The 71,765-nt window shown below is 43.8% G+C and overlaps 3 protein-coding genes and 1 non-coding gene across 7 annotated transcripts; 1 reads left to right on the top strand and 3 right to left on the bottom strand.

The window, feature by feature from the left end:
* Nucleotides 1-13,232: 13,232 nt before the first annotated feature.
* On the top strand, nt 13,233-16,475 carry ankrd53 (ankyrin repeat domain 53). 2 transcript variants are annotated; one of them, XM_045721770.1, is made up of 6 exons: nt 13,233-13,446; nt 14,014-14,167; nt 14,359-14,558; nt 14,709-14,873; nt 15,160-15,280; nt 15,521-16,475. In XM_045721770.1, the coding sequence occupies exons 1-6, from the start codon at nt 13,385-13,387 to the stop codon at nt 16,103-16,105; spliced, it is 1,287 nt and encodes a 428-aa protein (XP_045577726.1). In that variant the 5' UTR covers nt 13,233-13,384; the 3' UTR covers nt 16,106-16,475. The 2 variants fall into 2 exon arrangements, with proteins under 2 accessions (XP_045577726.1, XP_014062577.2); XM_014207102.2 differs by lacking the exon at nt 13,233-13,446 and adding an exon at nt 13,605-13,675.
* A 2,480-nt stretch (nt 16,476-18,955) lies between these two features.
* LOC106608873 (protein TEX261) lies at nt 18,956-27,535 on the bottom strand. 2 transcript variants are annotated; one of them, XM_014207063.2, is made up of 6 exons: nt 27,285-27,535; nt 22,745-22,824; nt 21,674-21,827; nt 21,401-21,468; nt 20,558-20,660; nt 18,956-20,193 (listed from the first exon to the last, which is right to left on the bottom strand). In XM_014207063.2, exons 1-6 carry the CDS (start codon nt 27,352-27,354, stop codon nt 20,078-20,080), a joined length of 591 nt encoding a protein of 196 aa, XP_014062538.1. In that variant the 5' UTR covers nt 27,355-27,535; the 3' UTR covers nt 18,956-20,077. The 2 variants fall into 2 exon arrangements, with proteins under 2 accessions (XP_014062538.1, XP_014062537.1); XM_014207062.2 differs by having other exon boundaries at nt 22,745-22,847; nt 27,285-27,506.
* A 727-nt stretch (nt 27,536-28,262) lies between these two features.
* Nucleotides 28,263-67,868, bottom strand: shtn2 (shootin 2). Of its 2 annotated transcripts, XM_045721768.1 has the most exons (18): nt 51,208-51,375; nt 50,965-51,102; nt 49,676-49,725; nt 49,441-49,501; nt 49,199-49,293; nt 48,744-48,924; nt 48,343-48,440; nt 48,171-48,252; nt 47,972-48,066; nt 46,222-46,368; nt 44,532-44,685; nt 43,561-43,705; nt 43,277-43,335; nt 30,489-30,586; nt 30,353-30,382; nt 30,197-30,250; nt 29,694-29,868; nt 28,263-29,189 (listed from the first exon to the last, which is right to left on the bottom strand). In XM_045721768.1, exons 2-18 carry the CDS (start codon nt 50,996-50,998, stop codon nt 29,038-29,040), a joined length of 1,710 nt encoding a protein of 569 aa, XP_045577724.1. In that variant the 5' UTR covers nt 50,999-51,102; nt 51,208-51,375; the 3' UTR covers nt 28,263-29,037. The 2 variants fall into 2 exon arrangements, with proteins under 2 accessions (XP_045577724.1, XP_014062536.1); XM_014207061.2 differs by lacking the exons at nt 50,965-51,102; nt 51,208-51,375 and adding an exon at nt 67,801-67,868.
* trnal-cag (transfer RNA leucine (anticodon CAG)) lies at nt 54,353-54,435 on the bottom strand. The gene has a single exon. It is a non-coding gene; the product is annotated as a tRNA-Leu (tRNA).
* Nucleotides 67,869-71,765: the final 3,897 nt, after the last annotated feature.

Below are 71,765 nucleotides of genomic sequence, written 5' to 3'. Positions count from 1 at the left end.
ACAACAAGTTGGCTAAGCAGCTGATCAAGTCATGGCGACCGACGTGGTTTCACATAATTTTAGCAGGACCTACCCACTGGCATCGCGTAGGAGTGACCTGGATGGAAAATTCTTGAGGATAATAGCGGATGATATTGCCACTCCGATATGCCACTGCCATATCTTCAATTTAAGGCTACTAGAAAGTGTGTATCCTCAGGCCTTAAGGGAAGCAAAAGCCATTCCGCTATGCTATTTTACTGTAAACAAATAATTGACAGACTTTCAGCATGTTTATTGGGAAGGATGTTCAACAAGCACAGCACTCACAGAAATGACTGAATGAGAGAAATTGATGATAAAAAGATTGTGGGGGCTGTTTTTGTTAGACTTCAGGGCGGCTTTTGACATTATCGATCATAGCCTGCTGCTGGAAAAAAATGTATGTGTTATGGCTTTACACCTCCTGCTATACTGTGGATAAAGAGTTATCTGTCTAACAGAACACATAGGGTGTTCTTTAATGGAATCCTGTCCAACATAATGGAATCAGGAATTCCCCAGGGCAGCTGTTTAGGCCCCTTACTATTTTCAATCTTTACTAACGACATGTGACTGGCTTTGAGTAAAGCCAGTGTGTCACGCCCTGACCTGAGAGAGCCATTTTTCTCTGTTTAGTTAGGTCAGAGTGTGATATGGGGTGGGCATTCTATGTATTGTATTTCTTTGTTTTGGCCGAGTATGGTTCCTAATCAGAGGCAGCTGTCTATCATTGTCTCTGATTGGGAATCATACTTAGGCAGCCTTTTCCCATCTGTGTTTGTGGGTAGTTGTTTTCTGTTTTGTTATTTGTTACCTGACAGAACTGTTGGCTTTTCGTTGTTGTTATTTTTGTTCTAGTGTTCTCAGTATTAAATAATTATGAACACTTACCATGCTGCGCTTTGGTCGCCTCCAGTGATGATCCATGGCGCGGAACCTGTAGTGACGATCCAGGGCACGGAGCCTCCTGAGATGGTCCACAGTCCGGAACCACCTGAGACAACCCACAGTCCGGAACCTCCAGCGTCGTTCCCCAGTCCGGAACCTCCAGCGACGGTCCGCAGCCCGGAGTCTTCAGCGACGGTCCGCAGCCCGGAGTCTTCAGCGACGGTCCGCAGCCCGGAGTCTTCAGCGACGGTCCGCAGCCCGGAGTCTTCAGCGACGGTCCGCAGCCCGGAGTCTTCAGCGACGGTCCGCAGCCCGGAGTCTTCAGCGGCGGTCTGCAGTCCATGGGCTCCAGCGGCGGTCTGCAGTCCGGAGTCTCCAGCGGCGATCTGCAGTGCAGTGCCTCCGGCGCTGATCCACATTCCGGTTCCTCCTCCGACAATCCACAGTCCGGCAATACAAAAGTGGAGGGATCAGCGGTCGGAGTGGGGGCTACGCCCCGAACCGGAGCCGCCACCAAGGGTAGATGCCCACCCAGACCCTCCCCTATAGGTTCAGGTTTGCGGCCGGGAGTCCGCACCTTTGGGGGGGAGGGGGGTACTGTCACGCCCTAACCTGAGAGAGACGTTTTTCTCTGTTTAGTTAGGTCAGGGTGTGATATGGGGTGGGCTTTCTATGTATTGTATTTCTTTGTTTTGGCCGAGTATGGTTCCAAATCAGAGACAGCTGTCTATCGTTGTCTCTGATTGGGAATCATACTTAGGCAGCCTTTTCCCACCTGTGTTTGTGGGTAGTTGTTTTCTGTTTTGTTATCTGTTACCTGACAGAACTGTTGGCTTTTCGTTGTTGTTATTTTTGTTCTAGTGTTCTCAGTATTAAATAATTATGAACACTTACTACACTGAGCTTTGGTCCCCTTCTTCTAACGACAGCCATTACACAGTGTGTCTATGTATGCGGATGACTCAACACTATACACTTCAGCTACTATAGCGACTGAAATGACTGCATCACTTAACAAAGAGCTGCAGTTGGTTTCAGAATGGGTGGCAAGGAATAAGTTAGTCCTAAATATTTCCAGAACTAAAAGCATTGTATTTGGGACAAATCATTCACTAAACCCTAAACCTCAACTAACTCTTGTAACGAATAATGTGGAAATTGAGCAAGTTGAGATGACTAAACTGCTTGGAGTAACCCTGGATTGTAAACTGTCATGGTCAAAACATATTGATACAACAGTAGCTAAGATGGGGAGAAGTCTGTCTATAATAAAGCACTGCTCTGCCATCTTAACACTATCAACAAGGCAGGTCTACAGGCCCTAGTTATGTCGCACCTGGACTACTGTTCAGTATTGTGGTCAGGTGCCACAAAGAGGGACTTAGGAAAATTACAATTGGCTCAGAACAGGGCAGCACGGCTGGCCCTTAAAAGTACACAGGGAGCTAACATTAATGATATGCATGTCAATCTCTCATGGCTCAAAGTGGAGGAGAAATTTACTTCATCACTACTTGTTTTTTAAGAAGTGTTGACAAGCTGAATGTCCTGAGCTGTCTGTTTAAACTACTAGCACACAGCTCGGCCATGCATACCCCACAAGACATGCCACCAGAGGTCTCTTCACAAGTCCAGAACAGACTATGGGAGGCGCACAGTACTACATAGAGCCATGACTACATAGAACACTATTCCACATCAGGTAACTGATGCAAGCACTAGAATCACAAAAAAATGCACCTTATGGAACAGCAGCTAGACTTGGCAGCAGCTAATGGGGATCCCTCATAAATACAAATACAAAATGCTGGGCACAGACGTTAATTCAAAGTCTATTCCACATAATTTCATAAAAATTACTTGGAAACAACGTTGATTCAATCAGTTTGTGCCCAGTGGGTAGCCACCACTTCGTTTCAAATGTTTTGCAAATTCAATTGCAAAGTATTAAATCACTGTCACGACGTGTGTGTAACAAGTGCGCCGAGAGCCGGGAAGCAGGTTCAGGGAGTGAGTGTTTTAATAAATAAATGCAACTAAATACCAAACAAGAAACACAAACAACGCACAGACATGACACTGGAACAGAAACAATAACGCCTGGGGAAGGAACCAAAGGGAGTGACATATATAGGGAAGGTAATCAGGGAAGTGAGTCCAGGTGAGTCTGATGATGCGCAGGTGCGCGTAACGATGGTGACAGGTGTGCGCCAAAAAGAGCAGCCTGGTGACCTAGAGGCCAAAGTAGGAGCACACATGACAGTACTCCCTCTCCAATGAGCGGGTCCAGCCACAGGACGCCGACCAAAATGACGATCCCGGGGATCAGGAGCAGACCGGACACCTCTGCAGAGGCGTGGGAAACCTGTCAATCCGGCTGAGACACAGGACCATGGCAACCTAGAGTGCCGGAGAGAGAGCAAACCTGACGGGACCCCTCCACGGCGCGTTCGGCTCCAGCCGCAGGACGCCAACCCAAGGCACGATCCCAGGGATCAGGAGCGGACCAGTCACCCCTGCTGATGCGAGGGAACCTGTCGCCGGCTGGGACGCGGGAACCCAACAGACTGGCTGAGGCAGGGGAGCCTGGCGATCCAGCTGAGGCATGAGAGCCTGACGAGCCGGTGGTCACAGGGGAGCCTGGGGATCCGACGAAGGCATGAAAGCCAGACGAGCCGGCGGAGGCAGGGGAGCCTGGCGATCCAGCTGAGGCATGAGAGCCTGACGAGCCGGTGGTCACAGGGGAGCCTGGGGATCCGACGAAGGCATGAAAGCCAGACGAGCCGGCGGAGGCAGGGGAGCCTGGTGATCTGGCTGAGGCATGAAAGCCTGTTGCGGCTCCCGGACCCGACGTCATTCCACCTGACACAAAAAAAAACGCTCCCTGATGCTTCCCTTAGGTGAGGTGTAATTCTGTAACGAGTGCGCTGAGAGTCGGGAAGCAAGTTTAGGGAGTGAGTGTTTAAATAAATAAATGCAACTAAATACCAAACAAGAAACACAAACAACGCACAGACATGACACTGGAACAGAAACAATAACGCCTGGGGAAGGAACCAAAGGGAGTGACATGTACAGTTGAAGTCAGAAGTTTACATACACTTAGGTTGGAGTCTTTAAAACTCGCTTTTCAACCACTCCACAAATTTCTTGTTAATTAACAAACTATAGTTTTGGCAAGTCGGTTAGGACATCTACTTTGTCTATGACACAAATAATGTTTCCAACAATTGTTTATAGACAGATTATTTCACTGTATCTCAATTCCAGAGGGTCAGAAGATTACATACAATAAGATGACTGTGCCTTTAAACAGCTTGGAAAATGTCTGAAAATTATGTCATGGCATCATTTAGAAGCTTCTGATAGGCTAATTGACATCATTTGAGTCAATTGGAGGTGTACCTGTGGATATATTTCAAGGCCTACCTTCAAACTCAGTGCCTCTTTGCTTGACATCATGGGAAAATCAAAATAAATCAGCCAAGACCTCAGAAAAAAAATTGGAGACCTCTACAAGTCTGGTTCATCCTTGGGAGCAATTTCCAAACGCCTGAAGGTACCATGTTCATCTGTACAAACAATTGTACGCAAGTTTAAACACCATGGGACCACGCAGACATCATACCGCTCAGGAAGGAGACGCGTTCTGTCTCCTAGAGATGAACGTATTTTGGTGCAAAAAGTGCAAATCAATCCCAGAACAACAGCAAAGGACCTTGTGAAGATGCTGGAGGAAACAAAAGATACAAAAGTATCTATATCCACAGTAAAACGAGTCATATATTGACATAACCTGAAAGGCCGCTCAGCAAGGAAGAAGCCACTGCTCCAAAACCGCCATAAAAAAGCCAGACTACGGTTTGCAACTGCACATGGGGACAAAGATTTTTTGGATACTTTTTGGAGAAATGTCCTCTGGTCTGATGACCATTGTTATGTTTGAAGGAAAAAGGGTAATGCTTGCAAGCCGAAGAACACCATCCCAACCGTGAAGCATGGGGGTGGAAGCATCATGTCGTGGGGGAGCTTTGCTGCAGGAGGGACTGGTGCACAAAATAGATGGCATCATGAGGAAGTAAAATTATGTGGATATATTGAAGCAACATCTCAAGACATCAGTCAGGAATTTAAAGCTTGGTCGCAAATGGGTCTTCCAAATGGACAATGACCCCAAGCATTCTTCCAAAGTTGTGGCAAAATGGCTTAAGGACAACAAAGTCAAGGTAATGGGGTGGCCATCACAAAGCCCTGACCTCAATCCTATAGAACATTTGTGGGCAGAACTGAAAAAGTGTGTGCGAGCAAGGAGGCCTACAAACCTGACTCAGTTTCACCAGCTCTGTCAGGAGGAATGGGCCAAAATTCACCCAACTTATTGTGGGAAGCTTGTGGAAGGCTACCCGAAACGTTTGACCCAAGTTAAACAATTTAAAGACATTGCTACCAAATGCTAATTGAGTGTATGCAAACTTCTGACCCACTGGGAATGTGATGAAAGAAATTAAAGCTGAAATAAATAATTCTCTCTACTATTATTCTGACATTTCACATTCTTAAAATAAAGTGGTGATCCTAACTGACCTAAGACAAGGAATTTTCACTAGGATTAAATGTCAGGAATTGTGAAAAACATAGTTTAAATGTATTTGGCTAAGGTGTATGTAAACTTCCGACTTCAACTGTATAGGGAAGGTAATCAGGGAAGTGAGTCCAGGTGTGTCTGATGACGCGCAGGTGCACGTAACGATGGTGACAGCTGTGCGCCATAACGAGCAGCCTGGTGACCTAGAGGCCAGAGAGGGAGCACACGTGACAGTGTGTAATAATTTAGCAAGCTATTCTGCCTATTTCATAGAGTCATACAAGAGTGAGGATATATAAAAAAATAGGAACTATGTTTTAATTTTTGAATGGCAAATTCTCGCTTGGGAATCAACACATTTTAGGATGAGTTCCGCGTCCTACAAGACAAATCAGTTGAAGGACGAGCGTCACATAGGAGTGACGAGATCTGACGTAAGACAATGGAACCATGCAGGTTAGTACAGTATGTCTCTACTGTTCCTGATCTAAATGCCAAAGAAGCCCCCCTTACGTGCCACATCGCACCACAATCTCACTTCTCTCTGAGGTAACCCCTCCGGTAGGGGCAGGGGGCTAAGGGATACACCACAAGGGCCCAGTCAGGTGAGGATGACTCATAAAGGGACAATCCTGCATCATGGCCTCACATTTACATTCAGTTACCGATCCCAGTCATCTGACTGATTTTAAAGGTTTTTTTTAGTCCTCAGAGTTTTTATTTTAATTAGAGGGGCACAGAACGGGGGTTACATCAGACTCCAGCTCCTGTAATGATTTGATAAGAGTCGATTCCAGTTTGAGTCATTGCAGTTTTAAATCAAGAACTGAAATTAGTCAATTTGTACAATAAGACATCATTTTAAAGGTGTCACTCAAACTAAACACTCGCATGCCCAAATCCTGGGAGGAGAAGAGAGGAAGAGCCGCCACGCTAAATTATCAAGTGTCTAATTAGGTGACTGAAGTGTCTGTATACTCTGGAGACACACACAGACACAAACAGCCACACACAAAGTTGCTAGACCATAGCCTTTGATTCCCTTATTTCTGGAGACTAGCCTCAGCTGAGTAGGTATGTAGTTGGTCTTGGCTCCTCTCCCAACCCCTCAGGATCAAGTCAATCCCCCTGAGACAGACTCTCTCTCTTTGGGGTAATCTCTCCTCTCCACCTCACCCTTGCTGTGTTTTTGAGTGTTTTATTTTAGCATGCCTGGACTGCCAACTGGGTGGGGTTTGCACTTTGGGGGATTTCTATTGGTTCCATTGCAACAGGCAAGCTCAATGAAGCACAGCTAAAGAATTTGAAATTATTTGAACCCAGATCTGCCATTTACAGCATCGTGATTAAAATAATGCTCTATCTTCTCACCTATATACATGTGACCAGTGACCCATAACCCCATGTGAGAATGCCCCTAATGTACAAAACAAGTGAAAACCTGCCTTGACAGGCAATACAAAAAATACTAAATATGTTTTCTTGTCACATACACCGGATAGGTGCAGTGAAATGTGTTTATTTACAGGGTCAGCCATAGTAGTACGATGCTCCTGGAACAAATTAGGGTTAAGTGCCTTGCTCTAGGATACATTTGTTTCACCTTCATGGCTCAGGTATTCGAACAGCAACAATATATACACAACACATTAAATGAGCACATAAGAAGGCCAAAATGGCTCCTACAGTGTCAATCCTGATATATGAATGCAATGGGGTTTTCTGCAGTCATGATATGCCCTTCTGGTGAACCCATGGTGAGGGGAAATGCTCTGTGACCTGGATATAGATGCCCTGCATCCATCCATCCACACTACTCAGCAGGGTCATGGTGTCTGTGTTCATACACGCACGCACGCACGGAACACACACACACACACACACACACACACACACACACACACACACACACACACACACACACACACATAAACGCACGCACGCACGCACACACTTCCACCAGTGGAGGCTGCTGAGAGGAACCGTTAGAAAGGAGGAAGGGCTCATTGTAAGGAATTGACGGAACGGAGTCATGCGCGGTTTCCATATGTGTGATGTGTTTGATACCGTTCAATTGATTCCATTCCGGCCATTACGATGAGCCCGTCCTCCTATAGCTCCTCCCACCAGCCTCCTCTGGAATACACGTACACACAGATGCACGCACACACACACACTAGAACTACAGTTCAGAACTACAGTACAGCTCAGGGCAGGCCGCCTTTCTGGTTATAGTGACACCCAACAGATTGACAGAACAGCCTTCCAAGCATATCAACTACAGCATCATATCAGAAAAGGGAACAAGAGAGGCGAAGAGAGAGAAAGAGAGAGAGAGAAAGAGAGAGAGAAAAAGAACAGAAAAGAAAAAGAGAGAGAGCGAAAGGGAGAGAGAAAGGGAGAGAAACAAAACGTAACTCTCTTGTACAAAAGAGCACAGTACCAGCTTAAGCAACGTCATGTCGGCATTACACAACAGTTAGTGAGGTAGCTGGGTTTGGAGAGAAGCCAAGCGCTGAAATGAGATAGGAGACTAGTTTACCCTACAGTCCAGACTGGATTTAATGTTTCTGTCTTTTACTCCTGACTGCACAATGAATGATGCTCCCTGTGGGGACAATAACGTTTGAATTGGAAACGTTGGGCCTGGTTACAGGTTAACATTGCTGGTGTTACTGTTCGCTACTGTACCTCACCCTCTCCTCCTTGGCACAGAGAGGCGGTAGTGTGTGTGTGTGTTTGGTGCAGGTTTCCCATCGATCTGTAAGACGATTGGCAGATGAGTCACTGGGCCATCGTCCTTCAACTATGTTACATCGGGCATCCCACTCACCTGGGGGGCCAGGGACTGACATGTCATAGAAAGGTCATGGTCACCTGTCATTTCAGAGAAATGTCTCTCTTACCTGAACACACCCCCTGATCTTTGACTTCACTGCCCTAGTCCCATTATTATCTCTCTCACACACTCATTGTCACGTCGGTTGAAAGGAGAGGACCAAGGTGTAGTGTGGTGAGCGTACATATTATTTTTATTAGAAAAGACGCCGAACAAAACAATACCCAACAAACCGTGAAGCTAAAGGCTATGTGCCATAAACAAAGTCACCTTCCCACAACACAAGGAGGGAAAAGGGCTACCTAAGTATGGTTCCCAATCAGAGACAACGATAGACAGCTGTCCCTGATTGAGAACCATACCTGGGAAAAACATAGAAAATAAAGAACATAGAAAAAGGAACATAGAATGCCCACCCTAGTCACACCCTGGTCTACCCAAAATAAATAATAAAAAAACTCTCTATGGCCAGGGCGTGACACTCATGTCCTTTCCCGCTCTCTGTTTTCTCTCTCTCTCTCTGGGGCTCACCCCTGCCTCTTTCGTCCATTATATTGCACTCTTCATTTACTCCTTCAATTCTTCATTAACCCAGCGCCATCGGCAATTCTCGGTTGCTCTTTAAATCTGCTTCGCCTCAGCTATTATCTTATTTCCCTCATTATTGCCCTCTCTCTCTGTCTCTGTATTTCTGTCGCTCTGTCTATCTCTCTTTTCCTCCCTCCTGGGTGCTCCAGCTAAGGCAGAGAAAAGAGGAGAAGAATGAAAGAGGAAAGGAGTGGAGAGGGAAGGACAGGAAAGTAACAGAAAGAGGAAAGGGAGGAAAGAAAAGGAAAGGAGAAGAGAAGAGAGGAGATGGGAGGGTAATGGCAAACTCTTCACAGGGACCTCATGGATGAGGGAGCAGGACACAGCAGATTAGATGTGTATCCTGATGAGGGAGCAGGACACAGCAGATTAGATGTGTATCCTGATGAGGGAGCAGGACACAGCAGATGAGATGTTTATCCTGATGAGGGAGCAGGACACAACAGATTAGATGTGTATCCTGATGAGGGAGCAGGACACAGCAGATGAGATGTTTATCCTGATGAGGGAGCAGGACCCAACAGATTAGATATTTATCCTGCGAGGACCGAGAGAGACGACGGCGTGCATCAGAGGCATCTTATAGTAGGATCCCAGCAGGGGCCTCCGCTTTTCTTTTCTACACTCTAGAAAAAAGAGTTCCAAAGGGTTCTTCAGCGGCCCTCATAAGATAGAACCCTTTTGGATTCCATGTAGAACCCTCTATTGAACGGGTTCTGCAACCAAAAAGGGTTCTTCAAAGGTTTCTCCTATGGGGACAGCCAAAGAACCCATTAAGGTTCTAGATAGTACCTTTATTTTTTAAGAGTGTATAGTGACTTACACTGTATACTATACACACCACTCACTGAGACAGAGTAAAACAAATACAGTGCATATCCTTTGGAAGAGACCTTTGATCATCAACGGTCCAAAATATTTCATTTTTTACAATTAATACATTATATTCCATGTCTTTAGCTCCTCTAACTAATGTAATGTTCAGCACTCATAGAGATACATGGTTACACAAGCGCTGAAAGCTTACAATGTAACAGCCAGCCCATTGCATCGCATCACACATTTCCATATCTCAGTTCGCGGTCCTTCATTTGTCTCGCTGGCACTGTGTTGGATAGTACCCGCCGGGTGACAGAGACAGAAACATCGTCCACCCCTCTCTCCCCATCTCACTGCCCCTCCCTGCCATTCTCTCCCCTGTGCTTCCCCCTCTCTCCTCGTCACCTCCCTCCCCCTCCCTGCCATCCCCTGCCTGCCCCCCCCTTCCCTCACCCCTCCCTCCCCCTTCACCTCGCCTCACCCCCCTCGCCCCGTGTCTCACCCTCCTTGTACAGTGACAGTGCGTGGAGGCTGAGGGAGGTCATGGTACGGTCAATGCTTAAAGCCCGGCCACATTGTGACTCCGAGCTGCAGAATGTGCCAGGATGCATTAACACACTGCCGCCTGGCTGAGCAGAGAGAGAGAGAGAGAGGGAGATAAAGAGAGAGATAGAGGGTGGGTGGGTAGAGAGAGAGAGAAGGATTAGAGATAGCGAGAGCAGTAGAGAGAGAGAAAGAGAGAGAGAGAACAAGATAGAGAGAGAACAATTTAGAGAGAGAGAGAGAGGAGCGAGGGCATCAGCGCACTTACACTAACATAGCTCATAGGCCCCCAGGGCATGAGGTCCTCACGAGGTGGCTCATAAAATATGAAGGCGCTGTGAGGCCTATGAAGCTCTCTTCATCTTCTCTATCTCTCTCTCATATTCTCTCTCCTCTTTATCTCTTTCTCTCATTTTCTCTTTATCTCTCACTGTCATTCTCTCTCTCTCTCTCTTCCTCCCTGTCCCTTTTAGCTCTCACTCTCCACATCAGCACGAATACATCCTTAGGCTGTTGCCCATCTTTTCACTGCAGTCACATTTCCACACTGGCTTTGTGTCTCTCAAATGGACCAGCAGTGAGAGCATGAGTGCTTGGGGATGGGAAGGGTACTGAGTCTGTGTGAGTCTGTTTGTGTGTGATTAAACGTGTTTGCATGAGCACGGACTGACTACATAGTATTTGCTTAAATGTTGAGTTTGAATGACTAATTGGCCGATCTTCCCTCAGTGATCTCACCCAAAGCTCAGAACACCGCCTCTTAGGGACCAGACTGATGATCGGATGAAAAGGGGGAGCCAATGGCAAAGCACCACAGCTGGCCACTGCGAGCCTCTCAAGCTTCGGGGACATGAGCTCATTTTCACTCCTGCCTTAAGCAGGGTCGAACAGCTCTGATGGGCCTTTTTCTAAGCTGTAACTATAGCTCAGATCAGATCGAATGGTGCGACAGTGTTGGAGAGATCAACCTGTTGGGGGTTATATAGATAGTCTGTGGAGGGAGGCTTTGGAGCATTTGTCATCCACACACACGCATACACACACACACACCACTCAAGCAAGCATCTGATCTGTGTAGCCAAACAGAAATTGACAAACTGTATGAAAGGGTCTCTGTCCAGAGACTTCTGCTAGGAGCAAACATGAGTCCACAACATCGCACACATACACACACACACGCACGGACACACACACACACCGCACTAAGTGCTCCACACGACCCCCACCATGTGGCCAAGGACAGGCTAGGGAAGTCACTGAGGCAGGGATGCATTTGGCGGGCAGACTCCAGGGTCAAGCTGGGAGCAGAACCATCTCCGGCCTGACCTTGAACCTGTACTGAACGACAGTCAGTCCCATACACAGTAACTCTTGGAACCACACAACACACACACACAGGCACACACAGTAACTCACACCATAGAAATACAATTATAAGAACTCCTAGAACAGGTATCCATCGAATTCCATGTTTTATAGATCATACAGTATGGCTTCTCCTGACCAAGCATGAGATACAGAGGGAGTCTTTCTTCTGAATGGCTATCACTGGACAGGGGAACATATACGTTACACGCGGGGCGCGTAGGCCTACTTATAAAAAAAAAAGTGAGTTAGTACAGCAAACAGGTTTGAAGTGAAGGTACAGTATTGCCATGACACATACTTTGCAAAGTATTATCAGATTTAACCAAGGTCCATCTCTCCCGGGTATAGGCAGAGTCGACTCGGTCAATAATCAATGATCAGACTAGGCAACCCTACTGATGAGAGCATTGATCACACAGAAACATAGACAAACGCCCACACCTTAGCACGCACGATCACGCACACACGCATACACACCACAGGAGGTTGGTAGCACCTTAATTGGGGAGAATGGACTCTTGGTAATGACTTAGTGTTACGTTTGGTATGGTTACATAAGACAGAAGGTCACTAAAATGAAAGGAGGGTGGTTGGTTGGTTGGGGTGGATGGTAGGCATATAACGCAAATGTCTAGCCACCCAAAAGTTGCGTGTTCGAATATCATCACGGATAACTTTAGCATTTAGTTTATTAGCAACTTTGCATGTTAGCTAACCCTTCACCTAACTGTAACCCCTAACCCTAACCTTAACTTCAACCCCTAATCCCTAGCCTAGCTAACGTTAGCCACCTAGCTAATGTTAGCGTAAGCCACCAAGCTGAAGTTGCCCACAACGAATTAGAATTCATAATATGAAATAGATGATGGACCATACCAAACATAACAGACCATTCTCATTTGGGTGTCCCAAATTTTCGTTTGCTATGTTACATCTACCCCTGAGTCCAGGTTGTTTCAGCGAGGCAGGCCTCCAGTAGTGGTTCCATACAGAATCAGAATCGACCGATTTCATACTTACTTTGCTCTGAAACCTCAGACCCAAACACTGTCAATGACAACACGCGCTCCAGCCAATGCATTGTCAATGCCTCTGCCCAGGGCTTTGGCTTGAACTATAGAAATCCCATTGGTTCTATGGAAGTATCCATTTCCCAGTATCATGACACGAGACACTCCATCCTACCTAATGAAGGCAAAAGTGTCATTCTTTGTTTAACTAGGCAAGTCAGTTAAGAACAAATTCTTATTTACAATGATGGCCTACCCCAGACGACGCTGGGCCTATTGCGCCCCGCCCTATGGGACCCTAACCACGGTCAGACGTGATTCAGCCTAAATTTGAACCAGGGACTGTAGTGACACCTCTTGCACTGAGAGGTGCAAGATATATAGAGTATATATTTATTTTAAGTATGCTAGAACTGCCATTGCTGTGAACTAGGCTATTTGTTTAATTCAACACATTTCATAGCCGTTACAAAACAAAGCCCAGTCGTCTGTAGGCTACGTGAGTGAGGAACAATAACAGAAGCAATAGGATCAGGCCCGGATTCCTTCTACCCGAGGGGTTTCTTGGCCACGCCTCTACATGCACATGCACACACACACACGCGTTTCATTCAGCATCAGTAAAATTGACATAATTTATTTGCCTTCCACGCTGGACTGCGATAATGGGCCATGGGCTATAACTCGAAAGTATGTCTATATTCTTGAATTGGAACATTAACAATGCGCATGTTTTCAATTAATTCTCTTTTACAAGGACAACTTCTGAATTCTGGAAAGATAAAGTAAGTGTTCGAATCAAATTGATTCTAAATAGGAACGTTTCTATCTGTCATGCATCGTTCTGTTGCAATGTTCTGTTTTGGGTTGTTGAGTAATATAAATATAATTAATTATATTTTCGTTGAGATGTTGCGCTTAAAAACAGTGGAACAATATGAAGAATAACCATAGCAACCATGGAACATATAAACAAACGCTGAAGATTATCGACCCAAAGATGCCTACTACGTGGTAAAATTGTATCCTGATTTGCTAGACTACTTTGTAGCTATACATTTATCCCATTGAAACACTGTAACATTGTAGCCAAGCTTTCGTGCCTGTAATGTATCAGAACTTATAGCGCAACTTGAAGTAGCCTAGCCTAGTGGTTGCGCACTGCCCAAGGGCAAGGAGTCGCCTTAATGCTGGGAGACGTTTAGGCTAACCAGAGCCTGGGCTTACTAGTTTATTTAATACTATCAAACTATAATTTTGAAAAACTAAAGACGAACTTTTTTTATTCCTATTCTCAACCTGTTCCTGGACTGATTGTTGTTATTGAGTGACTGGACAATGTGCTCCTCCAGTAAGCCCAGGGTAGGTGGTGGGGTGGTGCTGGTGCGGCGATTGGTGAAGGCTCCGCCGGACAGCGACATGTTCCAGGCGGCCACCTCGGGGGACCGTGACTGGCTGCGATTCAGCCTGAAGCGGGCGCTGTCCCCAGCGCAGCTCGACAAACAGGTGAATCAAGCACTGTGTCGGCGGCTTGACTCGATGTCAATTCAATAACTCCACCTGTTGAAGTGCTAGTCATTTGTTTACATTTATGCATTCCAACACGTTATCTGTGGCTGTACTGACCTGCTGAGTGTCTGTGTCTGTCCGTGCACCGTGCTCGCCTGCATACCTATATGTACACACACACACACTAGGGTCTGACGGTGCTCCACGTGGCCGGCCTACATGGGCAGCTGGAGTGTATGAAGCTGCTGTTGGCATCCCAAGCAGTGGACATAAACGCCAGCTGCCCCCTGGGCCGCAGACCCATCCACATGGTCCTCACTGCCAAGAGCAGACCCCACTCCCATGCCTGCCTCACCTACCTACTGGAGCATGGAGCCCTGCCAAACGTGTACGACGTCTCCTCTTGCTCTGACAACATTATCCCCACGTCTATAATGAGCGTTACCTTTTAGAATGGACGATGATGGTGATAATGACAATGAAGACGAAGGTGGTGATGATGGACTTTAAGAGAGTCGTGTATTGGGTTCATTTCCAGAGCCACTGACACGGGGTTGACCCCCATCCACCTGGCTGCCACCCAGGGCCTGTGGGAGTGTACCAAGACTCTGGTGCAGGCGGGGGCAGACACTGGTGCACGAGACAACAGAGGACACACGCCACTGGACCTGGCACGCATCTGGTGCCACAGAAGGATCGCCAGGTGTGTGTGTGAGTCAGTAAGAGAGTGAGAGAGAGAGAAAGACAGAAATAGAGGTATAGAGAAAGAGATGTGTGTGTTTGTTTGAAAGGTGGGGTGTAGTAGTAGTGGTAACAGGTTGTGTACTTACCAGGTAGTACAGCCATGTCAGAGAGACATTCGTAGATCAGCTGAGGGGCGAGTGGCACCTAGGAGTGGCGCCACCTATCAGAAGACAAGTTTGTTTACTACTTCTTAGCAGAAGTGACACTTTACTTGACTGTATGTGTGACTGACTGTGTGTGGCCAGGTTTCTGAAGGACTCCATGTGGCAGAATGAGAAGAAGAGAGAGATGGAGAGGCGCAAGGCGCTGCAGAACCTTCAGCAGGACCTGTTCAACATGCACAGGAGGGCCGAGAACATAGAGAAGGTTTGTCTAATCTACTGTGTGGAAAAACACAACGCAGTTATTATTACTGTTACTATTACCAATGCTGTGTTACTATTTTCCTGATAGGAAGTTACTCATGAGTTACATAGATCTAACATTGTTATCAATGTTAAAAAGTCCAAACCCTTGAATTTAATCAAAAATGAATCATTACTTTTTTCCTAACGATTGTTACCTGGTTCTCCGCCGTGTCCATGTTTCTATGGTGACCTCCCTCAGATGGAGAGACAGAAGTTGATGGAAGAGAAGGTCACGGCGTGGGCCGATAAGAAAGGCCTTCCCCTCCTCTGGGCCGAGCCTAGGGCCACGTGGAACCAGGCTCACGCCCACTGCCTCTCCCCAGGCCAGAGGCCACAAAGCCAGAGGACCAAGGCCTGCCACAGGCAGCATCCAGGGGCCCCGCCTCGGGAGGCCTGGAACATCTCCCCCAACCCCTCCAAACCCCCACCGGCCTCTGTCTCCCGGCCCCAGGGGGTGCGTCTGAGCAGCCAGCCCGAGAGGTCCCCTCCAGAGCCCGACTTGAGGCGCAGCGTAACTCTCTGCAGGGCCCGTGGGGATGGACGTCCCCAGTACACCGCCAAGTGGGACGGGTCCCCCCAGTCGGTCCCCAACCTGCCCTGGGATGTCCTTCAGAGGGGGCTGTTCTCTGCTGCCTTCCCATCAAGGATCACCTCGCCCAACCACTTCCAGCCCAACCATGTGCTTGACCTGCCGCGCCTCGGCTGCTCCCCAGGACCCAACACCTCTCCCTGGACAGAGGTGGCCATGCACCTGGCTGAGGAGCTGGAGCCTGGCCACTACTGACTGGATGGAGAGGTAGAAGTTGCCCCTAACCAATGATCCAGAGTCAGATTTATTTCATCCCTCTAATTGTTAAGGTTAGAATGGCAGGTAGGGTAATCTGATCCTAGATCTGTGGTTGGGTGCAACTTCTACCTTAAGGAGTGGTGGAGATCCACTTTCTCCCAGTCTTTACTGTAATGGAGACACTGTACTGACTCTACTATGTCACAAAGCATCACAGGCGATTGGACAGTGGTGTTCTGCAAAACATAAGATTTTGCATATTAGGAGTATTATTATTATTATTAAAAGGTGTGATATTTGAAATATTACTGGTGGCATTAATACTGTATATTCTCGTCCAATAAAAATTGCCAGATTATGAAAGGCGTACAAGGATTGTTTAGCAATGTCTGAGCTAACTCCCGAAAATGGTTACAAATGGGTATTGTAATTAGTATATGACTATCTATTTACATTTACGTCATTTAGCAGACGCTCTTATCCAGAGCGACTTACAGTAGTGAAAGCATGCATTTCATACTTTTTTTTTTTTTCCCCGTACTGGTCCCCCTTGGGAATCGAACCCACAACCCTGGCATTGCAAACACTATGCTCTACCAACTGAGCCACACGGAACTACATCTATGTATGTTGTTGAATACAGGAGAAATAAGGACTACCCTGTAACTTTCCACTCTGGGCTTGCTGTCCCAATTAAGTGCTTTTGTGTCATTATAGGGCTCCCCCATCCCAATGTCACACTGGCTATGCATAAGTGGAACAACAGCTGAGTTCACCAGTCTCCAGCTACTTCTCTGTCGTTGGAGCTCCTCGGTCTCCTGCGTGAAGTTAAGGGAGGGGTGACACAGGGCTGAGACCACAGTAACCTGGGTCACTTGTCACAAACAGGGGCCTGCTGTCTTGATGACACTCCCTCAGGGTCTAGTCTGGGTCTGCAGGTGAGAGCTTGTCAAAAGAAGGTAGGGGGTGGAGGTGGGAGTTGTGGTTTTGTCCGCTTACTTTGTCATCATAACGCTCACACTTCCTGAGAATCACTTCACACCCCAGCCATGGCATGTCCTGACCTCTGCTCAACCCCCCCCCCGGCAACTGCTGCTAGCCCCAGACCATACACGTATAGTGAAAGCAGACAATCAATATAGAGTACCTTGCAAAAGCGGGGTCATGTTCAGTTCAGTAGTGGGAGATCAATTTTTTTGGAACGGAGAAATGACTAAACATGAGTCCAATAACAACGCTTATTTTCTGTTAGAAGTTTTTAAACAATTCATACCCAGTGAACACAACCCAGGAAAAGAATTCCACATAACCGTTCACATATTGAGTCTCACACCAGGTTAACAGAAAGGTTGCTTGTTCGAATCCCTGAGCTGACTAGGTGAAAAATCTGTCGATGTGCCCTTGAGCAAGGCACTTAACCCTAATTGCTCCTGTAAGTCAAATGTAAAATGTTAACTGCCTCACCGCCAATCCTTGATTAAGTCAGAGTGGGGTCCGGAATTATTGGCTCCCTTGATAAAGATGAGCAAAAAAAAGTGTATAAAATATACTGTAAATTATCTATTATTTTTTTTATTTAACCTTTAACTAGTCAAGTCAGTTAAGATCAAATTCTTATTTTACAATGACGGCCGACCCCCTAACCCGGACGATGCTGGGTCAATTGTGCGCCGCCCTATGGGACTACCGATCACGGCTGGTTGTGATACAGGATCGAACCAGGGTCTGTAGTGACGCCTCTACAGTAGCACTGAGATGCAGTGCCTTAGACCTCTGCGCCACCCGGGAGCCTATTATGACTAATACAATTTCTCAGAGAAAGAGATTTTGTTTAACAAGTAAAATCAACAACACAAATATAGGGGTCAAAATGATTGGATCCTGTTTTCAATACCCTAGCACGCTCCCCTTGCGAGGATAACGACGCTGAGCCTTTTTCTAAAATGTTTTATGAGATTGGATAACACATTGGGAGGGATCTTAGACCATTCTTCCATACATAATCTTTCCAGATCCTCCCCCGTAGGGATGAGGTATGTTCTGCATTGTTCTTTCGAAGGCCAAACCCACCGCTGGTGGGCGTGCCCAAAGAGCTCTATTTTTATGTCATATGACCATAGCACCGGTTGAAATTCAAGTGCCAACGCCATTTAGCAAACTCCAAGCGTTGCTATGGTCAGATGACATGAAAATACATACGCCGAAAATACCTCATCCCTACTGTAAAATATGGTGGTGGATCTTTGATGTTATGGGGCTGTTTCCACTGGTCTTGGTGCCCTACTTAAGGTTAAAGATATCATAAACTTGACCAAGTATCAGGACATTTTAGCCAAAAACCTGTTTGCAACACAATAACCCCATGCACACATCATAATCCACAAAGAAATTGTTAATTTACCACAAAAATCTATATTTTTCAATGGCCATCTCAGTCTACGGACTCGTACCCAATTAAAAACCTGTGGTTTGAATTGAAGAGGGAAGTCCTTAAGCGCAGACGAAAGAGATCCAAGGATCTGGAAAAATTCTATAGAGTAATGGTCTAAGATCCCTCCAATTCTCCAATTTCATAAAACATTTAGAAGAAGTCTGTGCCGTTATCCTCGCAAAGGGGGAGGGTGCTGGAGTATTGAAAACAGGGCACGCAATAATTGTGATTTCTTTTTGTGTTACTTGTCAAACAATGAGACCACATCATCTAGTATAAACACATTTTTAAGTTAGCTCAGTATTAGTATTTTTTACTTTCGTTTTTTTTTGCTCATCTTTATCAAGGGATCCAATAATTCCACACCCCAGCGAAAATACCATTTATCTTCCACACAATCAGTGATGAGTCTCACACCATATAACTGCCTCTTTAATAGCATTGCTACACATCACTTCAGCAGTTTCTCTCGCTAAACTCCACCCATAACAAGCGTACAAAAATGATTGCACGTCTACTACCTTATCACAGATTCATAAGTATTCGTGGGCATGTTAGTTTGTTTCTGTTTTTTTTATCAATTGACATACAGAAAAAATCCCTTGTATTATTTAAGCTTCCTTTTTCTTCTTTTGAATGGTTCAAGAGAGTGAGCAATTAGAGAGCCATGGAGTCATTGATGAACAGTAAAGACGTATACAAAATAAAAACTCATATTTGTTCCTATGCGGCCACGTACAAACATTGGCTTTGTTGGCGACCCCATACTAGTAGGGAGTTAGCGATCCAGCACACAACACAAGGGGCTGCTTCCCAAAATGGTACCCTATTCCCTTCATAGGGCACTACTTTTTTTTACCAGGGCCCATGGGACTCTGCACCATGTAGGGAATAGGGTGCCCTTTAGGACGCACTCAAGTGATCAGGTCTGGCCTCGTTTCACGCCAACCCCGTTCCCCTCTTCAACCTCCCTCCACCCGGCTCGTATTCATTAGGCCCCAAACAGAAGAAAACTGACTAAAACAGAGAGGGGGCAACATGAACTTGTCCAATAAGAAACACTCGTTTTAGTTTTGTTGCAAAACATTTTGCCACGGTGTGCAGTAATGAATACGGCCCAGGTGACTCATACCAACGCAGTTTCATTAACAAACCTTTAAAAAACAGAACAGAATAGTCTGATGCAGAAGAGGGCCTATTTGAGACGCCTACTGTAGCTGGAGAACAGGAGCCAGAGAGGCCTTCAGTTCTTTGTTTGCAGTCACCATCATCACAGACAGACATGGAAACCCTATTCAGTGCACTATATAGGCAACAGAGTGCCATTTCAGATGCAGACAGAGCTAGAGAGAAAGAGAGCGAGTATGAGAGATGTACAAGTCCTGTAAACACACTGCTGCTAGTCCGTAGCAATAGCGGGAAGCTCTCGTCTGCTCTGCTACGATGAGCTCTTTCTTCCCCCTCTCCTTTCGTCCCTTCCCAAATATACCCTTGTACCCCTACCACCCCCGACCACCCCAACCCCCCCGGGTAGAGCCTCAGTACATCTTCTGTCGACTAGGCAACACTGCCTCCTTGAGGAAAGAGAAGATGAGCAGGATGCCAGACCTCTTGCCTCTCTTGCCCTTGGTGAAGTAATTTGAGACCACGTCATCTGGAGAAGGATGGAGAGGAGAACAATTCAACACATTTCAAATGTATTTATCTAACCAGATAAGTTGTTGAGAAAGAGAGTTAAATCATTTTTAGTAAAAGAACCTGGTTGGCTAAGAGGTGAACAACTGGGGGGAATGGTACCTGAACATGCTATATCTGGGTGGGGTCCAGAAGGGAGAAAACTACATTTAACTGAACTAGTTTTATAGGAAAAACATATTTTCCCGGTAAACGTTTTTCATTGTAATTAAGTGTGTGCCCTACTGAACAGGGCCAAGTATCCGTATCATGAGGCTCTGGTTAAAAGCGGCGCACTACACAGGAAATTGGGTGTCATTTCAGACTTAGCCTTAAGAGCTCACCTCCTTGCTGCACGGTGGACGGAAGCACGTTCTCCCCCGCCGATAGCGACACAAAGAAGGAGAAGGGGACGATCCACAGGCAGATGGTGAAGTACGCCAGGACCTTCAGGGAGAAGAAGACACGGATTTGAGGAGAGACGGAGGTGAAGAGAGGAGCTACAGGGCTAGGAGTGATTCCTGACAAGGAAATACTCTGCCTTTAGAGTTTACAACTAGGGCTCAGAGTTTTTCCTGATCATAGCAAAACATATAGCCAGTAACTACTAGGTCCTAAGCAGCAGACAGCTGTTGTGTAAACACCAGCCTGAGAGGCTTGTATGAAGGTCAAAACAAAAAGCAGTGACTTTGTCACGTGCAACAGAATCAGTGTTCAGAGAATACAATAATAAATCAGTGAGCCCTCTGTTTTTGAATATTAACTTCATTCACTTTAAATATTCCCATTACACATAGCAACTGTCTTTGCCCTAGGTGAGGTATTTGCAGGGTTGGGGAGTAACTGATTACAAAAAAAACTGTCTTCTTATGAAGGGGAAAGTAATCCAAAAGTAACTGCAAGTAATCTGATTCCGTTAATGAGTTTGTGTAATCCATAAATGATGTTACTGATCACAATTCTGGACAGGTAACTAGTAACTGTAATGATTATATTTGGAACGTAACCTACCCAACCCTGAGTATTTGAGCCATCACTCGTATAGTTCCATTATGTCATTTGCTAAGTAAATAAATGATTATGTACCCTGCAATACTTTGCTCATAAGAGCTCAGCAGTAATCAACACAGATTAGGCTTACCTCAGAGGTGGGTGGGTGGGTGGGTGCGTGTGCGTCCTAGGCTTACCTCTGAGAAGGGGTAATACTCTTCAGCAAAGTACTGGAAAGCCATGTAGTGATTCAACACCACCAATACTGAGAGAAAGAGGGAGAGCGGGGGAGAGAAAGACAAAGATGTAGGAGGGATGAATACGGTGTATTTTAAACAGTTAAATTAGGCCACATGATCAGGGAAGAAACCCCAGGCCCTGCATATTATCTATTGGCGTTTACGTCTAGAAAAGCTATCGCTGCTATACACTTGTTCCTGCCTCAGCTGCTGCCCGCCTCCGATGCTCACCACAGGAGAGGATGAAGTTGGGTGAGCTCAGCAGTATGTAAGGGAAGGTCTGCAGGAGGCCAAAGTACACCAGGTTGGTGAAGAGACCACAGCCCATCATCAGCCATGGGAAGCCCTCAAACAGGTACAGGCCCGTCAGCACACCTGTAGAGAACTAAAGTACAGTACACAGAGCAGGGGTGTTAGTGGTACTACTCCCCTCTGTAGAGAACTAAAGTACAGTACACAGAGCAGGGGTGTTAGTGGTACTACTCCCCTCTGTAGAGAACTAAAGTACAGTACACAGAGCAGGGGTGTTAGTGGTACTACTCCCCTCTGTAGAGAACTAAAGTACAGTACACAGAGCAGGGGTGTTAGTGGTACTACTCCCCTCTGTAGAGAACTAAAGTACAGTACACAGAGCAGGGGTGTTAGTGGTACTACTCCCCTCTGTAGAGAACTAAAGTACAGTACACAGAGCAGGGGTGTTAGTGGTACTACTCCCCTCTGTAGAGAACTAAAGTACAGTACACAGAGCAGGGGTGTTAGTGGTACTACTCCCCTCTGTAGAGAACTAAAGTACAGTACACAGAGCAGGGGTGTTAGTGGTACTACTCCCCTCTGTAGAGAACTAAAGTACAGTACACAGAGCAGGGGTGTTAGTGGTACTACTCCCCTCTGTAGAGAACTAAAGTACAGTACACAGAGCAGGGGTGTTAGTGGTACTACTCCCCTCTGCGGTATAGGACGCATCTGAAATGCCACCCTATTCACCATATAGTGCAATGTTTTAGTTCATAGGCCTCTGGTAGTAGTGCACATTTAGTAGTGCACATTTAGTAGTGCACATTCTGAATGCGGCCTAGGACATATGGGAATACTAGGTCACCTAACAAGTAAAAAGGGGAGAAGGGGAGAGTTGTTCAGAAGAGATGAAAGTACAAGTAGATGACCAAGATATTTAGACTGTAAGACTGATCGGTTAGTGTAGAGAGGTAGCTCTTTTGAATTTGTACACTGTAGGCCGAAGTGTTCAGGGAAATGATCGGTCAAATTCACTGTGTTAGATATCATCCAAGAGAAACTACTCACCAGTATCATGTACTTTATTATTCGACTAGTGGCAACTGTGTACTCTTCTATTAGTTCTGCCAAATAATACAGGCCAGCAGCTGGTGGGGGGAGGAGAGACGTACTAATAAATAAAATAAAAACATCCAACAAAGTGCATTTACCAGCTTGTCCATAGACCGCGCTGTGACATACAAGGGATGAGATCGATTGATGAATAAGTAAACAACATTCACGGCAGTAAACACACACAAACAAACACATATACACACACAAGACCCAAAATAACCCCTGAAAAACTGAAGGTAGCCTAGACAGAACCAGACATTTACTAGCACGCTTCCAGAAAAGGCTACTTGAGGCAAATGCACTAAAACAAGTCAGAACAATTATGTCAAAAGAGAAGGGGGTGACAGCACACACACACGAAGGATCTGCATCTCGTCACGTAAGGCAAAGTACTCCATGCCCACCTGGCCTTCTAAACACAGAGTGAGGAAATCTGGACAGAGCGCTGTGCACTTTTGAACCCTAGGCCCAAGTGCATCGGACCGCTCCCTTCTCTTCGTTCTACCACCTCGCTGCCTGCAGTGCAAACTCACTCACTGTTTGAACATGAGATTCAAGAGCTGTTTTGACGCACATTCGCATTAAATCCACATGGACTATATTAATTTACCGGTTATTAGTGATTACTACATTATTGCTGATGACATTAGTTGCTAAAATAGACACGCCGGATAATAAGTGGCAGCTGTCCAGTCAGATTGGATTTTAGGATAAAACTAAAACAGCCTGTGACAAAAGTTCACTCACTTGACTTTCAAACTAGTATTATCGTCTAAGTTTACAGAGGCACATGCATTTAACAGGTCCAAAAATATGTAGAATTTGTCAACCCATCTGCACAGCTAAACCTACTAGCCTAGTAGACTGATTTTAAACAAGGGCGTAAGCCAGATGACTTCCACCCCATTCATCTACCCCAATTCATTCATAGACACTAACTGCTTTAGCGCCTATTGACTAGGATTTGCCAGGGTGCTCAAGATTATAATGATACTTAGGTGCCGATGCGATATGTATTGCAATTCTCACTAGTCTAAAAGGTATTGCGATCATCAAAAATAATAACCCGATATCAAACTATCGACTTTTTCCCCCATATCACTAATATTGCCAATAGTATCTTCCGAGTTTTCTCAAAACATTAAACACGCATCGTTTGCGGTACGGTTTTGGAAACATAAGGAGTGTATCTTCATATCAGCGCGAAATACATTTAAATTACTACACACCTTTATAGGGTTAGGGTTCCCACACAGATGGGAGTATTTGCCTGTTTTGGCTTCCAGAGCCAATTCGCCTTTAAACAAAACATCGGTCCTTGGAATCAGAGTATGTGAGCGGAGCGGAGCTGGAATGAAGCGTGCCCAATTTGAATGGAGTGCGGAGCCAGATTCCCAAAGGCTGGAGCGTCTGCCTTCTCGGCAACTCCAATTTCGTTCACTTCACGGGCTCAGGGCATGCCTGGCCCAGCATGCATTTGTAGTCTACTTGTGTACTGCTTATAGCCCCTTGCTTTAGCTACTGTCATGGTGTTCGCTAAATGTTTTCATAAAGAAACTGATAAAATCAACAGGTGCAAAATCAAGGTGACTTACAAAGATGAGGACCAAGAGCAAGAGAGGGAGTGTAGTGATGTAGTGTCCACTAAAGAATCATTGTGGAATCTGAAGACACACATATCTCGAAAGCATGATGGTTTACTTACTACGTGCAAATGCTAAAAGAAAGGAACGAGGTGGGTAGCTAACTAAGTCATTGTAGTAAAGTATTTATAAACTAAAAATCAGATCTCTTAAAAGTTGTTGATTCTTGTTCTATTATCTATACAATAGCCCATAATTGATTTTGGCCCAATAGGCCTGGCGTTATTTCCACTTATAAGGTGTTTTCCATTTTGATTGGGTTATTTTGCATAACCCTTTTGGCCTACCTATAGAAAAATGTTAAATAAAACACTGCATCTCTGCCCAGCCTGCCAATAGAGGCCCCAAGGGTGTTTTAGCATCCCCAGTAACTGCAAGAGCGGAGAGGATATTCTTCATTGCTAGCCTGCTCTCCAAGCACCAACACATGAGCCTGAAGCCACAGACTCTGGCCAAACTCCTGTTACTAAAAATTAATTCAAAAGGCACTGTAGACAGAGCCTAATAATATAGGCCAAATAATTTATTTTCGTTACATCTTAGGCTCCCTGTCTGGCTCCTGACCTATTTAGTGTGTTTGCAGTGCATTCAGAAAGTATTCAGACCCCTTGACTTTTTCCACATTTTGTAATGTTTCATACAGCCTTATTCTAACATTGATTAAATTGTTCAATCTACACATCTACACACAATACCCCATAATGACAAACCGTTTTTTAGAAATGTATCAAATGTAAAACTGAAATCTCACATTTACATAAGTATTCAGACCCTTTACTCAGTTGTTGAAGCACCTTTGGCAGCGATTACAGGCTCGAGTCTTCTTGGGTATGACTCTACAAGCTTGGCACACCTGTATTTGGGGAGTTTCTCCCATTCTTCTCTGCAGATCCTCTCAATCTGTCAGGTTGGATGGGGAGCGTCGCTGCACAGCTATTTTCAGGTCTCTCCAGAGATGTTCAAACAGGTTCAAGTCCAGGCTCTGGCTGGGCCACTCAAGGACATTCAGAGACTTGTCCCGAAACCATTCCTGCGTTGCCATTCCTGCGTCCCAGTCCCTGACGCTGAAAACCATCCCCATAGCATGATGCTGCCACCACCATGCTTCACCGTAGAGATGGTGCCATGTTTCCTCCAGATGTGATGCTTGGCATTCAAACCAAATAGTTCAATCTTGGTTTCATCAGACCAGAGAATCTTGTTTCTCATGGTCTGAGAGTTCTTTAGGTGCCTTTTGGCAAACTCCAAGCGGGCTGTCATGTGCCTTTTACAGAGGAGTGGCTTCCGTCTGGCCACTCTACCATAAAGGCCTGATAGGTGGAGTGCTACAGAGATGCTTGTCCTTCTGGAAGGTTCTCCCATCTCCAAAGAGTAACTCTGGAGCTCTGTCAGTGACCATCGGGTTCTTGGTCACCTCCCTGACCAAGGCCCTTCTCCCCAGATTGCTCAATTTGGCCAGGAGGCCAGCTCTAGGAAGAGTCTTGGTGGTTCCAAACTTCTTCCATCTAAGAATGATGGTGGCCACTGTGTTCTTGCGGGCCTTCAATTCTGCAGAAAAGTTTTGCTACCTTTCCCCAGATCTGTGCCTCAACACAATTCTGTGTCGGAACTCTACGGACAATTCCTTCGACCTCATGACTTGGTTTTTGCTCTGACATGCACTTTCAATTGTGGGACCGTATATAGACAAGTGTGTGCCTTTCTAAATCACGTCCAATCAATTGAATTTACAAGAAGTGGACTCCAATCAAGGATGATCAATGGAAACAGGATGTACCTGAGCTCAATTTCGAGTCTCATAGCAAAGGGGCTGAATACTTATTTAAATAAGGTATGTTTTTATTTATTAATTTGCAAACATTTCTAAAAACCTGTTTTCGCTTTGTCATTATGGTGTATTGTGTGTAGATTGAAGAGGATTTTTTTCTTCGTCCATTTTAGAATAAGGCTGTAACGTAACAAAATGTGGAAATGCACTGTATATGCTCTTTAATACGACATGTAGCCTAATTGAGCGCTTCTTACATTCACCTTTTCACGTCTTTCAAAATAGTTTTCAAGTCACATGGTTTGTTTTCAATACTTCAAAACGAAATGGTAGGTCCAGGTAGTCACAAAAAAATAGATGAGTGTTGGCTAAATTGTGATCTCGATGAATGGAGCGGTGTGCAAGAGGGATTTACGACCACTCAACTCCGCTCGCATACTCTGCTTGGAATATAGGAGTAACGTTAACCGTCGGACAGTTACGTGGCAGACATTTCTATCCAACTATTGCGTAATACGATTGGCTTTGTAATAACGTTAGTTTGCGATTTTGTAAATAGCAGTGTTGTGGTAAAGATACTCGCTAACTATTTAGTTACTAGTAGCCCCTTGCACAACAACCAGCAATAGGTATGGACCAGCAAAAGGTAGTTAACATTGGGTAAGCTTTGTCACCAGTTGCAGGCTGGATGAAACGCCGCAGGTGAGCCAAGATATTACTGTAGTGATTACAATGATTAACTTTGCACGTGAAAACAAGTAGATTTGTTTAACTCTCATGGTTGGATTGTGAATCACATCGAACTAACGTTAGCTACCTAGTTGGTTGTTAGCTTGCACACTAGCTGTAGCAAGCTATGTGAATTTGCCACACTACGTTATGTGCATAGCATTGTTAACTAAATTGCTACTATTATCCTAACTGGCAAGTTAGTAAAGTTTATTCTGCCATATTGTGGATTGTCACTTTGCTTGCACCCCGAGCCCAGGCCGAATTGACATGCATCAATAGGCTGGGTGTGAAAGAAGGTAATGTGGCGATGCTAGCTACTGTAGCTAACAACTTCAAAAAGTAAACTCACCAATTGCTAGTGTGATGAAAGATATCTGTATGACCAACGACAGCCAACTTAGTAAATAAATAAACCACATCTCGTTTCATGTAAAACACCACACATATATATATTAAAAACAAAAGTGACAGTAAGTGCTATGAAATAATTTAGCTAACTGCTGGTTGGTCAAAGTTCCTCCCACTGGCAGTCGGACATTGAGGAAAGAGCTGCAGTCTCCAGGATCCAGTGTGCCCCTGTGGCTACAGCGCCAGTTATGGTCGGAGGAACTCCAGTGCGTTTGGACAGGTGGAGCTGCCTGCGCTCTGTAGTTTACAGCTAGAGCTGGAATAAATGATCAGAAATGAATGTGCTGCAATTACCTGTTGGTCTTCCAGGTATGCTGTAAATGATGAAATAATAGTAGAATCTTAATAGTGAGACGGTAGTAGACATATAGTAGAATAAATAAGCTACTTTATTTCTGTTGATTTCATCTCACACACACACACACACACGGGAGTAGCAACATTATTTAAAAATCCTACACCTTTGAGATTGAGGGGCAAAAATAACTATGAAAAATGTATGCTGAATGTGAAAAGCAGACCTTTCTAGTAAAGGAGGTAGATTAAATAAATATATAATGACAGAACAGCATGCAGCAGAAACTAAAATGGTGTCAAAGTGTGAAAGTAATCCCCTCCTTTTCAAATGCTTTTAACAAAGAGCAGGGGTGTGTGGAAGTGTGAACTCAAAAAGCTGCCATCCATACAGCCTCCATTTCAGACACTTTCAGAAGCTGGAGGACCTTTAAGATCACCTGAGTGCTCTTAGCTCCTCAACACCTTGGCAACCCAAGTATATGAAGTGCCTAAATGGCAGCCGACACAATTCCTCTGTTGTGTGAGCTAATTAAGGCGCTAGGGCTCTAGCTACACGGAGGTCCAAAGCGCAGAATGAGAGGAAAGGTAGCTTTCCACTCTTCAAATGAAACAGTAGAAATCATTTGGTGGTGGTATGTGTATTTTTTATTCACTGGTACTGCATGTGTGCTTTCCATTTACAAATGGCAACTGAGGCGTGATGTGAATAAAATATTGTATTATTTCCACTTTGAAGTATTTTTTTTTACATAGCTGAAGCATAGCAGGTATTAGAGTGAAGTGACCCCTATACAAAAAGAGACAAGTATTCAGAGCATCAGGACAATAATGCACCAAGAATTTCACGATAAGAGCATCAACGCAGAACCATATTCTTCTCACTCTTTGCTTTTCTCGTTGCAACATTGAGTGTGAATTAAGAGAAATTCATGGATGGGTTATTAAAAAAGGGCCACATTGCCATTCAAATATTTGTCACACCCAGCACAAGTAGAATATCCTTGTACATTTTTACTGCCACAGAAAGGTCTTTGCCATTGGCCTACTACCCTTAACCCAGTGTTTCTTGATCCTGGTCTTGGTGATCCAAATCTAATTGTTTTCCCTAGCACTGCACAGCAGTTTCAAGTCATAAACTCATCATCAAGCTTGGGTTATTTCAATCAGGAGTGTACTGCTGTGGCAAAAACAAAAATGTGCACCCCTTTGGGTCCCCAAAACCCAAAGATTAAGGTCAAGCCTTAACCTAAGCCACTCACATTTTAGTTACTATTATTATTACAAGCAAAGGTTCCACATATACATCAAATATGTGGACTGGCTGGGGGTACTGAAGGAGAGGTTTGGGAAACACTGTGGTACAGTGTCCCAAAAATAGTCAACCGTTTTCCCAACTTTCAGATGTTCTCCTGGCAGATGATCAGTTCTGATTCTCTGATACGGGAGTTCCTCTTCTCTCTGTTTTGCTGGAGCCTCCGGAGTACAGGGGTGCTGCCACTCTCTCCTGCCCAGGGAAGTGCTCCTGCTGCTGGACCGCCCGGCTGGGGGCCTGGGGGAAAGACATATGGTATATAAGCAATTTTTTATATTTGAAAAAATTCTAAAATATTGTAGGTAAGTGAAAAACATCACTACGGCTGCGTTTAGAAAGGCAGCCCAATTCTGTTTTTTTCCCCACTAATTGGTCTTTTGATTGATCACATCTTTTAACATCAGATATTTTTCAGATTTGATCTGATTGGTCAAATGACCAAGTAGTGAAAATAAAAATCTGAATTGGACTGCTTGTCTAAATGTAGCCTGGGTAGGCTAATGATATGTCCTCCTGGTCCCTCGTTTGTTATCATCTGCATCAATCTTTCTCTTTAACCAACTTTGACCTAAAACCATTTCAAGCCACCCAAGACCAGGCCAGTCCATCTTTTAATGTAGTACCATCAATTTAGTGCCCGTGGACAAAACAATAACCAGAAAGGACACTGCAACCCTTAAAAAGCCAAACTGACTGACTGTCCCCCAATCCCTAAAACAAAGGATGGAGATGCTACTGCACCTTGTATTTTGGTAGGGGTTATGGCAGTGGAGGGGGCGGAGCTGGGGGTGTCCTGTCCATCCGCCATGGCCCGTCTCCTTCTCTGTAGCACCATCTGTAGCTCTGCCTCCCCCACGTTTCGGCTCAACCTATTCCGTGACCATGCCCTCCTGTGGCCTTGGTGCTTCATGGTGTCCTAGCAGAGGTAGTACAGTCGACAATCAGGATAGGTGAGGAGGAGGTTAAACCAATCAGGTCAAAGAAAAGAAGAATTCAAAAGTACAGTAAACCAATCAGGGTACATTATTAATCCCGTCGACCTATTAGACTCACTTCTCTTGTAGAATTGCAAATGCCAACATTTACATTTTTTGTTGTTGACGTTCTTATTTAACCTTTATTTAACTAGGCAAGTCAGTTAAGAACAAATTCTTATTTACAATGCACCGGCCAAGCACGGACGACACTGGGCCAATTGTGCGCCGCCCTATGGGACTCCCAATTCTTTTCTGATCCCATCTTACCAGCATTCCTTTCAGCTCCAGCACGGCTGACTTTCTCTTCTCAATTCTCTGGTCCTGGGATTAAAAGATTCATAAATTAAAAGCATTTTAATATTAACTAAATCAATAGTCTTTTATAACAATTATTATAATAAGAAAGTTATCAAAAGTGCTCACTCTCCAGGCACGGTCATCTTCTGATCCGAGCTGAAATAGGAGACAAAATGTCAGATGTCTCACCACTGTAATTGTAGATTGATTGACTGATTGGTTGATTGATTGATTGATTTATACATGCACTATCTAGCCCTACCTGTGGTCTCTGAGTGGGTCTCAGGACAATGCCTTTCTTTATCCTCTCCATCATCGCATCCACCGCTCGGGTCTTCATGTCCAAAGTAGGATCTGGCTCTGATGGAGAAATGGACACAACACAATAAATATGCTACTTGAGCTGTGCTATGTTGAACAATAGAACTGCTGATATCAGAACCAGGGTCTTAATTTACCTCCTAAACATGCCTTCAATATCAAATCAAATGTATTGGTCACATGTGCCGAATACAACAGGTGTAGACTTTACAGTGAATTGCTTACTTACGAGCCCATTCACAGCAGTGCAGAGTTAAAAAGTAAGACAAATATTTGCTAAATAAAAAAGGAAATGGTAACACAATAAAAACAATAACAATGCTATATACAAGTAGTACCAGTACTGAATCAATATGCAGGGGTACGAGGTAGTTGAGGTAATTGAGGTAATACAGTATGTACTTGTGGGTAGGGGTAAAAGTGACTTGGCAATCAGGATATATTATAAACAGAGTAGCAGCAGAGTATGTGAAGTGTGAAAGTTTTTCTATATGTGAGTGTGTGTGTGGCGTCAATATGCATGTGTGTGTGTTCTGTGTGTTTGAGCATATGTAGTGTGTGTGTTGGAGTGTCAGTGTAGTATGTGTGAGTGGGTGCGTAGAGCCAGTGCAAGAGTCAGTGCAAAACAATTAAGATAAAGAAATATCTGTGGCGCAGCGGTCTACTGCACTGCATCACAGTGTTGTGGTGTCACAACAGCCTTGGGTTTGATCCCAGGTTGTGTCACAACTGGCCGTGACCGGGAGTCCCATAGGGTGGGGCACAATTGGCCCACCGTTGTCCGAGTTAGGAGGGTTTGGCCGGGGGGGGAGCTTTACTTCACTTGGCTCATCGCGCTCTAGCAACTCCTTGTGCCGGGCCGGGTGCCTGCAGGCTGACTGCGGTCGTCAGTTGAACAGTGTTTCCTCCGACACATTGGTGCAGCTGGCTTCCGGGTTAAGTAAGCGGGTGTTAAGAAGCGCGGCTTGGCGGGTCACGTTTCGGAGGACGCATGACTCGAGCTTCGCCTCTCCCAAGCCCGTTTTTGGAGTTGTAGCGATGAGACAAGATTGTAATCGTGAAATTCGGGAGAAAAAGGGGGTAAAAATTCAAAAAATAAAAAAATAATAGAGGTGGTCAATGTAAATTGTACGGGTAGCCATTTGATTAACTGTTCAGCATTCTTATGGCTTGGGGGTAGAATCTGTTCTGGTGCCTTTTGGTCAAAGACTTGGCACTCCGGTACCACTTGCCGTGTGGTGGCAGAGAGAACACTCTATGACATTGGTGGCTGGAGTTTTTTACCATCCTCTGGTATAGAGGTCCTGGAAGGCAGAGAGTTCGGCCCCAGAGATATACTGGGCCGACGCACTACCCTCTGTAGCGCCTTGCAGTCAGATGCCGAGCAGTTGCCATACCAAGCAGTAATGCAACCAGGCAAGATGCTCTCAGTGTTGCAGCTGAATAACTTTTTGAGGATCTGAGAGCCCATGACACATTTTCAGCCTCCTGAGGAAGAAGAGGCGTTGTTGTGCCTTCTTCACAAATGTGTTGGTGTGTTTGGTCCATGATACAGTTGAAGTCGGAAGTTTACATACACTTAGGTTGGAGTCATTAAAACTCGCTTTTCAACCACTCCACAAATTTCTTGTTAACAAACTATAGTTTTGGCAAGTCGGTTAAGACATCTACTTTGTGCATGACACAAGTAATTTTTCCAACAATTGTTTACAGACAGATTATTTCATTTATAATTCACTGTATCACAATTCCAGTGGGTCAGAAGTTTACATATACTGAGCAGCAGAGTAAACAGCTTGGAAAATTCCAGAAAATGATGTCATGGCTTTAGAAGCTTCTGATAGGCTAACTGACATCATTTGAGTCAATTGGAGGTGTACCTGTGGATGTATTTCAAGGCCTACCTTCAAACTCAGTGCCTCTTTGCTTGACATCATGGGAAAATCAAAAGAAATCAGCCAAGACCTCAGAAACAAATTGTAGACCTCCACAAGTCTAGTTCATCCTTGGGAGCAATTTCCAAATGCCTGAAGGTACCACGTTCATCTGTACAAACAATTAGTACGCAAGTACAAACACCATGGGACCACGCAGCTGGCATACCGCTAAGGAAGGAGACAGGTTCTGTCTCCTAGAGATAAATGTACTTTGGTGCAAAAAGTGCAAATCAATCCCAGAACAACAGCAAAAAACCTTGTGAAGATGCTGGAGGAAACGGGTACAAAAGTATCTATATCCACAGTAAAACAAGTCCAATATTTACATAACCTGAAAGACCGCTCAGCAAGGAAGAAGCCACTGCTCCAAAACCGCCATAGAAAAGCCAGACTACAGTTTGTAACTGCACATGGGGACAAAGATCGTACTTTTTGGAGAAATGACCTCTGGTCTAATGAAACAAAAATAGAACTCGTTGGTCATAATGACCATCGTTATGTTTGGAGGCAAGCCGAAGAACACCATCCCAACCGTGAAGCACAATGGCTTAAGGACAAGAAAGTCAAGGTATTGGAGTGGCCATCACAAAGCCCTGACCTCAATCCTATAGAACATTTGTGGGCAGAACTGAAAAAGCGTGTGCGAGCAAGGAGGCCTACGAACCTGACTCAGTTACACCAGCTCTGTCAGGAGGAATGGGCCAAAATTCACCCAACTTATTGTGGGAAGCTTGTGGAAGGCTACCCGAAACGTTTGACCCAAGTTAAACAATTTAAAGGCAACGCTACCAAATACTAATTGAGTGTATGTACTGTAAACTTCTGACCCACTGGGAATGTGATGAAAGAAACTTGAAGCTCTCGACCCACTCTACAGCCCCATTGATGTGAATGGGGGCGTGTTTGGCCCTCCGTTTCCTGTAGTCCACGATAAACTCCTTTGTCTTGCCCACATTGACGGAGGGGTTGTTGTCCTGGCATGTTTAGCACTGCATATATTATGGTACGGCTACATGGATAGATGTCAGACACTGATTCTGGTAGTATTGGTAAGTATGGATAAATTCAGGGTGTCTAGCAGCTAGAACATAATGGTGCTTTTTGGTAGTCAATTTACAGGCATATATTATGGTAAGTATAAGTTAAACTTGTATCTCATTATGGTAAGGTGTGAAATAAGTATAGCTAGTTGTAATTGTAATGGCTTAGCAGATTATAAAAAAAGACGACCAGTCTTTACCTGGCTTAAAAGAAAGGAATATAATATCTATTGTTTACAGGAAACTCACTCTACAATTACAGATGAGGTTGTATGGAAAAAAGACTGGGAGGGAGATTTATATTTCTGTCATGGGAAAAGAAACTCAAAAGTGGTGATGATATTACTTAATAACAATTTTGATCCGAATGTGCAAACTGTCAAAACAGATCCGAAAGGAAGGTGGATCATTTTAAATATGCTATTGGACGATAAATATATTTGGCTAATTCATGTCTATGGTCTAAATACTGTGCATTCAGAAAGTATTCAGACAGCTTCCTTTTTTCCACATTTAGTTACGTTACAGCATTATTTTAAAATTAAATATAATATTTTCCTCATCAATCTACACACAATACCCCATAATGACAAGGAAAAAATGTTTCTACAACTTGATTGGAGTCCACCTGTGGTAAAATCAATTGATTGGGCATGATTTGGAAAGGCACACACCTGTAAGGTCCCACAGTTGACAGTGCATCTCAGAGCAAAAACCAAGCCGTTAGGTCGAAAGAATTGCCCATAGAGCTCCGAGACAGGATTGTGTCAAGGCACAGATCTGAGGAAGGGCACCAAAACACTTCTGCAGCATTGAAGGTCCCCAAGAACACAGTGCCTCCATCATTCTCTAATGGAAGAAGTTTGGAACCACCAAGACTCTTCCTAGAGCTGGCCGCCCGGCCAAACTGAGCAATCGGGGGAGAAGGGCCTTTGTCAGGGAGGTGACCAAGAACCCGATGGTCACTCTGACAGAGCTCCAGAGTTCCTCTGTGGAAATGGGAGAACCTTCCGTGTGGAGGAAACCTGGCACCATCCCTGAAGTGAAGCATGGTGGTGGCAGCATCATGCTGTGGGGATGTTTTTCAGCGGCAGGGACTGGGAGACTAGTCAGGATTGAGGCAAAGATGACCAGAGCCAAGTACAGAGAGATCCTTAATGAAAACCTGCTCCAGAGAGCTCAGGACCTCAGACTGGGGCGAATGTTCACCTTCCAACAGGACAACGACTCTAAGCACACAACCAAGACAACGCAGGAGTGGATTCGGGACAAGTCTCTAAATGTCCTTGAGTGGCCCAGCCAGGGCTCAGACTTGAACCCAATCAAACATCTTTGGAGAGACCTGAAAATAGCTGTGCAGCGACGCTCCCCATCCAACCTGACAGAGCTTGAGGATCTACAGAGAGGAATGGGAGAAACTGCCCAAATACTTTTGTAAATGTAATATTTCAGTTTTTTATTTTTAATAGATTTGCAAGAATTTCTACAAACCTGTTTTTGCTTTATCATTATGAGGTAGATTGATGAGGGTAATTTTTTTTTAAATACATTTTACAATAAAGTTGTAACGTAACAAAATGTGGAAAAAGGGAAAGGGTCTGAATACTTTGAATGCATTGTATATAAATGCCTTGACTATTTTAATGTTGAATTAAAACAAGGTTGTCCACTGTCGGCATATCTATTTATTATAGCCATCAAAATGTTAGCTATTCAAATTAGATCCATCAATAATATAGAAGGTCTAGAAATCCAGGGCTTAAAAACAAAGGTGTCATTGTATGCTGAAGACTCAAATTTCTTCTTAAATCTGTAATCTGCATCCCTGCACAGCCGCATAGAGGTTCTAGATAATGTTTCTAAGCTCTCTGGATTACAACCAAACTATGATCAGTGTACCATATTACGTATTGGATCACAAAAAAATACAACTTTTACATTATTGTGTAGTTTTTTACCAACAAAATGGTCTGAAGGTGAAGTGGACATACTTGGTATTCAGACCCCTAAAGAAATAAAGGAACTTACTACAACCAATTTTAACAGAAAGTTGGCAAAAAATAGATACGATCTTGCTACCATGGAAAGGTAAATACCTGTCTATTTGTGGAAAAATTACCCTGATTAATTCTGTAGGCATATCCCAGTGTACCTATTTACTTATGGCCCTGCCATTTATGCAAAACATATTTCACTTATTTGGAACAGACAAAATAAATGGAAGTTATTTATATAGTGAATATGAGTTCGGGGGGGCTAAAATTATTAAATATTAAAGCACTAAACCTCTCACTAAAAACATCAATCATCAGTCATACATATCCAAGCTGTATCACAACCGGCCGTAATTGGGAGTCCCTTAGCGTGGCGTACAATTGGCCCAGCGTTGTCCTGGTTTGGCCGGTGTAGGCCATCATTGTAAATAAGAATTTGTTCTTAACTTGTTATGGATAGGGGGCAGTATTTTCACGGCCGGATAAAAAACGTACCCGATTTAATCTGGTTATTACTCCTGCCCAGAAACTAGAATATGCATATAATTAGTAGCTTTGGATAGAAAACACTCCAAAGTTTCTAAAACTGTTTGAATGGTGTCTGTGAGTATAACAGAACTCAAATGGCAGGCCAAAACCTGAGAAGATTCTGTACAGGAAATTTCTTGGCCTTCTTTGTCATCTCTATCCAAAACAAAGGATCTCTGCTGTAACGTGACATTTTCTAAGGCTCCCATAGGCTCTCAGAAGGCGCCAGAACATTGAATGATGACTTTGCAGCCCATGGCTGAAAAACAGTAGCGCATTTGGTAAGTGGTCGATCTGAGAACAATGAGACGGGTGCGCACGTGCACGTGAAGAGTCCATTTTAGATTATCAGTCTTTGAACGAAAACAACGACTCCCGGTCGGAATATTATTGCTATTTTACGAGAATAATCGCATAAAAATTGATTTTAAACAGCGTTTGACATGCTTCGAAGTACGGTAATGGAATATTTACACATTTTTTGTTACGATACGCGTCTGCGCGTCACCCTTCGGATAGTGTCTTGAACGCACGAACAAAACGCCGCTATTTGGATATAACTATGGATTATTTGGAACCAAACCAACATTTGTTGTTGAAGTAGAAGTCCTGGGAGTGCATTCTGACGTAGAACAGCAAAGGTAATCCAATTTTTCTTATAGTAAATCTGAGTTTGGTGAGTACTAAACTTGGTGGGTGTCAAAATAGCTAGCCCGTGATGGCGAGCTATCTACTCAGAATATTGCAAAATGTGCTTTCACCGAAAAGCTATTTTAAAATCGGACACCGCGATTGCATAAAGGAGTTCTGTATCTATAATTCTTAAAATAATTGTTATGTTTTTTGTGAACGTTTATCATGAGTAATTTAGTAAATTCACCGGAAGTGTTCGGTGGGAATGCTAGTTCTGAACGTCACATGCTAATGTAAAAAGCTGGTTTTTGATATAAATATAAACTTGATTGAACAAAACATGCATGTATTGTATAACATAATGTCCTAGGAGTGTCATCTGATGAAGATCAAAGGTTAGTGCTGCATTTAGCTGTGGTTTTGTTTTTTGTGACATTATATGCTAGCTTGAAAAATGGGTGTGTGATTATTTCTGGCTGGGTACTCTCCTGACATAATCTAATGTTTTGCTTTCGTTGTAAAGCCTTTTTGAAATCGGACAGTTAAAGGAGAGTCTTGTCTTTAAAATGCTGTAAAATAGTCATATGTTTGAAAAATTGAAGTTTTGGGATTTTCGAGGAGTTTGTATTTCGCGCCACGCCCAATCATTGGATATTGGAGCGGTGTTCCGCTAGCGGAACGTCTAGATGTAAGAGGTTTAACTGACTTGCCTAGTTAAATAAATGTTAAATAATTAAAAATACAAAAATGATACTTAAACCTGAACTGGTTCTCCAGTAGAGTAAGAATGGCTCACCCCTTGTTCAAAAATGTCCTATTTTGCCTTTATCCAGATTACAACCTCTCACTTTCAGTTAATTGAAAATGGAACCTTTTTAAAAAAATCGCCCTTTCTAAAACAAATCATACAAAGCTGGTTACAATTCCAGTTTCATCCTCCAGAAAATACAGAACAAATATTACAACAAATATGGTTAAATTAAAATATAATAATTTATAAAACAATAAAACATTATTTATGAGGAAAAATAAAAAATAAAAAAGGAAATATCTTTGTTAATGATATTATGAATAGGAAAGGTAGAGTTATGTCACATGTGCAGTTAACAAACATATATGAAAATGTTTGCTCTATCCTACAACCAACTGATTGCACCATTACCACAAAAATGGAGGAGGCAAGTGGACGGGGGAGAAGGTAGGGAACTTGTTTGTCTGCCCTTTATTAAAGACCAAAATTGGCCCAATTATTTTTATATATCTAAAAATATGTCAGTTTTACTTGCGGACCAAAATGTTGAATGCGGTGCCATACAGGTTGCAAAATAGTTGGGAAGAGATTTTCAACCGTGCACATGGTTTATGAACTGATACGCAAAACAATGCTTGATTGAAAATGTAGTTTTTCAATTTAATTGATTATACAAAATTCTTGCCACAAAAATAATGTTATGGGGCATACAACCAACTTAGCTCTGCAAATTTTGCTATGAAGAGACAGAATCATTAGATATCTGGTCACAGGTTCAGGAATGGCTGAAAAATTGAATCATTTATCTAAAATTAACCCTACAAATAGCACTGTTGGGAGATTTGGAAAACCATTGTCAAGCAATCAACAATATAATAATATTTTTTGTAAAAACATGTATCTTTAACTTACAATCTGTGGATACTATACGTTTACACAGGTTCAGAATTGATGTGAAACAGAAAAATATGGAAATCTAAAGACGGCGGTTTACGGAAATAGGTGGGATTGACTGTGAGTAGCTGGTTGGAAGTTTAAAAGTTCATGTTCTATAATAGTTAGGACTGAAAAAACAATGTATAAGACTACTATCTAGATGCAATGTACAGTATATAGAAATATCAAATTACTTTATTCTTGCTATGTAATGTCATGAATGTCCTGTGAGGATCAGAATGGGTCAGATCAGACTGACGAGATTGTGACAGTAACCAGGCCTCTCTCTCCTACAGAGGGGAAGGGGGAGCTGCTGGATCGTCGACCGTTCACACTCGGTCGTAAATTACAAGAGAGGGAGATTCTTTAGTATCAACCAAAGGAATGTCTTTGTTCACAGACAGTTTTGCCTGCCCAAAACTCTAACATCCAAAAAGTGATAATGGAACAATATTTCTAATATAACAATGTGGGAAGTGGTCAGTGCAGAATTATGGAAAACTAATGTCATATTGTTTTTCATTTTGTAATGTTATTACATTTTCATCTATGTTGTGAACACAATATGAAAGTGATGAAGGTATTTGTGTTAAGATAGGAATGTGATTTTAGTTTTCTAATGAGATAATCGTTTTTGATATCCTTTGCACATTAAGTAGCCACACCCCGAGTGAGGTCAGAGAGCTTGACAGAATGACTGAACGCCCCTTTTTACTAAGAGTGCATAAAGGCTTGAAAGAAGAATCAATCTTTAGACCAGGAAACATGAGGCGGAGAGATGCACGTTTGGAATGGTTGACTCTTTGAACCTCAACACGAGGTGAAGAAATGAACTCACCTTCCTTTGGACCAGAGAGACGAAGAGTTGCAGCTCATGTCCATCGTAGTCTGAATCCTGAATACCCACACGAGGAGGAAGGGTCGAGAAGCTCACCTCAGACAATCACTGGACCAGCTGATTAGCTGTCTTAAGGCAGATATTGAGAAAAGCTCATCTAAGTGAGACTATCCTACTACGTTCATCACCAATGGGAACCGTCGACATGGCTGGTTATCGTCCAGAGTGAACAACAGTAGAAAACGGGAAAGGGGAGGGGAGATCCCTTTTGGACAATCAGAGCCATACAGCTGGAAGGCCAACAAATTTCAGAGAAGGTTTGGTTCTGACCGAGATAAACGACGAACGAAGGCATTTCACACGTAAATACACTGCTCAAAAAAATAAAGGGAACACTTAAACAACACAATGTAACTCCAAGTCAATCACACTTCTGTGAAATCAAACTGTCCACTTAGGAAGCAACACTGATTGACAATACATTTCACATGCTGTTGTGCAAATGGAATAGACAACAGTTGGAAATTATAGGCAATTAGCAAGACACCCCCAATAAAGGAGTGGTTCTGCAGGTGGGGACCACAGACCACTTCTCAGTTCCTATGCTTCCTGGCTGATGTTTTGGTCACTTTTGAATGCTGGCGGTGCTTTCACTCTAGTGGTAGCATGAGACGGAGTCTACAACCCACACAAGTGGCTCAGGTAGTGCAGCTCATCCAGGATGGCACATCAATGCGAGCTGTGGCAAGAAGGTTTGCTGTGTCTGTCAGCGTAGTGTCCAGAGCATGGAGGCGCTACCAGGAGACAGGCCAGTACATCAGGAGACGTGGAGGAGGCCGTAGGAGGGCAACAACCCAGCAGCAGGACCGCTACCTCCGCATTTGTGCAAGGAGGAGCAGGAGAAGCACTGCCAGAGCCCTGCAAAATGACCTCCAGCAGGCCACAAATGTGCATGTGTCTGCTCAAACGGTCAGAAACAGACTCCATGAGGGTGGTATGAGGGCCCGACCTCCACAGGTGGGGGTTGTGCTTACAGCCCAACACCGTGCAGGACGTTTGGCATTTGCCAGAGAACACCAAGATTAGCAAATTTGCCACTGGCGCCCTGTGCTCTTCACAGATGAAAGCAGGTTCACACTGAGCACGTGACAGACGTGACAGAGTCTGGAGACACCGTGGAGAACATTCTGCTGCCTGCAACATCCTCCAGCATGACCGGTTTGGCGGTGGTTCAGTCATGGTGTGGGGTGGCATTTCTTTGGCGGGCCGCACAGCCCTCCATGTGCTCGCCAGAGGTAGCCTGACTGCCATTAGGTACCGAGATGAGATCCTCAGACCCCTTGTGAGACCATATGCTGGTGCGGTTGGCCTTGGGTTCCTCCTAATGCAAGACAATGCTAGACCTCGTGGCTGGAGTGTGTCAGCAGTTCCTGCAAGAGGAAGGCATTGATGCTATGGACTGGCCCGCCCGTTACCCAGACCTGAATCCAATTGATCACATCTGGGACATCATGTCTCGCTCCATCCACCAACGTCACGTTGCACCACAGACTGTCCAGGTGTTGGCGAATGCTTTAGTCCAGGTCTGGGAGGAGATCCCTCAGGAGACCATCCGCCATCTCATCAGGAGCATGCCCAGGCGTTGTAGGGAGGTCATACAGGCACGTGGAGGCCACACACACTACTGTGCCTCATTTTGACTTGTTTTAAGGACATTACATCAAAGTTGGATCAGCCTGTAGTGTGGTTTTCCACTTTAATTTTGAGTGTGACTCCAAATCCAGACCTCCATGGGTTGATAAATTGGATTTCCATTGATTATTTTTGTGTGATTTTGTTGTCAGCACATTGAACTATGTAAAGAAAAAAGTATTTAATAAGATTATTTATTTCATTCAGATCTAGGATGTGTTGTTTAAGTGTTCCCTTTATTTTTTTGAGCAGTATACATTCATGATTTCTTATTCCAAATGGGCGGTGGTTCGTGTGCAAGATATATGATTAATGTGAAGACAGTCCTTGAATGCATCCACAATAAGTGTCCTTTTTCTCTCCCTCCCCCTCTCATCTATGTTGTAACAAGCTGTCATATCTTGTCAGTCCACTAGGGACCTTTGTCTCATGTAAGTGTGTGTGTGTGTATCCTGTGTTATTATTTAGGTAGCTAGTAAATAAGTGATTAAACCAATTTGTGTAGTGCTGAATAATGCGCAAGGCTGGTGTTTTTGCAGATCCAAGAAGGTTACGATCGTTCAGAATGAGTATTTGGTAAGTGGTAATGATTAATAAGATGACTGTTTATTAACGTTATAGGTAAAGATCTTATAGAGTTTAATTTGGGAGATGGTAACTCTCTAAACAACTTCTTCCGTGGTGCCCCAAATCTTAACCTGTTGGGGCTAGGGGGCAGTATTTGCACGGCCGGATAAAAAACGTACCCGATTTAAACTGGTTACTACTCTTGCCCAGAAACGAGAATATGCATATAATTAGTAGATTTGGATAGAAAACACTCTAAAGTTTCTAAAACTGTTTGAATGGTGTCTGTGAGTATAACAGAACTCATATGGTAGGCCAAAACCTGAGAAGATTCCATACATGACAATTTGACAATTTGTTCTCCTTCTGTGGCATCTCTATAAAAAATACAGCATCTCTGCTGTAATGTGACATTTTCTAAGGCTTCCATTGGCTCTCAGAAGGCGCCAGAAAGTGGAATGACGTCTCTGCAGTCTCTGGGCGAAAAACAGCAGGAGTTTTTGTGAGTGGTCAGGCAGGGAACAATGACACTGGAGTGCGCGAGTCCACGAGAGGACTCCATGTTTTTCTTTCAATCTTTGAACGAATACAACGTCGCCCGGTTGGAATATTATCGGTATTTTACGAAAAAATCGCATAAAAATGTATTTTAAACAGCGTTTGACATGCTTCGAAGTATGGTAATGGAATATTTGGAATTTTTTTGTCACGAAATGCGCTCGAAATGCACCCTTCGGATTGTTACCTGAACGCACGAACAAAACGGAGGTATTTGGATATAACTATGGATTATTTCGAACCAAAACAACATTTGTTGTTGAAGTAGAAGTCCTGGGAGTGCATTCTGATGAACAACAGCAAAGGTAATCCACTTTTTCTTATAGTAAATCTGAGTTTGGTGAGGGCCAAACTTGGTGGGTGTCAAATTAGCTAGCCGTGATGGCCGGGCTATCTTCTCGGAATATTGCAAAATGTGCTTTCGCCGAAAAACTATTTTAAAATCTGACACCGCGATTGCATAAAGGAGTTCTGTATCTATAATTCTTAAAATAATTTATGTATTTTGTGAACGTTAATTGTGAGTAATTAAGTAAATTCACCGGAAGTTTGCGGTGGGTATGCTAGTTCTGAACATCACATGCTAATGTGAAAAGCTGGTTTTTGATATAAATATGAACTTGATTGAACAAAACATGCATGTATTGTATAACATAATGTCCTAGGAGTGTCATCTGATGAAGATCATCAAAGGTTAGTGCTGCATTAAGCTGTGGTTTTGGTTTTTGTGACATATATGCTTGCTTTGAAAATGGCTGTGTGATTATTTTTGGCAGGGTACTCTCCTGACATAATCTAATGTTTTGCTTTCGCTGTAAAGCCTTTTTGAAATCGGACAATGTGGTTAGATTAACGAGAGTCTTGTCTTTAAAATGGTGTAAAATAGTCATATGTTTGAGAAATTGAAGTTATAGCATTTATGAGGTATTTGTATTTCGCGCCACGCGATTCCACTGGCTGTTGACTAGGCAAGCGTCCCACCTTGCCCAGGGAGGTTAATTAGTTAATTGTTACATGATTAATTTAATGGGGTAACAATTAAATAGTTAGTGGATTAAATAAATAACAGTCATCAGATTAATGAAAGTAAAGTCACGACAGTAACTACTGCAACAACAAAAAACAAGTGTCATGTATGTAAAATGCGTGTAGAATGTACATGTAACAACAAAAGAAAAAGCTATAATAATAAAGTTTATTTTTGTCCTCTGAAGAGGGTGGAAATGCGTAATCATAACATGGTAAGAACACTCACTATTCTTATCAATGTTGTTGGCTGACTCCTTCCTCTTGTTGCGAAGGATGACTAAGGGACTGAAGAGAGGAAGAAGAGAAAGTGTTGCAGAAGTCATTTGTTTAATCAAATTAACCAAATTATTTTATCAAATGTACCTATGGGTACTACCATCACCTTGCTATGTAACAAAGGTCTATAAGTTTTCATTTTCAATGTAAGTTGAAGTTGTTTGAAATAGTATACCTCTACCAGCTAATATAGTGGTTATGTATTTATAGCATATAGATATATAAAATACCTACTCAACAGCAGTACTGGAGGGAGGTGGGGGCAGGGGTGGTGGAGGAGGAGGAGGGGGTAGTGGAGGAGGAAGTGCAGGGGTTGAGTTGTCCTTCTCTGAAGCCAGGTCTTTCTCTGCGTCTTTCAGCCTGTCCTCGAGCTGTTTCACTAAAACAAAGAGAAAGTACCACCAACCACAACACTGTGTCATATTTGAATACCGTAAAATAGCATTTGTTTGAATATTGAAAATAGGGCAAAGAGAAATTCAACTCCAGACGGTTATAGTGTTGTTTTTTTGTACCGTAATTTCCGCACTATTAAGCGCACCTGAATATAAGCCGCACCCACTGAATTTTTTTAAAAATGTATTATTTTCAACATAAATAAGCCGCACATGTCTATAAGCTGCAGGTGCCTACCGGTACATTGAAACAAATTAACTTTACACAGGCTTTAACGAAACACGGCTTGTAACAAAAAATAAAAAATTAGCAGTAAACAGTAGCCTACCAAGAAAGTCATTGCTCCAGACCAAGCTCCCTTGCAGCAGCTCTATTTCCTTTTCCAACAGCCAGATCAATCGCCTTCAACTTGAAAGCTGCATCATATGCATTTCTCCGTGTCTTTGCCATGATGAGGGTGACAAAATGACTACCGTAATCAGAATGATGGGAAGTTTGAGCGCGCTCGATTTAATCTAAACAGTAAACAAAAAAGTTTGACCTTAACCCGTTCGGCAATTTCATTGGTCTAATGAAAGCTTCATGCCGCCAAAAAACTGAGCACATCACAGAATGTGTTTTTTGGGGGTTTTTAATTTATTTGAAAGCGTGAAAAATCCATATATTAGCCACGTCATTGTTTAAGCCGCGAGGTTCAAAGCGTGGGAAAAAAGTAGCGGCTTATAGTCCGGAAATTACGGTAATTAATTATTTGAATTGTGCATCAGTGTCCTATGCTCACTGTGACCAAACTACATCTGTAAATGTACCTTCCCCCTGAAGCTGGGTGACAGTGTTCAGAGCCTCCCTGAGCTGTGTGTCCGTGGTCCTCCTCTCCTCCTCACTGCTCTCCAGTTGGCCTCTGACACATTGCAGCTCAGATAGAACACTGCTCTCTTCCAGAGCACACTGGGTCGGTTTCACCTTTGATAGTCATGTACAGCGACATATATTAGACTTACTGACTTTTTTTTTGGTTTTGTTGTACTTTTACCCCCTTTTCTCCACAATTGGTAGTTACAGTTTTGTCCCATCGCTGCAACTCCCCTACGGACTCGGGAGAGGTGAAGGAATGGTGGAAATTACAAGATTATGTTATAATGCTGTTATTGCATCAAATGGTTGTTTTATTCAACAGAATAAGCGGTCGTTAGAACACTCATCTATGTGTGTTCTGAGGATGGGTCTTTGGAAGATTTACAATGTCTTTGGGGATACCGCATTCCAGAGCATGAGTTAATGTTTCTGTTCTATACAGTACCAGGGAGAGATGGCTCCCTGGAGTTGGGGTGCCAGACACTGGTCTCTACACAATGAGTTCTCATGTTTTTACAGCAGATACTGTCTGTATGATATATTATAAGTATCTTTCATACAAATCTTAACCTTGTGACCCATTCCATACATCTGTTGTGTGTCATGTAGACTGAAGGAGGATGGACTTTGCTATAAAATGCTGTGGCTCAAACCAGCTCTTTGAGTTCTCATTTTTTACCTCCAGGGGTGATTACCGACCAGCTCCATTACTGCAGTAATTAAATAATGAAGTTTGATTGTTTTGAAGAAATCTTAAAAGTCTCTCCTTTAAATTACAATAATTCCACCACAAAGGTCAAGAGCCATGCGTCCTCTGAAACACGACCCTGCCAAGCCGCACTGCTTCTTGACACACTGCTCGATTAACCTGGAAGCCAGCCGCACCAATGTGTCAGAGGAAACACTGTCCAGCTGGCAACTGAAGTCAGCTTGCAGGCGCCTGGCCCACCATAAAGAGTCGCTAGAGCGCAATGGGACAAGGAAATCCCACCCCTAACCCAGACAATGCTGGGCCAATTGTGCGCCACCGCATGGGTCTCCCAGTCACAGCCGGCTGGGATCGAACCCGAGTCTGTAGTGACGCTTCAAGCACTTTGATGCAGTGCCTTAGACCGCTGTGCCACTCGGGAGGCCTAGACCTATACATTTAAATGTAACCTATTCAGATGCATTACTCAGGTATTATATGCCAACAAATATACTATCGGTTTTTTTTACCCCCTTTTTCTCCCCATTTTGTGATTACAATCTTGCCTCATCGCTGCAACCTCCCAACAGGCTCGGGAGAGGCAAAGGTCGAGTCATGCATCCTCCGAAACATGGGTTAACCTGGAAGCCAGCCACATCAATGTGTCAGAGGAAACACCATTCAACTGACGACTGAAGTCAGCCTGCAGGCACAAGGAGTCGCTAGAGCGCGATGAGCCAAGTAAAGCCCCCCCCCGGCCAAACCCGGATGACGCTGGGCCAATTGTGCGCCGCCTTATGGGACTCCCAGTCACGGCCGGTTGTGATCGAACCCCAGGCTGTTGTGACACTGCAACACAGTGCCTTAGACCACTGCGTCACTCAGGAGGCCTAATACACTGAAGTTTCAAAGAGACTCAAACATTGTCTCACCAACACACACACACACACACACACCTGGTTTCGGTAGTAGTGCTGTATTTCCTGTAGGGTACTGCTGATGTGGGCCACCTGTTCCAGAGCCTGTTGGAGCTGGAGCCTGGTTTCTGAACTCTGCTGCAGCACCATGCTCTGCCTCTGGGTCTCCTTCTGCTTCACCAACACCTGTCAGTCAGTCAATCAATCCATCAATCATGAATCAATCAGTCAATGAATCAATGAATCAATCAATTGTCAATCATTCATTTGCTTTGGCATATTTTGTTTTGGACTGTACAAGAGTTATGACCAGCATACAGTCATCAGAGGTTTGACTAGTGTAAAGGGGCGGTATGAAGTAAAATTAAATGAATATGGAATCCCATACAAATTCTCTTCCAGCAGCATATATAAAGCGGTAGTATGAAGCTGTAAATGGTCAAATGATAGTGAAACTAGGTTTAACAAAATAGTATAGTCAGAGACAGTGAGTTTAGGAATTGAAAGTCAGTGAGTCACTTTCACCTTTGGCTCCCATGAAGTCGAACACAGTGAAGATGTTGCGACAGCAGTCATCTGTGTGTTTGACTACACATCATTACAGTTAACAAAACAACCTGTCCCATATTTACTCCCAATTACCCTGGTGTAAGCACTCTAAAGTCCCTATAGCACAAGGCTACTTTCACACAGCTAGGGACCAAGTAGGGAGTGCTGCTTGACAAGGAAAAGGGCTGCTGGTGTCCACACAATATGCACACACACACACACACACACACACACAGCTATTTCCTATTTGAGGCCCACATCATTATTATGCAGCACGACACACGCGGAGAAAGAAGACCTATGAATGGGGAGTGTGTTTTCAAAACATGTGAAAGTAGACAAATAGAGGCTTCATACACACACACGCGCACACACACCATCAAACAAATAATGCTTTGCATTACATTAAGAGTAAAGGGGGCTGAGTTGTGTGGTTGTCTCAGAACAGTAGGGGTCCTTTTCACAGGTAAGGACCCCTGCGAGGCGTCCCATTATGTGCCTGTCTGGTAAATAGCGAACAGCGTGCACAAAGGCGACAATTGCCAGCATTCAATGTAAAGTGTCAAGCTAAAGGCGTGGTTGTGTTTAAAGCTATAGTCCCCGTTCTCAAACTGCCGCCATGATGGGTGCTCATTATAAAGCAGGGGGGGGCTCTAAGAGGGGAGACTACTTTTGTTGTCCTCCTAGACGCCCGTAAAAAAAAGAAGGAAAAGATAGCCACCTTTGTTTACAACAGGGCCAGCTGGGGAAACGTGAGTTGTGTGTGTATGTGTGTGTGTGTGTGAGTTTCTCGTTTACAAAGTGACCAGCATGCCTGTGTCCCTCCCTTCTCACACCTCTTTGTATTTGTTTGGCTAATTTGTCCTCTTTAATGAATACAGAATGAATGGGTGTATCTACCCCATCCCCACAATATGCTCCCCCGTCTGAATGAGGAAGTGAGTGTCTGAATGAGGAAGTGAGGAAGTAGCCCTGCCCTCCCTCTGTCCAATGCTCCTCCATTCACTAGGACTGCCCCCGGGCCCTGGTTGAGGCCACTGCTCTCCTTGTCTTCCTATGGCATGCCACCTATAGGAGTGTGAGATGGGTGCACACTCGCATGCACACACACACACACACACACACACACACACACACACACACACAGAAAACAGAAACACATATGCACAGAAAACAGAAACACATACGCATGTACACAAAACGCACAGAAGTACACAAACAGAAACACAGGGTTGTATACCTGGTGAGCGAAGACCTCTGCGTGCTCTCTGAGGCCCTGTTCCAGCTCCAGTTTCTGACTGATCTCTGTGAACTCCTCTGTCACTAGCTGGGATACTATGGACCCACATACACATAAAACATTGAATGTGACTTTGGTATGTAGGTGAATAGAGCGTCTATCATGAGGAACACTGATATGCGTCTGAGTGGGGTCTCACCTCTCTTCATCTTATTCATGTTCTTGTTCTGCTTGGACAGTTTCTTCAGTATGGCCTCTTTCACCCCAATCTCTAGGGCCAACTGAGTGGAACATGTAGAAGAGTAGGAAACAATGAATACTTATAAAGTTTTACTTAGTACACGCACACACACAAAAACACTGCTAGCTACCTGTTCTTCGAGCTGGCTCTGCTCTCTCTTCAGTGAATCGACCTGCTCACACAACTGCATCTTCTCCCCCAGCAGCTGTTCCACTGAGGCCTGCAGCTCTGACCATGATGGAGAGAGAGAGAGGGTGGGTGGGGGAGAGATAGCAAGAAAGGGGGGGAGAGAGGGGGAGGGGAGAGAGAGAGAGGGGGAGAGCGAAAGAGGAGGAGAAGGAGAGAGAAAGGAAAATGTGAGAGGAAGATGAGCAGGTATCTTATGTTCGGTCGGGTAAAAGTACAAAAACAATCCTTTCAAATCTCAATTCTATTGCCTTGTATACTGATATCTCTCATGATCATACATTATACAGTATGTGTTCAGGATGGTAGTTGTTGTGGATGGTGGATCTCAGAATGTCTCTATACCTCTGATCTGTGCCTGTTCTTGCAGCACAGCCTCCTCACCGCTGTCCCCATCAGGGTTGGGGTCGACCACCTGGTCAGACTCCAGGTCAAAGGTCATGGTGGCCATGTTTTCAGGAAGCTTAGGGAGGAGTGGCAGCAGAGCCTGGCTTCTCCTCTTCAGAACCTTGTTCTCTTTGGTCACCTTTGTGTTCAAGGAGAAAGATATCTGTTAAGAGCAGTGTTCTTTATTCCACAGGGCGTGCAGGCTTTCGTTCCCGCCTAGTAGTCATTCAATTTATGAACTAATCATCGAGCCCTTAATCATTAGCTGACTCGTCTGTGTTAGTAATGGGCTGGCACAAAACTTGCACACCCAAGTGGGACACTGACTGGTTTAGTGGATGACATCACTGAGACATTCTTTGGAGTTCCAACGCTGTCGCATGATGAACTACAGTAACCATAATACACCCCACCTTGACAGCGAGGGCCTCTGCACTCTCCCTGCAGGAGCGTTCAATCTGGAACTGCATCTCTAGAACATCCATCTCCTTCAACAGCTGAGAGGATACTGAGAAGAGAGAGAGAGAGAGAAAGCTGACAGGCTGCTGGATGAATAGACTCCTACAATGTGTGCGCATTTATTCTCATTACGGAAGCTTCATTGGAAAGCTGAGCTCCCACCATATAATCAAGAATGTTGATTGGTGCAGCTCACCTTCCTCTATCTCAGACAGCTTCTGACTGGCCTCATCCCTCTGCTTTTCCAGAATCTCACACTACACGACAGATCAAACAAACAGACACATGAACAGAGAAATCAGTCACATCTTACTTACTTTTTATTGCATAAGAAAGTAAATAAACAAAGTACTTGGAGTAATTAGTATAAGATCATTGGGGGGGGGGTCAATAAAGGAACACTAGGGCATCACAGATGCTATTGAAGATACCTGAATATCTCCTTCATCTTCAGAGGAGCAACTGCTTTCTCCACCGGAAGCTGAGAAAATTGAGAAAAAGTCATTCCAGAAACAAAATGTACAGTTATTACAGCTCTGAATCATGAATAAGTGGTTAATAAATGAGGAAGACAGACATTAGAATCCAAATGAGTCAGGTTTTCACTACAGATGTAGTGTCACGCCCTGGCCATAGAGAGGTTTTTGTTCTCTATTTTGGTTAGGCCAGGGTATGACTAGGGTGGGCATTCTATGTTCCGTTTTCTATGTTTTGTGTATTTATTTGTTTTGGCCGGGTATGGCTCTCAATCAGGGACAGCTGTCTATCGTTGTCTCTGATTGGGAGCCATACTTAGGCAGCCTGTTTTCCTTTGGGTTTTGTGGGTGGTTAATTTCTTTTTTGTGTTGCTTACCTGACAGAACTGTTTAGCTGTTGCGTTAAAATAAAGTTAAAATAAATACATGATGAGCACTCAACATGTTGCACCTTGGTCTACTCCCTGCAACAGCCGTTACATGTAGGATCTTGATTTGAGCCAGTTTGCTACAGCAGTAAAATAATTCTGCAATGTGAATTATTATGTGGATTAAAATGAATGGGCATTTTAGTATGGCTTGATACAGTTTTCATATGGGAAAATCAAGTCTGAAATTTCAAAGTGGAAATTACAAACGTCAGAAGCCTTTTTAAACCTCAAATACACTACAAGTTTAACATTTCCTGCAAAGGGTGATCAAATTAAGATTTTTTACTTCTGTAGTACTTTACAGACCCTAAAAGAGGAAGCTCCACCTTCTGTGAGAATACAGGAAGAGATTCCGGAAGTCTCACTTTGAACAGGGATCTGAACCATGCCATTTCCATAACCACCCAGGATTATAAATAATGGAAGCATTATTAACACATTTCCTACCCAAAAGGTTAACATGCTACTTTTATGCAAAACATTGAAATGGAACATAGGCTATACAGTCGTTTATGGGACTGGCCTGCGCATTAGCAATATACAGTACCTGCAATAATGGATAGGCTTTGTCGTCATCAAGCAAAGCTTTACACAAGGCTAGGGATATCAGAAATGTTTACATAATTCACATGAAATATCAGATAGTCACTTAAGTATTTGTCTAAATAAGTCCATGCACCTTTCTCACTACCACATTCATTTACCCTCCAGTGCAGACCCATTTTCAAACAACAAAAGCTGTAAGTAAGGTATGGAATTTGGAACAGTTGATTTACCAATTTAGTAACACCCCTGAATCGTTGACAGTCTCACCTGCAGCGGTGCTGTTTTCCCCTTGGAACGACATGATTACCCAGCTAGCCTCCGGTTCTTTCCCCTTGGTTCTATAGCCTCTGGTTCTATAGCCTGTGGTTCTATAGTCTCTGGTTCTATAGCCTCTGGTTCTATAGCCTCTGGTTCTATAGTCTCTGGTTCTATAGCCGCTGGTTCTATAGCCTCTGGTTCTATAGTCTCTGGTTCTATAGCCTGTGGTTCTATAGTCTCTGGTTCTATAGCCTCTGGTTCTAAAATCTCTGGTTCTATAGCCGCTGGTTCTATAGCCTCTGGTTCTAGCCTCTGGTTCTAGCTTCTGGTTCTCTGACTCCCTGACAACAGTCTCCTTGTTCTGTTCTGACTCAAGATCTTACCCCGCCTTTGACCAGCACAAACACACACACCCCAGTTCCCACAAACACACACACCCCAGTGTGTAGAAAAGGGAACCGAAAGTCTTGCCTTGAAGTGACACAAGATGGGGAGTTGTTCACTCATACCAGTAGTGAAAAAATTATAATTGTGCATATTTTAGTAATTTAGCACAGGGTTTCCCAAACTCCGTCCTGGGTCCCCCCTCCTGGGTGTGAGTTTTAGTTTTTTGCCCTAGCGCTACACAGCTGATTCAAATAACCAAATCATCATCAAGCTTTGATTATTTGAATCAGCTGTGTAGTATTAGGGCAAAAACCAGACCTAGAAACCCTTATTTAGCAGACTCTCTTATCCAAAGCGATTTAAAGTGGTGAGTGCATCCATTTTTTTCCCCCTCTTCTGGTTCCCCATGAGGGTCAAACCCACAACCTTGGTGTTGCGAGGACCATGCTCTACCAACTGAGCCACACAGGTCCACGTCTTAAGGTTAGGACAACTACATTGGATTCTTCCATCCTAACATTGTCATCAGTGACATCTCTGCATGTCCTTAAAAGATCACCTTCTTCCACTAAACACCTGAAGTATCCCCAGCCTCAGTAAGAAATTGTGCCCTCCAGTTGACATCGCTAACGGGGACACTGTCTTTGTAAATCTACAGTAAAATCAAAGTGTGTCTGTCAGGAGAAACCATGCCTGGTATCTTCATATTACAGTAGAGGAACATATTGTGTACGAACCAAATGGCACCTTATTCCCTACATGACCCATTGGGCTTTGGTCAAAAGTAGTCCACTAGATAGGGAATAGGGTGCTATTTGGGACACAGACCTTGACCTCTGTTTGCAGTCTTAACAGAGATCTGCCATTAAAAACTTTTAAAAATCATCCTGGAAATGACATGACATAGATTGGGAAGAGGAACTCTCAATTATTCACACACACACACACACGGACACACACACACAGACACACACAGACACACACACACAGACACACACACACAAACACACACACAACCAATTACTCAGACTATTCTCCCCCATTTGTTATTTATTCATAATCCCTAGAGTGGATAATGTTGTTTTTAGCAGCATACAGCTTCACAGGGACCAGGCCTATATCTGGTGAGGGCAGAGACCTCAGTTCCAGCCCTGATGTTCGGATTAATAATAAAACAACATGTAATAAATACCAGCATTGTGAAGGGAAAGACTGAATTCAGCAACAATTAACCCCAAAAGAACCGTACTGACTCTGTCATACTTTTCAGTGGTAAAATGATTTTCCAGCACTGATAGACTGACCCATGGCGCTACTTTAAAACTGGTTGGGTGGTCTCATTCGTTATCCTGAGAGATGGGTATGGTGGGACGCTGCAGCACTTAGCCTATGTTCTCTCCGGTAGAGTTTTTTGTGTGAGGTTTTTGTTAGAATGGATTGCAGCGGCTTGGGTAGCGTAGCTACATTGAAGCAAAACGTAATTGTGAACGTCATTACTTTACAAACAGACCCACAATAACCATGGCACAAATATAACACAAAACTAGAGGGAGTGGGACACACCAATAGGCTACCTTTGAAAAAAACAATATGACTATCTATGAAACAACTCATGCTTTTAATGTATCAAACATGCGTTTACCTCATCTCTTACAGTATAAACCATTGTAAATGTGCCAAAATGTTGTTGTTTTTTAACACATAGGTTTCTAGATCCATAACAATCATTTATGGTTTCGATCACGATGGCATTATGACTGACTCCACCCTTCCTGGCCACCGTGGATACGTGGCACATTGTTACATCAATTACAGCTGGGTGGTAAAGGTGAAATTGTCACATAATATCATCGCTGTCTGTTGGCATTAGCAGGGGACATTATCCCAGTGAAAGACTTGTGGAGCACTACTGGGCGCATAAACAAATAGGTGGAACAAATAGGTGGAGAGAGCGTATTGAGGTGTAGGCCTAACCTTAGTTGACCTGCCTGTAGGCTAGTTATTAAAAATTGTTATATGATGTTTTTCCTGAATCACTAATGAGTTGGTAACATTTAACACAAAGAAAGGCTAGCACAGTTGAATATAGTCACAAAGTCACTATTAGCCTACCCCCCCATACACTTTACCTGTTGTGCGCCAAAATTGTCAATCGAAAAAATCTACCCATCCACAGTTATTCTTCGCTCCCATTTGAACGTTTTGTAATCGTTGTAAAGACTGATTCCATGCATTAGAGCATTATCTATCTTTTATCAAAGCAAACCATTGTGACACATTCGATTCATTATTTTAAAGCCATAAGCAACATGGAATTAATTTAAGAAAATGATATCGCTTTGGAAGGATCACAAGGTTATACACGTCGGGGGGAAATTATGAGGAAAATATTTTGATAAAACATGTTCAGAATTATTTCAGAACTATTCATGGTTCTACACCTTTGTAGTTGATAAAAGGCGCGCCATTATAACAATTGTTAGAGGTTGTCCATGGCCAATTTCTAGAAGTTCCATAAAATTGTTTAGTTTTAGAATTAGGCTATTCGACCAACTCATCTAATATTTTTGCATACGAAATAAGACTCTATTTACATTGATTGCTGCAAAATAAATATACATGTTGTTGCTGTTTTCAGATGTTTTTGTTAGTTGTATAATTATTTATTTATACATATTTGTTTATTGAAACATGAAGAATATATATATAGGAAAATACTTTTTTACATCAATATGTTCAAATAAACGAATTATAAGATTAATAACTATACAAACATTTATTCAGACAGCCTGGTGAAGATATTGGTCTACACCAATTATTGCAATAGTTATTGCACAAGACAAAATGTTAATTCATTATAATTCTGAACTTGATTGATTTCTCATATTTATGTTGATTATGTAACACGAATAAATGTTGTGCAATGAAACGAATAGAGGTAAAAAATAAAAAATACGAGAAATTAGCACTATCATTCGATCTCTTTTCTCAGAATTAGCGCAAAAGGAGATGTCAGAAGTGGGATTCGAACCCACGCCTCCAGGGGAGACTGCGACCTGAACGCAGCGCCTTAGACCGCTCGGCCATCCTGACACACAGATCTTTGTAAAATATTGCAAATATGATTGCTTTTGATCAGCACGTGTTTTAACACACTGGGTTCGTAAATCCTTTTGAGAGTCTGAACATTGACATTATATTGCAAAACATATATTAGCGACTGTCTCTGCTTCAAATGTTTACGTTGGGAATCAACACTGGGGTCTATCTGGCGATTTCAGAACCGACTTCAATGGAATGAGATATGTTACTACTGGACTAGAATAAAAACGTGCTAAGATGGATAATTCTTTAGTTAATAATATACAAGATAATATTGTTATTATAATAAGTCATTGATGTAGCTTATGGCTTAGGGATGATGCGTAGGACACTGAAAATGAACCCATTTTCATGTTCTATTTTTATTATAGGCCAACATTTTCTATTTTTAATAACAGGCCTACCATGTCTTGTTTTTGACCTCACTCATTGGATGCCATATGGACTCAACATCAGGGGTGAGAAGTTGCATTGTTGGAGAAATGAACTTATGAACTGTTTGTTTATTATCACCATCATGTCTTTTCTGGGCCAGCTAGCCTTAAAGGAATAGTTCAGCGATTTTACATGTTTTCGAAATTTGTTTCCTTACCTTGACAAAATATCTAAATGTGTCAAATCGCTGAACTATCACTTCATCATCCATCCTCACTTGATGTATTCAGACTGCTCACAACAAAACAACTTTATTTTTTATCCTCAAATCTCTCCATTACTCAATCATCTGGAATCCTAACCAATCCCGCCCTTTCCCGGCCCTGCCCAGAGATTTACCCCTAATATCAACGTGTTGTTATACATGTCTATTTACAAGCACAGATGTAATGCATCTTATGCCCAAGAGTGAGAGAGACAGACAGAGAGAGAGACTAAGAGAGATATAGATGGAGGGATGAACGGGAGGTGGGAGATGGCAGAAGGCAAGAGGGAGAGAGAGGGATATAGACAGAGAGAGAGAGAGCGAGAGAGAGAGAGTGAGAGAGAGAGAGAGAGGGATATAGAGGAAGAGCGAGAGAGAGAGAGTAAGAGAGATATAGATGGAGAGAGAAACAGGGGGTAGGAGAGGGCAGAAGGCAAGAGGGAGAGAGAGAGATAGAGGAAGAGTGAGAGAGGAGAGAGAGAGAGAGAGGGATGGGGGATGGGGCAGGGACGGTGCAGCCACAGAGGCAGCAGAATCTGTGTGTTGATAGTCTGTGGTGATAATACAGAACTCACTGGGTGTAGGGGATAACGATCTGATGCGCCGATTGAGGACACACACACTCCACCGAGCATCTGTCATCTGGGTGGTGTGTGTGTGATTACAAGTTGTTTATTGCTTTGTATGGAGGCAGCAGGCTATGGATGGACCAGGGCACAAGGCGAGCATCTGGTGATGCCAACTGCAGCTGGCTGGCTTATCATAGTCATGAAACTAGGACTAATGCCCCAGATAGCTACGGGTTCGTTTGGGAAGAGTACGTCAATGTACAGTATACAGTGCATTCGGAAAGTATTCAGACCCCTTCCCCTTTTCCACATTTTGTTGCGTTACAGCCTTATTCTAAAATGTATTAAATATTTTTTTTCATCAATCTACACACAATACCCCAGAATGACAAAGCGAAAGCAGTTTATTTGAAATGTTTGCAAAATTAAAAACAGAAATACCTTATTTACATAAATATTCAGACCCTTTGCTATGAGACTCAAAATTGAGCTCAGGTGCAACCTGCTTCTATTGATCATCCTTGAGATGTTTCTATAACTTGATTGGAGTCCACCTGTGGTAAATTCAATTGATTGGACATGATTTGGAAAGGCACACACCTGTCTATTTAAGGTCCCACAGTTGACAGTGCATGTCAGAGCAAAAACCTAGCCATGAGGTCGAAGGAATTGTCCATAGAGCTCCGAGACAGGATTGTGCCGAGGCACAGATCTGGGGAAGGGTACCAAAACATTTCTGCAGCATTGAGGATCCCCAAGAACACAGTGGCTTTCATCATTCTTAAATGGAAGAAGTTTTGAACCACCAAGACACTTCCTAGAGCTGGCCACCTGGCCAAACTGAGTAATCAGGGGAGAAGAGCCTTGGTCAGGGAAGTGACAGAGCTCCAGAGTTCCTCTGTGGAGATGAGAGAACCTTGTAGAAGGGCAACCATTTCTGCAGCATTCCACCATCAGGTCTTTATGGTAGAGTGGCCCAGACGGAAGCCACTCCTCAGTAAAAGGCACATGACAGCCCACTTGGAGTTTGCCAAAAGGCACCTAAAGGACTCTCAGACCATGAGAAACAAGATTATCTGGTCTGATGAAAACAAGATTGAACTCTTTGGCTTGAATGCCAAGCGTCATGTCTGGAGGAAACCTGGCACCATCCCTACGGTGAAGCATGGGTGGCAGCATCATGCTGTGGGGATGTTTTTCAGTGGCAGGGACTGTGAGACTAGTCAGGATCGAGGGAAAGATGAACGGAGCAAAGCACAGAGAGATCCTTGATGAAAACCTGCTCCAGATTGCTCAGAACCTCAGACTGGGGCGAAGGTTCACCTTCCAACAGGACAACGACCCTAAGCACACATCTAAGACAACGCAGGAGTGGCTTCGGGCAAGTCTCTGAATGTCCTTGAGTGGCCCAGCCAGAGCCCGAACTTGAACCCGATCGAACATCTCTGGAGAGACATGAAAATAGCTGTGCAGCAATGACCAACCTGACAGAGCTTGAGAGGATCTGCAGAAAATAATGGGAAAACTCCCCAAATACAGGTGTGCCAGGCTTGTCGCGTCATACCCAAGAAGACTTGAGGCTGTAATCACTGCCAAAGTGCTTCAGCTGAGTAAAGGGTCTGAATACTTATGTAAATGTGATATTTCCTTTTGGGGGGGGCGTAAATTGATGAGGGAGGTCTGAACCTGAATAAGTCAAAGTATCTGAATACTTCCCATTTGCACTGTAATACGTAGCACTCACTCACTTTCTGTCAGCTAGTTTATATTTTATATTTATATTATTTGTCTGTTGATAAGTAATCATTAACACATACACACACACATGTGGACATGAATAAACACACAAACACACACACAGACACACACTTCACCTGCCATGCCTTGCCCTGATCCGCCCTGCCTCTCTCAACAGTGATGACAGTGTGATAGGATTATCCAGATTTTGGCAGGACCACAGCTGCAGATGACTGAGAAGCTACCCAGCAGAAGTCACCCAAAGGTCAATGGGGTCACGACCCCCCAGGGCAGACAGGACACAAGACAAACTGGCAGGGGTAAGGGGAGGAGGAGGGGGGAGAGCGGCTTGGAGGAGGAGAGGAGGGGATGGCTCAGTTAGAGCTAAAGATAGCGCAGGGGAGAGGTCTGAAGAGTTGAGAGGGGAAGTTTGTAAAGAGAAAGGAGGATTTGTTGAAAGAGTGAGTGTTTTAGGGACGGCGGAGAAGAGAAGAGGATGAGAAGAAGTGAATGGGAGGATGATACGGTATAACAGCTTTTATGCCTGATGGTACTGGGAAGTACAGTAGAGAGCGAGGGAGGGAGAGAGGGAGAGAGGGAAGAAAAGGAGGGGAGAGAGGGAAGAGATAAAGGGGGAGAGAGTGAAAGGGAGGGAGGGAGAGAGGAAAGAAAAAGAGAGAGAAAGGGAGGGAGAGAGCAAAAGAGAATAGTAGAGGGAAGAGAGAGAGAGAGAGAGAGAGAGAGAGAGAGTAAGAGAGAAAAAACATAGTCTTGCTATTGAGAAGAAGAAGACAGGCTATGTGCACAATGCCCACAAAATGAGGTGGAAACTGAGCTGCACTTCCTAACCTCCTGCCAAATGTATGACCATATTAAAGACACATATTTCCCTCAGATTACACAGACCCTCAAAGAATTTGAGAAAAGAAACAAATCCAATTTTGATAAACTCCCATATTTTTTATTTTATTTTTTTATTTCACCTTTATTTAACCAGGTAGGCCAGTTGAGAACAATTGTCATTTACAACTGCAACCTGGCCAAGATAAAGCAAAGCAGTGTGACACAAACAACAACACACAGATACACATGGGATAAACAAACGTACAGTCAATAGCACAATAGAAAAATCAATATACAGTGTGTGCAAATGTAGAAAGGCAATAAATAGGCCATAGTGGCGAAATAATTACTATTTAGCATTAACACTGGAGTGATAGATGTGTAGATGATGATGTGCGAGTTTTTTAATGTTTTTATTTCACCTTTACTTAACCAGGTAGGCTAGTTGAGAACAAGTTCTCATTTACAACTGCGACCAGCCAAGATAAAGCAAAGCAGTGTGACAAAAACAACACAGAGTTACATATGGGATAAACAAACGTACAGTCAATAACACAATAGAAAAAAATCTATATACAGTTTGTGCAAATGTAGAAAGGTTAGGGAGGTAAGGCAATAAATAGGCCATAGTGGCGAAATAATTACAATTTAGTATTAATACTGTAGTGATAGCTGTGTAGACGATGATGTGCAAGTAGAGATACTGGGGTGCAAAAGAGCAAAAATAAATTACAATATGGGGATGAGGTAGTTGGGTGGCCTATTACAGATGGGCTGTGTACAGGTGCAATGATCGGTAAGCTTCTCTGACAACTGATGTTTAAAGTTAGTGAGGGAAGACTCCAGTTTCAGTGATTTTTGCAATTCGTTCCAATCATTGGCAGCAGAGAACTGGAAGGAAAGGCAGCCAAAGGAAGTGTTGGCATTGGGGATGACCAGTGAAATATACCTGCTGGAGCGCGTGCTACGGGTGGGTGTTGCTATGGTGACCAGTGAGCTGAGATAAGGTGGGACTTTACCTAGCGAAGACTTATAGATGACCTGGAGCCAATGGGTTTGGCAATGAATATGAAGCGAGGGCCAGACAACGAGAGCATACAGGTTGCAGTGGTGGGTAGTATATGGGGCTTTGGTGACAAAACGGATGGCACTGTGATAGACTACATCCAATTTGTAAATGACATCGCCGAAGTCAAGGATCGGTAGGATAGTCAGTTTTACAAGGGGGCTTTGTTGTGAATAGGAAGATTCTAGATTTAATTTTGGATTGGAGATGCTTAATGTGAGTCTGGAAGGAGAGTTTACAGTCTAACCAGACACCTAGGTATTTGTAGTTGTCCACATATTCTAAGTCAGAACCGTCCAGAGTAGTGATGCTAATCGGGCGGGTGGGTGCGGGCAGCGATCAGTTGAAGAGCATGCATTTAGTTTTACTTGCATTTAGTTGGCCACGGAAAGAGAGTTGTATGGCATTGAAGCTCGTCTGGAGGTTAGTCAACACAGTGTCCAAAGAAGGGCCAGAAGTATACAGAATGGTGTCGTCTGTGTAGAGGTGAATCAGAGAATCACCAGCAGCAAGAGCGATATCATTGATATATACAGAGAAAAGAGTTGGCCCAAGAATTGAACCCTGTGGCTCCCCCATAGAGACTGCCAGAGGTCCGGACAACAGGCCCTCCGATTTGACACACTGAACTTTATCTGAGAAGTAGTTGGTGAACCAGGCGAGGCAGTTATTTGAGAAACCAAAGCTGTTGAGTCTGCCGATAAGAATGTGGTGATTGATAGAGTCGAAAGCCTTGGCCAGGTCGATGAAGACGGCTGCACAGTACTGTCTTTTATCGATGGAGGTTATGATATCTTTTAGGACCTCGAGCGTGGCTGAGGTGCACCCATGACCAGCTCGGAAACCAGATTCCATAGCGGAGAAGGTACGGTGGGATTCGAAATTGTCGGTGATCTGTTTGTTAACTTGGCTTTCGAAGTCTTTAGAAAGGCAGGGCAGGACAGATATAGGTCTGTAACAGTTTGGGTCTAGAGTGTCTCCCTCTTTGAAGAGGGGGATGACCGCGGCAGCTTTCCAATCTTTAGGGATCTCAGACGATACGAAAGAGAGGTTGAACAGGCTAGTAATAGGGGTTGCAACAATTGCAGCGGATAATAATTAGAAAGAGAGGGTCCAGATTGTCTAGCCCAGGTGATTTGTAAGGGTCCAGATTTTGCAGCTCTTTCAGAACATCAGCTATCTGGATTTGGGTGAAGGAGAAGCGGGGGGGGCAAGTTCCTGTGGGGGGTGCAGAGCTGTTGGCAGGGGTAGGGGTAGCCAGGTGGAAAGCGTGGCTACCCCTAGCATGGCTACCCCCGTAGAAAAATGCTTATTGAAATTCTCGATTATCGTGGATTTATTGGCGGTGACAGTGTTTCCTGGCCTCAGTGCAGTGGGCAGCTGAGATGAGGTGCTCTTATTCTCCATGGACTTTACAGTGTCCCTAAACTTTTTGGAATTAGTGCTACAGGATGCAAATTTCTGTTTGAAAAAGCTAGCCTTTGCTAACCTGACTTACTGTGTGTATTGGTTTCTGACTTCCATGAAAAGCTGCATATCGCAGGGGATATTCGATGCTAATGCAGTACGCCACAGGATGTTTTTGTGCTGGTCAAGGGCAGTCAAGTCAGGAGTGAACCAGGGGCTATATCTGTTCTTAGTACTACATTTTTTGAAAGGTGCATGCTTATTTAAGATTGTGAGGAAAGCACTTTTAAAGAACAACCAGGCATCTTCTACTGACAGGATGAGGTCAATATCCTTCCAGGATACCCGGGCCAGGTTGATTAGAAGGGCCTGCTCGCTGAAGTATTTGAAGGAGCGTTTGACAGTGATGAGGGGTGGTCGTTTGACCGCGGACTCATTACAGACGCAGGCAATGAGGCAGTGATCGCTGAGATCCTGGTTGAAGACAGCATAGGTGTATTTAGAGGGCAGGTTGGTCAGGATGATATCTATGAGGGTGCCCATGTTTACAGATTTAGTGTTGTACCTGGTAGGTTCCTTGATAATTTGTGTGAGATTGAGGGCATCTAGCTTAGATTGTAGGACGGCCGGGGTGTTAAGCATATCCCAGTTTAGGTCACCTAACAGTACGGACTCTGAAGATAGATGGGGGGCAATCAATTCACATATGGTGTCCAGGGCACAGCTGGGGGCTGAGGGGGGTCGATAACAAGGCAACAGTGAGAGACTTATTTCTGGAAAGGTGGATTTTTAAAAGTAGAAGCTCAAACTGTTTGGGCACAGACCTGGATAGTATGACAGAACTCTGCAGGCTATCGCTGCAGTAGATTGCAACTCCGCCCCCTTTGGCAGTTCTATCTTGACAGAAAATGCTATAGTTGGGGATGGAAATTTCAGAATTTTTGGTGGCCTTCCTAAGCCAGGATTCAGACACGACTAGGCCACCAGGATTGGCGGAGTGTACTTAAGCAGTGATTAAAACAAACTTAGGGAGGATGCTTCTGATGTTAAAATGCATGAAACCAAGGCTTTTACGGTTACAGAAGTCAACAAATGAGAGCACCTGGGGAATAGGTTTATTACTGGGGGCTACAGGGCCTGGGTTAACCTCTACATCACTAGAGGAACAGAGGAGGAGTATGATAAGGGTACGGCTAAAGGCTATAAGAACTGGTCATCTAGTGCGTTGGGAACAGAGAATTAAAGGAGCAGATTTCTGGGCATGGTGGAATAGATTCAGGGCATAGTGTACAGACAAGGGTATGGTAGGATGTGAGTAGAGTGGAGGTAAACCTAGGCATTGAGTGACGATGAGAGAGGTATCTTTTTGGTGAAATATCAAGTGTGCAATCACAGCAGCAAGATTTGTGACCTGTTGTCACAAGAAAAGAGCAACCGTGAAGAAAAAAACCATTGTAAATTCAACCGATATTTATGTTTATATATTTTCCCTTTTGTACATAAAGTATTTGCACATCGTTACAACACTGTATATAGACATAATTATTTTGGAACTTGTGAGTGTAATATTTACTGTTCACTTTTTTTTGTTTATTTTACTTTTGTTTATCCATTTCACTTACTTTGACAATGTAAATATATGTTTCCCATGCCAATAAAGCCCCTTGAATTGAATTGAAAGCCTGATGTTACTGGGGGAGTACAGTAGAGAGAGAGAGAAAGAGAGAGAGAGAAAGAGCGAGAGAACGAGAGAGAGAACGCCTGATGTTACTGGGGGAGTACAGTAGAGAGAAAGAGAGAGAGGGGACGAGAGAGACATAATGAAATGTGACAGCGCAGCCTCACAGATACTTGTGAACCCTCGTTGACTCCGCTGTGCTGTGAAAACAAAAACAAACTAGAACGACGCCGCGAGGCCCTCTATTTTTCTGTTTCTGTTTGTGCATTTTTTTGGGTCCAAACAAACAAAAACATGCTTTATATATTTGAACCGAACGGAGAGCCATATCACTTCCATTTTGACCTCCAACCATTTTGTAAACCATTCTGATACGATTTGGATTACTATACTGTAAGGACCAAATGATTTGATGTGGTCGTGATATGACTTTGAGCCATTCTAATACATGCACGTCTCATGCACATACAGCAAGCTTCAAAAGTGTTGGGACAGTGACAATTCTGTTGTTGTTTTGGCTCTGTACTCCATAACTTTGGATTTGAAATGATACAATGACTATGAGTTTAAAGTGCAGACTGCCAGCTTTTATTGGATTGTATTTTCATCCATACACATTTTAGGGGACTAAAAGTATTGGGGCTAATTCACTTATATGTGTATTAAAGTAGTCAAAAGTTTAGTATTTGGTCCAATATTCCTAGCACGCAATGATTACATCAAGCTTACGACTACAAACTTGTTGGATGCATATGCTGTTTGTTTTGGTTGTGTTTCATATCATTTTGTGCCCAATAGAAATGAATGGTAAATCATGTATTGTGTCCTTTTGTAGTCACTTTTTTGTAAATAAGAATAGAATATGTTTCTAAACACTCCTACATTAATGTGGATGCTACCATGATTATGGACAGTCTTGAATGAATCTCTGAATAATGATAAGGGAGAAAGTTACAGATGCACAAATATCATACCCCCAAGACATGCTAACCTCTCACCATTACAATAACATGGGAGGTTAGCATTTTATATCATACCCCCAAGACATGCTAACCTCTCACCATTACAATAACATGGGAGGTTAGCATTTTTTTTTGGGGGGGGGGGTTGATATTTGTGCCTCTGTAACTTACTCTGTATAATTTCAAGTCCAAACTGCTGGAGTACAGAGACAAATCAACAAAAAATGTGTCACTGTCCCAATACTTTTGGAGGTCACTGTACATACATACATACAGGCAGACAGACAGACAGGAGAGAACAGAGAAGACAGACAGACAGACAGACAGACAGACATACAGACATACATACATACATACATACATACATACATACATACATACATACATACATACATACATACAAGAAAATAAATAATAAATAAAGAATCTGAAGAGTATGGAATTCAAGAACTAGGCCAGAACTGGTAATGTCTGCTGACTGACATGTCCCAGTGTATTATTCACTGTTCACTGTCTACTACTAGACTGGAGTAGAGAGAGAGTGAGGTTCTACTGCTCGGAGGACTGTAGGTGGCGCTGTAACTCTGTGTTCTGCCACCAGTTGCATTCTCTGCATTTCTCCATGCAGAGTCCCGGACCAACCAACCAACAGCAAGCCAACATTAAAACTGAGAGGCCACAGACCTAGAAATAAATATAGAAGCTGTTGTTTGTTGCACATATTTAATTAACTATATGAATTATGTTGAATTCATGGAAATATATTATAATATATGCATTTGGCCATTAGTGTCCCCCTCAAATTTGGTGTTGTGTTCAATTCTATTACTATTACTTTAATTATACCTGCACCTAAGAGACTATTTTCATCGGCGAGACTATACGCACCTTAGAAAGTATCTACACTGACTACCCACACATCCAACCCTTACACACAAAATGACACACAAAACACACACACAAACATGCATAAACACACACACACACAAGAGCACTCATAGCTGACAAATGGCACACACACTCACAGTCAACACCGCTGTTCTAATATATACTATTGATTCCACTACCCACTTTATATCTTTATATGTGTATATTGCTTCTATTACTTGTTGTTTTTGACGTGACTCTTTTCATTGTTCTTTCTGATTAATGCGTTGTTGAAGGCGCTAGCACATAAGCGCTTTGCTGAACCTTTTATACCTGCTGTAAACTGTGTATGTGACGAATACATTTGATTTGATTTAATATTATAATCATTCAAATACAAATGTATTCAATGTTGAGTTCAATTACTCCGAATGATTTGGAACTTAATTCATATTTTAATGTTGCTTTGATAATCTTTTATTTATCTCTACCAAACTATTAACAAATGTAGCACTTAAATGCAATTAATTTAGATTTATTTGAGCGAATATTTCAGGTAATTGAAAAGCTGACAAACATCAATGATCTGAATTGTTTGCGTGTGTGTGTGTGTGTGTGTGTGTGTGTATGTGCGTGTGTGTGGGGGTGTGTGTGTGTGTGTGTGTGTGCGTGTGCGTGTGTGTGCGTGTGTGTGTGCGTGTGTGTGCGTGTGTGCGTGTGTGTGTGTGTGTGTGTGTGTGTGTGTGTGTGTGTGTGTGTGTGTGTGTGTGTGTGTGTGTGTGTGTGTGTGTGCGCGTGTGTGGGTGGGTGAATGCATGCGTGCTTTGTGAATTGAGAATGAGAAGGGAAATTATGCTGCTGTGTGTGCACGTTGAAAAAAAACGTCATAACAGCACAAAGAGGTCGTCTCTAGTCTAGAAAACGCCTTTAGAATCAGCAGACGGACAAACAATGTCAGTCAGCCAGTGAGCGTCTTATTGACCTAGACTTGGTGGCATCACACACCGTGGTACACCATCCTCATCACCACCGTCTCAGGATCGTGAGTTTACAGAGGAAACCGTCTGTCTGCTGGAGTCGACTGGCACACAGTGGCACAGACAGCTGATCACCGTCTCATACCCGTAATGGCTGATCACTGTCTCAGAGTAGAGCCAGAATGGTGGCAGAGGAAGCTGGCATCTGGGCAGGCACAAAGTGGCACAGTCAGCGACCGCCAACCAGACATCCCTGGCACAACAGTCGACAGAGAAACAGACTGGGACGGAGTTGAAGGAGACTGGTTGGCTAATATGACTGGGCTAGTAGTTTATTTTACGGTGAAGTAATTAATTGGTGTTTACCTGGTAAATTATAAGGTATCAATGAGTACTTTCTGGTGCTTACTCCAATTAATTGAACACAATTAACTGTAACTACCTGAAACCAAATAGTGCCAAATGGTGACTATTGCAACAAGTCCCAAAGACACAGTAAAGTAATTAATAGGTTATTCCTTTGTAATTACCATGTTACTATGCAGTTTCCAAGTAAGTACTAGGTAATTTCTGTCAAATAAAGTGCTACCATGAGTGGATACACACACACACACACACACACACACACACACACACACACACACACACACACACACACACACACACACACACACACACACACACACACACACACACACACACATAGGAGGATGATTTATGGGTGACTTGCTCAAAAGTTTACTTTGCCATGGAGCTGAGATTAGGACTGCTACGGTGACCGTATTACCGTCACTAAGGCGGTCACGAGTCATGACCCGCAGTCAAATTCCACATGACCGTTTAATCACGGTAATTAGGCTTCTCCAAGCTCTGATGCTGCTGATGGTCGTTAGCAGCCTACCAAACTTCCTAACTGCCTGGTACTCAGCACTCTATTGTCCCTCTAATCACTCTGACATCAATGCAAATGTTTTCGAAAATCAAATCAAACACTTTATGATAGCCCGTGAGCTCACGTTGCACAACATTTCTATAGGCTATGCAATTGCGGGAGAAAACAGAGTGATGGCCTCTACTAAAAAGAGGAGGGTCTGATCTTCTTTATTTAGCGTAGGCCTACTATATTCATTTATTAATTTTCCTAATATCAAACACATTGGTTTGCTTTAAAACAGGAGTATAGCCTACCTGGCTGGCATGAAAATGAACCACAGGAAAAAAGTCCTCCATTCGCTATTTAAGTACATAGATGACATGTATTTTATTCCCCATGCCCCTGTTCCGAGACAGGTGAATGATAACGGTCCAGGTCCATTCTAAATCAAAACTAATTTCACACATATATCATTTAGTATGTGTAAAAACGACATTAAATTAAGAATAGTCTGATGGGTGACAATATTAGCCTATCACTTGTGAATGATGTATTATCACTTGTGAATGATGCCCATCGTGTTCAGTAAGGCAAGAAACAGTGCAATACCTTTTTTTTTTTTCAAAACATAGTATCACACCTCATGTAGCCTAGCCCATAGGCCTATATGTTTTGATAAGGTTCGTATCACAACTAAAGTGGCCAAATAACTTCTTAAAACTAAGCTTTACAACCGGTGTAGAGCCTAACTGGCATATATAGGTGGCGTGTGAGTTTCATGTTTAGGGAAGATAATTTTCACAAATAAAAAAATCCCCTTTATATTAAGCATTATATGTATAATTGCATTTGCGGTCACTTTTGAGAACAGTGTTTTCCAGATAATTGATTGCGTTTTGGAACATTCACACTTATAGCCTTCTGCCGTGTGTGCATTGATGCACTTATAATGTGAAGAAATAGCCTAAAACAGCCTGAGATCTTAATCAAATTCACGGCATGTCTCAGTAAAGCTGGATTACACACTCTCTCTCTAACCTTCACCCTCCCCTGCACTCTCTCTCTCTCCTTTCACCTTCTCCTGCCCTCTCTCTCCTTTCACCTTATCTTGCCCTCTCGCTTTCCCTTCACCTTCTCCTGCCCTCTCTTTCTCCTTTCACCTTCTCCTGCCCTCTCTTTCTCCTTTCACCTTCTCCTGCCCTCTCTCTCTCCTTTCACCTTCTCCTGCCCTCTCTCTCTCCTTTCACCTTCTCCTGCCCTTTCTCTCCCCTTTCACCTTCTCCTGCCCTCTCTCATTTCACCTTCTCCTGCCCTCTCTCCGTTCACCTTCTCCTGTCCCCTCTCTCCTTTCACCCTCCCTCTCCTTTCACCCTCTCCTGCCCTGTCTGTCCCTCTGCCTCCCTCTGTTATTTGTTAATTAACAAACCACAAGTGAACCAAACGTTAGCTAGCGATGACGTAATACCCAATTTTCCACTTGCTTCACTGTCTATCACATCACTAGATCAATACTCATCCATTGATATCGCAGAAGTTTCACCTAAATCTACCAATCAGTTCCACTGATTCCTCACAAATCAATTCTCTCACCAGCCGAAAAGTTCTTTCCCTTCCCTCCCGCTCCCATCCCCCCCGCTCGTTAATCACACACAATCACACGTCGACAAAGACAATGAGAATCAACCAGAGAGGTGGCGGTAATAATGACAGAGCTCTAAAGACTATACTCTACTCACCCCCTGTGTGCTCTGCTGCACTAGCACCTGTGTTAAGCCCTGTGGCTCGAAGCTCCCCCACTTAACACTCTCTGTAGTGTCCACTGAGCTGCCGGGAGGAGATCTCCAAGCCCCTCTCTACTCTTTACTTCCCAGACAGCTGTGGGGGCTTCAGTGTGTGAACCCCCCCTCTCCCTCTCTGCCTAGCCTCTTTCCTTCCCTCTCTCCATCTCTCCCCCCTCTTTCTTTCTTTCTTTCTTTCTTTCTTTCTTTCTTTCTTTCTTTCTTTCTTTCTTTCTTTCTCCCTCTCTCTCCCCCTCTCTCTACTATCACACTCTCTCTCTCACCTCGCCGAATCTCTCCGTCTCTCTCACTCTCTATCGCTCTCTCTTCCTTCCTCTCCCCTTCCCTCTCTCTCCCTCCCTCTCTCTATTCCCCCCTCTCTTTCTCCCGCCCTCTCTACCTCTACCTCTCTCTCTCGCCCTCCCTCCCTCTCTCCCTCCATGCAGCTGGTGTTGGTGGAACCTTGACCTTTATTAGTTCTGACATGCAGGAGCACTGATTCTGTAAAGGTCGTGACCCCTCACAGTAGGCCTTGGCAAGGCTTAGTCCAGAGAGACTCACACATCTGCGTGCCCCAGTCATGTTCCACAGAGCTGCGACTGTCCCACTGTGTATGCACACATCCCCTTCACACACACACACACATACGGGTATATACGGAAATTCGCACACATACACAGGTGTACACGCATATATGCACACACACACATACAGGATTACACATGCAAAGACATTTACATATACGAGCATACACACACACACGCACACACACACGCACACACACACACACACACGCACACACACACACACACACACACACACACACACACACACACACACACACACACACACACACACACACATACATACATACATACATACACACACACACACACACACACACACACACCCTCCCCACCAACCCCTCCACTGGCCCTGCATTCAACATGCTGACAACATCCCCTCCCTCCTCCTCCTCCTCTTCTTTCCCTCCTCTTCTTCCCAAACTGCACCAACTGACCGCGCGGCTTCAAGGGCCTCAGATGTGCAGTGAGAGAAATCGCCTTTAATTGGACTACTGCTGCAAGGCTTGGGAAAAGACCTGCTCCCCATTCTTTCTCTCTCTCTCTCTGTTTTTCCTATTTCTCTCTCTCTCTTTCTCCCTCTCTGGCTCTGTCTTCTCTCCCTCTCTGGCTCTGTCTTCTCTCCCTCTCTCTATACTATTTTGTAGTGGTGCAACACAACAATTGTTGGCATTCGGCTCTGCCACCAGACCACTCCATCAGGCCCTGTTGACCCCTACACCCCTGAGGTCACAGTGGCCAGCGGGTTGCCCTCATTAGTGCCGGGGGGTACTCACCTCTGCCTGGCTGGCTGTCACCATGCACCCCCTGTACCTCCTGGCCCTATAGTCTCCTGTAGAGAGCCACGACCAGAGGAGCAGTGTCTACTTATCCAGCACCACCATGGACCCCAAGAATAGTAGCTGCTGCATGTACTAATGAGGAAAATAATAAACTAAACTAAACTCACATAAACACCCACCTTATAAGTCTACTCTGGTTCTACATCATTAAAGATCATTAATCAATATTCATTTCCAGGTCCACCTTCAATACATCAACACACACACCTCTTTGTCCCACCAGTTCTCTTTTCCTGGTGAAAGAAACTGGGAGATTGGGAGAGGGAGGGAGGGAGGGAGGGAGGGAGGGAGGGAGGGAGGGAGGGAGGGAGGGAGGGAGGGAGGGAGGGAGGGCCCTCATTCCCTTTTGAATAGACGTGTGAACAAAAGCCTGTAGGGGCGGAGAGCCTTGGGTGTTTACTGCTCTTGTATCTATAACCAACAAATCAAGACTTTGGCCCCCTTCTCCGCTTCCCCTCACCCCCGTGCCCTTCCATGGCCTCCTCCATCGCTGTATTGGGAACAGCAAATGAAGGACCGGTCCATCTGGGTGTTATGACCAATTAGGGGGGAAGCTGTCAGCCCAGATTAGAGCCTGATGAGGAAGGAGGGCGTATGAGGGGGTATTCTATTAGAGAGATACCAGGAGAAGGGATAGAAAGGGATGGGGGAGAGAGATGTGATGGGATGGGAGAGAAGGAGAGGGATAGAGAGAGGCTCTCTCTCTGTGTGTGTGTGTGTGTGTGTGTGTGTGTGTGTGTGTGTGTGTGTGTGTGTGTGTGTGTGTGTGTGTGTGTGTGTGTGTGTGTGTGTGTGTGTGTGTGTGTGTGTGTGTGTGTGTGTGTGTGTGTGTGTGAGAGAGAGAGAGAGAGAGAGAGTAAAAGAAAGAAGATGGATGGATGGATAGGTGGATGGATTGAGAGTTTGGAGAGAAAGAGGGTGAGAGAACAAGAATGAGAGAGAGAGAAAGTGAGAGAAAGAGAGAGAGAGAAAGAGAAAGTGAGAGAGAGAGAGAGAGAGAGAGAGAGAGAGAGGTCTATGGTGGACTATCATTTTTCCTCCTCATAAGAGAGTTTTAATTATGTTACACTGAGACTTTATAAGATCCTATGGATACTTGGGGAATATACATTATCTGGATTTAGACCTGGATATGTTTAGGCTTAAGTGTTCCACAGTGGTGTAGTGGTGCCTGGAGAAGTGTGTATACTCAAATGATTAAAGAAAATATCCAAACGCCCTGCCCGACGAAGGAAAGGTGCCCTGTGTGAAAAAATGCTATGAGAAACAGTGACTTACACTTTCACAGTCAGGCCAACCCAAGCTGTACTGTGCAGTAGGCGAATAGCAGGTTTACCATTGAAACAGATACACGTCGAAAAGTCACAGGTTTACGATTTTTCACATTTTTTTCACGTTTTCACACTTTTTATCAGAAAAACAACAAAATGTTATGTTCTAATTCCGCAACAATGCTTAAACCACATTATGAAACCACTTTTGAGGTCTGGGAAAAATCGAATCATTTTTATTTGTGAGTGTAGTTACCCTTTAGTTCAAGTGTGCAGTCACCTAGCACTGTTGTTTGTTTAGCAGTGTCTCTGTAGCACATGAGTTGGAGTTTGCAAAATAAATGGCTAGGCTACTGGATTGACGCAACAACAAAAAAAGTCATGATATCATTCTGACAGGTAAGCATAGGCTACGTTGTAGCTACTACATTGATCAATTTACCTCTCGTCATGTTAGTCATTGCATACCTTAGAGAGCTATTTATAACTTGTAAGAAATGTCCAGATCAACTAGCCCTTGTCCGCTAACGTTTTTTGTAGCTCGATTTTTCAGCCCATAGACTGTAGTACTTGACTCACTCAAATATCAGAAGAATACACATTAGACATGGCAAACGTATGGAATTGCAAGACAATTTGCTTTAAAGCCGCTACATTTTCTCTGCGCCCCATGACAAAATGTGTAGAATTGCAGGAAATAAGCTTTAATTATACCTGTGGATGTTCACTAACGCTGGAAGGCGGGCCTGAGTGTACTTAGTGCCCTTCCCTATTGTCTCTGCTCACTGGCATAAGCAATGATTTCCCGTAGCATTTTCTCCGGCCAGCTTTTCTCTCTTTGGGGGACTCTAACAAAGGATCCATCATTAACTTTTTGCTCCATCGGAATGCTGAAAGACCCATCAACCAAAACCCCTCCTTCCTCCCCCTCTTCCTCCCCCTCCTTCCTCCCCCTCTTCCTCCCCCTCTTCCTCACCCCCCCCCCCATCCCGCCTTTCTCTCGCTGCTTTTTGAGGGCTCCCAATTTGCAAAGGCCAGGTGTGCCTGGACCCAGGGTTAGCCAGCGAGGGGGTTGGTGAGGGAGTGAGGCGGTGAGCGGGTGGTGGGCCCACAAAGGGGGTTCCGCAAGCGTTGCTGAGAGCACTGGTGTGGACTGTTCTCTGGTCCAGGCAGCGATGGTCAGTGGTGGGGTAGCGACTCGCTACTGGCGATGTTACAGGATCAGA

This window comes from Salmo salar, chromosome ssa07, assembly GCF_905237065.1.
Source record: "Salmo salar chromosome ssa07, Ssal_v3.1, whole genome shotgun sequence".
Classification (NCBI taxonomy): domain Eukaryota; kingdom Metazoa; phylum Chordata; class Actinopteri; order Salmoniformes; family Salmonidae; genus Salmo; species Salmo salar.
The sequence above is the reverse complement of the archived record's forward strand: the minus strand, read 5'-3'. Positions and strand labels throughout refer to the sequence as shown.

Bases quoted from the DNA above. Each gene is read 5' to 3' on its own strand.
- LOC106608873 (XM_014207062.2), bottom strand. From the start codon at position 27,364: ATGAAACGAGATGTGGTTTATTTATTTACTAAGTTGGCTGTCGTTGGT. The intron at 21,469-21,673 runs GTGAGCATCGGA...TCTTTCTCTCAG, and splicing joins CAACTTCATCCTCTCCTGTG to TATTGGTGGTGTTGAATCAC. The intron at 20,661-21,400 runs GTAAGCCTAGGA...TTCTCCCTGAAG, and splicing joins AGTATTACCCCTTCTCAGAG to GTCCTGGCGTACTTCACCAT.
- ankrd53 (XM_045721770.1), top strand. From the start codon at position 13,385: ATGCGCATGTTTTCAATTAATTCTCTTTTACAAGGACAACTTCTGAAT. The intron at 14,168-14,358 runs GTGAATCAAGCA...CACACACACTAG, and splicing joins CAGCGCAGCTCGACAAACAG to GGTCTGACGGTGCTCCACGT. The intron at 14,874-15,159 runs GTGTGTGTGTGA...GTGTGTGGCCAG, and splicing joins TGCCACAGAAGGATCGCCAG to GTTTCTGAAGGACTCCATGT.
- shtn2 (XM_045721768.1), bottom strand. From the start codon at position 50,998: ATGTCGTTCCAAGGGGAAAACAGCACCGCTGCAG. The intron at 48,253-48,342 runs GTAGCTAGCAGT...TGTTCCACTCAG, and splicing joins AGAGCCAGCTCGAAGAACAG to TTGGCCCTAGAGATTGGGGT. The intron at 43,706-44,531 runs GTACATTTACAG...TCTTTGTTTTAG, and splicing joins CACCCAGCTTCAGGGGGAAG to TGAAACAGCTCGAGGACAGG.